The 57,088-nt window shown below is 43.2% G+C and overlaps 1 protein-coding gene and 1 non-coding gene across 2 annotated transcripts; both read left to right on the forward strand.

Moving 5' to 3' along the window:
- Positions 1-4,392: 4,392 nt before the first annotated feature.
- On the forward strand, positions 4,393-24,717 carry LOC125726347 (gamma-aminobutyric acid receptor subunit alpha-6-like). Its single transcript, XM_049002650.1, has 9 exons — positions 4,393-5,230; positions 5,502-5,620; positions 8,153-8,220; positions 8,425-8,645; positions 8,855-8,937; positions 11,619-11,762; positions 12,068-12,220; positions 19,299-19,555; positions 23,705-24,717. Exons 1-9 carry the CDS (start codon positions 5,145-5,147, stop codon positions 24,242-24,244), a joined length of 1,671 nt encoding a protein of 556 aa, XP_048858607.1. The 5' UTR covers positions 4,393-5,144; the 3' UTR covers positions 24,245-24,717.
- Positions 24,718-41,165: 16,448 nt separating this feature from the next.
- LOC125726358 (U1 spliceosomal RNA) lies at positions 41,166-41,322 on the forward strand. The gene has a single exon (XR_007388165.1). It is a non-coding gene; the product is annotated as a U1 spliceosomal RNA (small nuclear RNA).
- Positions 41,323-57,088: the final 15,766 nt, after the last annotated feature.

Consider the following 57,088-nt stretch of genomic DNA (forward strand, 5'->3'; position numbering starts at 1 on the left):
GAGGGGTTGATAAATTTCTAAAAATAAATTACACATTTTCCAGCCGTGCTTTTTGACGTCTGCAAGTCCTGATACCGTTTGAAAAAAAAAATACAGCTAAACTAATAAAATCTCATCAGCTAATTGCCCCTACTATCCCATTCTCCCCCCCATCCCCCCCCCCCCCCCCCCCCCATTGGCAAACCTAAATCTGAGCTTCTAAGCTGAGGAGCACAAATCAAGCAGAATCATTCTAAAGCGACAATTTTATCACTAATACACATTCAAGCCCCCCACTCCCACCCCCCTGCTACCCGATGTCATGTTGCAGTAAAATAAAAAACGCTGATTCTATTATCGGTACACTGCTTATGCTTGATGAATACATATTTTGCATATAAGATCCTTAATTCAATGAAGCGACCTGCGCAGTGTATTAGGTAAGACATTCTGCAGTTAACAGCAATGGTTGTGATTTAAGAGACTGACACTAGATCTCCTGAAATATTCAGCAGAGCAGCTACATGATGAGACGATAATGTCACCAATTAAGGGCAGAACATGATCTCGGTGCAATGTGACGCTGGTGAAATCTCAGGTTTCTATAGCGAGGTCCGATGGAGGCCTGTGAGCGCGTGCAGGTTCAGGGTCGGACGCCGAGAGAAGATGACGAATTGGAATGCACACCTGGAAGACTGAAAAACCTGCGATTTGAATCGAGAGTGGTGCGCACACGGCCTGAAATGACCCCCCTATCACTTTTGTGAAGCTTAGCTTGCTGTTGTGATGTGATATGATAAAAAATATTATGAAATTTGGCTTCCCATGCAGTCCTGCTTCTGCCGCTGAGGGAAATGTGGAGAGAGAACACAAGAGGCTTCCGGAATCTTCTGAAACAGAAGAACGCGTCCATACATATGCATATGCAAATGTGCACACGTATGAATTATGCAAATATGTTATTTTGCCGATATATTTCCAGTTAGTCGGGCGGGGGGAAATGAATCAACAAAATGTGTTTTCCTCAAACTCAAGGTTTTAGCTGTAAGAAATGTGGTGTTTTCACACAATATCCGGTAAGTGTTAATCCTCTGAGATTCTCTCGAATGAGCTTCATTTGAAGGAGGGGGACAGCTGGTACTTGGCGGTTCGCTATACAAATCAAGCTCTCGTGAAGAGATGTGGGACGTTTCTATATAAACCCAAAAAGAATCCCCCGGAGATCATAACGTCAGGCAGCGACTGAACTGGCATTCCGGCAAGGTTCGTTTCTATAATCTAGCCGGCCTGTGTTGTCATACCCGGCATATATTCCCTTTGTTTGACTAAAGTTGAACAAAAATAAAACACTCGTGGGATTTTCCTGACTCACTGGTTTTACTTTCACGATTTTTCGGCAACAGAATTGATCCATGCAATTCATTCGATGCTGCTTAAATATGTCAGCTTAATTTAAATATGTTACAGTTTAAATAGGCCTTATGTTTAAAATTTCAAAGCATGTTAGTAACTAAGAATGGCACATGTGCTACGTTTACTCCCAGTTTGATGCCAAAAACAACCATCGTTTCCAGGCAGACACCATTGAGAAAAACTATTTAAAAAGGCCTCCTTAATTGGTATTCATTTTACACTCCTGTCTCATCGCTCACACTCGAACATATCGCAGAGACGCGGACACAGTGGGTGACAATGTCATTTCCTTAGTCATCCTCGCCCTGCCAGTAGCAGCAAATGTATCAGTAGCACCGTATGGGGCTCTGTTACTGAGCCAAGGAAACAGTGGCATTGACAACATCACTCTGTCGCTTTGCTCCGACAGGCAGCCCTGCATTGTGTGGTAGCTTTCATTTATCAACCTGGACTGTCCTCTGTTCCTCATGAGCTTCTATGGGTCACCCAGCACTCGATTCTGTCTGGATCCTGTGATTATGCAGTATTGGGAAAGAGCTAATTACATTTTTTTTTATTGTGTCAGCAATCTAATTGCCTCCCTTCATTTAAAACTTTTTTTGAACTTCGGATATGGTGCATTTCTAACAAGTACTCGATGTCCTTTGCGGAGAGGGAGTAGATTTTTAAGGCCAGCATCTGATTCTACCGTTATAAATTCTATGTTAAAGATGCAACAGTAGATACCATGACTTTTAATCAGCAAGCAGTAAATACACAATAAAACTCACAGTGTTAAGCGAACACTTTGTATTAAATTAACATGGTCTGTGTTAAAAGACTCGTTCTCATTATTAAAGAATATTGTCATTGTTGAGTAAATGGTCCTTGTAATAAATGTACATTTCTTGTACTGAACTGAGATTCTCGATGGTACACCCTCTTGGCAATAACTGAATAGTGCGGATTGCGCTGTGTGGATCCACTGCTCTACATTGTTTTTGTGAAACTTCACAGCTTGACACCTGAATTTGATTAGTAAACAGGTCTATCTTTTAATCCCCATTGGCAGCGACACCCTTCATAGTTTGACAGACGACTATGTGACTTTACCCTGATGTTGTCCTGCACTGAAAGGGAGGAGCATCGGCCCTTTTTGCCGAGAGTGAAGATTGCCGCTGTAAATAAAGTCCAATCAATCACTTCACAGATAACACACTGTACCTGTAGAAAAAGCAACATGTCACAACAGACAATTTGAAGTTTCGATAATGTCATCCTGGACTGTTTTCTACACTTTTTCTCCTGTGGTTTTGAATGAAAAATGCATTCTGGGAAATCCGACTCTGGCTGGCATAAGCTTTGCAACCACGAAAAATATCAGCAGAGCAGCATCTACATCTATTTATCTACAATCGTTGGAGTTGCCCAGTTTACAGTCGGGGCTTTTAAATATGTAAGTGGTGCTTTAGCTTAGCGTATCTTACTCCTGTGTTCCCTTGCTTGCGCTGCAGTGGAATATAGGCTAAAGGCTAACGGGGGCATGCGCACGCAGCGTGCTGAAAACTGGGTTATGATGGCGGAAGCCAAGCCTTTGGGGCGCTGCTCAAACAGAGCAGAGCCGGAGAACCTGTGTCCCAGGACGGAGGGACCCCAAAACGGATGGGATGCGACAGGCCAACAGGACCAGGCACCCCACCAAACTTCTGTACCAAACTTTATAGCTGACATTAATTTGTCATTGTGTTTTCTCTGCTATCTATCTATCTATCTATCTATCTATCTATCTATCTATCTATCTATCTATCTATCTATCTATCTATCTATCTATCTATCTATCTATCTATCTATCTATCTATCTATCTATCTATCTATCTATCTATCTATAAGACACTAGTTTGCAGGCTTGTTTTCTGGACTATAAGATGCAATCCTATGCAGCATTCACAAATCCCAAAAGATCACCGGCTCACAATCATTCGGCACGTAGAATGACTCGCCATTGTATGAGAATTTCATAAGCCACGCAAAACTACCAGAAAAAAACACAAGCACCAGTTACGATTAAAGATGAACCGACTCTGACGTTCCAGATCCAGCTGTTAAATATTATCCTGACCATCACCATTAGCAGCAGGGAGTGTATTTGTCCCTTCTACTAGGCAAAGGACAGGACGTTGTTAACCTCACTTACTCCGATATAAGCAAACAATGACAAATGACAACCTTTTTACTAAAAGTTCCAATGGAAGAAGCACTAGATGCCTCTGAAGCAGTTGGTACGCGTAGCATAGTGGCTAAGAATACAACCTTTGGTAACCCGAAGGTTGTCAGCTTAAGTCCCAGGAGTGGAGTGGCCGTACTTTCCAGCACTTAACCTCATTTACTCCAGCAAAATATTTGCTTCTTTGAACTTGTAAACTTCCAAGCTTCTGTGGGAAAAGGGCTCCGCTATTGAAACAAAACATGAGTGAACTGCACATTGATTTAGAAATTGTGCCCACAATTATGCCCAGCCTGATTGGATGCATATCATTTGGCATTGTGGTTGGCTATGAGAAAGCGAAAAGCAGAGGCTGATTTAAGCAAGCAGCAATATGGGATATGCGGAAAGCCTAGAACCAAGAGTGTTCTTAAATGCCCCCACCCACCCCCCCACCATATTGTTCATCCTACTAGTCTCGGTGTAAAGGGGACAGTGTAGCATGTGGCTTGTCCTTATTCTTGAACTAAGTGTATGCGCGTGTGCATGTGAGAGTGTGTGACTCGATGAGTGGGGGCGGGGGGCTGAGTAACTGCATATTGCAACAAGATTGACCCATTTGAATCCTGGATGCTCCTTTTACCGATTCTAAGCCTGTTTTTGTAATTACGCCGATGGTGGCTTTCTCAATCTTCCATCCCCCATGTCTGTCCTACGACTCACAGGAGTGAGAAACACACACACATGCGCATCCCGGACACACGGCACACACACACACACACACACACACACACACACACCGTAAGCCACTCGCCTGCATACGGCTACACACACGGACTGCGCTGAGGAGTCCATGAAGTGCATAGCAGAAAAAAATCAAATCGTCATGCCAACCAAGTGTCATGCAAGGACGAGGGAAAAGTTTCCTGGAAAGAAAAAGGTTAACAACTTCTCAAATGAGTAATGTATCCGAAATGCTTAAAAGCCTGCTCTTTTCTTTAATTCCAAAAGTGTGAATAATTGTTGTGGCACCTCGGATAAAGGCAATCGACCTTGGATAAGCAAACGCCGCCAGTTTCACTTCAATAAGAGAAAACACCTGCTAAGTCCTGCTGCACAAACGCGCAGCTTTTTTGTTCTTCAGCACGAATACAGACCATTTTTTCTTCGCGCTTTTTTATTGATGATGGTGTAACAGGCGGATTTATTGCGCCACGGAGACAAAACCCAATTTTGAAATAAATCGAGGCATATTTCGGTGTCACCTTCCTTTTTCTTGGCTTTTTTTTTATTAAAGGAAGTGCGATGCTGTGAAGATATGGTCTTTTGCTTTACCACCAGCAGAGTTACGGGTTCGAGTACATGCGTCTGGACGTCTGCGACCGTACAAGCGACACGGTTCGGCTGAGACGGCTTTACGCTTCCTTTCCAAAAAATATATTTGATTATTATTTTTTGACGGGAAAATGCCAGCGTATTAGCTCGGTTCGGTCCATTTCTTCGATCTCTCCTCGGCACTGGGCGCTTGGCGAGGAGAGATGTGAAGGGCTTTAAAGTATGGCATGCAAACATGGTTTCTGCCAAGAAGGCGACGGTGATCGCGATGTCCCCGACTTGCATTTCCACTCTCTTTTACTTTCTCTGCGCAATTGCGTGGTAAGTAGGATTTTTTTGGGGGGGTAATTACTTGGATTTGGGGCTTAACTTGCTCTTATTTCTGACATGCCAGCATTTGAGACGCCGTAGATTATATATACCATGCAGAGCTTGTATTTTGCGAAGCCCCATAGTGGGGAGAAGTAATGGCAACGACGTGCGATGTATTGATGATGCTGCTTCTCATCATGCAATAAATGGTGGCAATTAAGTCCTTCGCTTTCTCGGACGTCAACCAACGTGCATCTCCCTCTTTGGTGCCATTTCGCAGTGTGAGGAGAATCTCCTGCCAGATAAAAAAGGATGAGAGATTATACCCGGAAAATTTCACACGCATTTTAGACCGACTTCTGGATGGTTATGACAACAGGCTGCGACCCGGATTTGGGGGTATGTACGTGCGGATGAAAGTGTTTCGGGCTGTCGTGCAAAAAAAAAAAAAAAACCAGATGTCATTTGGTAAACCAGTTTGTTTATTGTAAAAGAAAAGTAGAAGAAGAGATAAAACGAGATCAACCATGATATATGTAGCGTAACTGTGCTGTTAGTGCCAGAAAGTTCAATGTGGGTTATGGGGTAATACTGCATGTTATAATATTATTAGGAACTGGTATAGGATGTATAAATGAAGCATGTGGTGTTCATGGAAAGGGCTGATTACTGAGCAGCAGAGACTGATGTGTTTGCAGCTGTGGAGTCCTGTTCTCCCGTAACTGCTGCCTGATGCTTCCTTTCATTTTTCTGCCGTTTCTCCGCGTTTGTTGGATTGACGTGTCGTTTTCAATATTTAAAACGCTACTGGCTTTAAAAAGAAACTATAGGCGCAATGTATATGTATGAATAGCGCCTTTATTTATTTATTTATTTTCTGGGGAAAAAGCCCATGTAAGTAGGCTATGAAGTGTTTGCATTTGAAAGGGATGCGTACATGTAAGGCAAAGTATTCGGCGGGTTCCCGAAATACGGGGGACATTTCTGCAAGGTTTGGGATGATTTCCTCTGCTCCGCCAAGCAGAGAATGATTACGGCTTAAGGCGTTTCTCATTGCAAAAACTACACCAACGGGGTAGAGCATCATTATCGGCTTATAAATCCCCAGATTGTACTACACTGCAAAAATTCTTGCTATTTTTTCTATTGCATTTCATAAATCCAGGTTCCTACAGAGAGTGACTTTTCAATTCTCCTGTTGTACAGTAACTGCGCTATTATTTGGCGGCAATGGTGCTTTTAAATAGGGCACAGTGCAACTTTTCTCTTAGACGCGTTAACTGCCAGCATGTTTCTTGAGCGCCTATCTTTAGTCCATCAGTCTCCTTAATTTATTTTTTAAGTATATTTGTCTATTTGCAATAATCCCCAAGCTGCAGAGTGCGCTGAAATCACCCCGCAAGGTGCTGCGGGATTTATAGAACACAATTCTACTTTCCCCTTGTCAGTGTAAGTAATACTGTAGTTGTTATTATTAGATTTAATTCCACAGTGCATTACGCAACTTCACCTATTACAAAACACAACAGTTCAGTAGCAACAACAGCAATTATTCTACTTATTTTTGTCGAAAATGGCGAGCTAGCAAAACAAAATAAAATAAAATAAACTGCACTAATGGTATGATAACCCAGACAGTTGAAAATGTGTTTTGGGTACGAGGTGTCACGTATTTGCTATGCTCCGGAGCTTCGTGTATAGCCACACTGTTGCTTTCAGTAACAACCTTGCGCATAACTGCGACCGGCTGTTAAAACACCGCCAAAATAAATGCCTTTATTTATAAAAATGGAGATGGAGCGATCACATTTGCGCCACATCTACATATTATTTCTATAGCGTTCAATAGGCTATAGTATTTTATTGCGCGACTGCTGTGCGTGTGCGCTCTGGGGTTTCTTTAGGTCAGTGGAGATGGGCGAATGCTCTCTCGGTGACTTCCACGTTTCTCAGAAAGTTGTTCTAGATCGGCCCATCTGCAATCGCACCCATACTTTTCTGTGCCCATCACGACGTATGGTAAAGTGTAGCTTTTGTTCATTTATTAATTTCTTATGGAACTGTATGTGAGTGACTAGCATCTCAACTGGGTTGTCCTGCAACTTGTACTCTTGGGTACGTCATAGGGTCCGCACCCCCCTACTGGTTAAGTGGTTAAAAAAGATGGATGGATGGATTTGTACTAGAAACCCTTGACTTGGGAATTTAAGAATGGGTTTTTGAGTTTTGTGGTCGACAGGCATGCCTGGTTTAGTGATATAAAAGCCCGCATGAATCGACGCAAGCTGTGATCTTGATGAACACTCTTCTTTCCTGCTAGCTTACCAGCCTCCATTAAAAAACCTTCACGCAGGCTAAACATTCAGCCACGTCGGGGTGGAAAGCTGTTCAGGAGTGTACTGACCCCTAAAGTGACGGCTGTTGTTTCTAGTCCCATGGGGCGAAACCTGCTGTGCTCCTATTGAGCCGGGCGCTTAACCTGAATTTCTTAAGTAGAAAAGAGGAAATGCCTTCTAAGCTGATTTGGGCAGAGACGTCAGCTCAACGGCTCCATGTAAAATGTGGGCAGTAGGTTGGAGGTGCTCTTCGGAAAGATCGAGGCCACGTTGGTCATCTCTTCTGCATACTCCTGTTCTATATATGTATCGAGCAGGACCTGAAAGGGTAAATCTGTTCAAAAATCGGCGGTTCCAATGGATCCAGTATGTTAACTTGTCAGCAACTGCTGTAGGCACAGAAGCAACCAGATTTATAATATTTTGAAGAACCCTGAACAGCATCAGGCAGATATACTGCAAGCTCTGCTTTTCTTTATTGGGAAAGAACATTTTATATTTGTGATTTTTTTTTTTTTTTTTTTTACATCTTCCATCATAATAAACTGTAGTTGTGTGGTTATTGTTGTATTATTGTATTGTTTCTTCCTTTTAGGCCCAGTGACAGAGGTAAAAACTGACATTTATGTGACAAGCTTTGGTCCTGTGTCCGATGTCGAAATGGTACGTTCCCAGTTAACACAGTGTACGTGACATATAATGCGACTGGCAGATGATTAATACTTCCTATTATGTCATTGACCTGCTCAATGTTTTTTCTTCCTGTGACCAAACATCAAACCATGCCATGTGTGGGCAGTTCACCTGGAATGTTGACACATTTCACGGCTTTACCCGGCATTCACGTTATTTTCCCTCCTTTTTTAGGAGTATACGATGGATGTTTTCTTTCGCCAGACATGGGTGGACAGGCGACTTAGATACGATGGCCCTGTCGAGATTCTCCGCCTGAACAACCTGATGGTCACTAAGGTCTGGACCCCCGACACCTTTTTCAGGAACGGGAAGAGATCCGTGGCCCACAACATGACCGCACCCAACAAACTCTTCCGAATCATGAGGAACGGCACCATTCTGTACACCATGAGGTACTGACCTGACCTGTGGTCACATGGTCAACGAAATCATTCTTGAGATCAGTCAACCCTTGCTTGATATTGGCAGTAGGGTATTTTCGGTAGTGAAAACGACCAGATGACATTAGACTGGACATCTAGGTCTTGTCATTGGAACCTCCTTTCCGTCATCCTCCGGGGGGGGGGACGCTATTAAAGAATACGGTTTGTTGCGCCCGCAGACTGACCATCAGCGCAGAGTGCCCCATGAGACTGGTGGACTTCCCCATGGATGGACACGCCTGCCCCCTTAAGTTTGGAAGCTGTAAGTGTCCCCTTTGCCAGGTGGCGGAGAGAATGATGTCGTGTGGATCTGGGCGCGGCCACCAGGTGGCAGCAGTCCTAAAGTGTTCACGTTAACTTAGTCAAGCTTGTTAACCACTATTCCACCATCCAGTACCAGCAAAAGCTTTAAACTATAATGCCATACCGTTAATTATAGTGTAATTGAAACCACTAACCATTCCACTACTATCTAACATTGACACACTCATCTATTTTCCAAACTGCCTATTTGTCTGGGGGGGTTTGGAGCCTATCCCAGAAGCTATAGGCATAACCCAGGATGGGGGGCCAGCCCATTACAAGGCACACTCAAACACCATTCATGCCTATGGGCAATTTAGTTACTCCAATTAGCCTCAGCATGTATTTTTTTTTTTTTTTTGGGGGGGGGACACAAGGACATGAGGAGAACATGCAAACTCCACACACACGTGACCCAGGCATACACTTGAACCTGGGTCCCAGAGGTTTGAGGCAACAGTGCTAACCGCTGCACCACCATGCCGCCCCCTACGATCTGATATTGTGCGTATAAATGTCCCTGGACTGCAAGCTATAGAAAACGCCACCATAGTTAGAAGCATTAATAACCGTGCCCAAAGTCTAAGAACAACCAACTGTCAGGCTCGTAATTAAAATGGCTGGTGGTACTGTGCTGGCTAATATGCTTTATTTGTTCCCTTTAATTAGCTACCTGTTTAGCTGCCTCTGAAGATGCATGTGTATATGTGTATGTAGTTTGGAGTAACAATTATAGCGGTCATCCAGGTCCGCTCTTCGGGGAAACGACGTCCGTTTAGGTTTTTGTTCCACCTCAGTGCTTGAGTGCTAGACTCATTACACGCGCTAATTGAACTGATTTAGCCTTTTACTCCCAGAAGGAAGGTTGTTAGCTATTTAAGGAAAGCTGGAAAACCTAGTGGACTTCAGCCCCCCCAGGGCCGAAATTGGAAAACCCAAGACTAACGTTCAGTCTCATTAAAGGTTAGAATTTCAGTTCAGTATATTATTGTAGCTAATGCCAAATGATTTCCTCCTGGCGGTTTGTTGGACGCAGTGGTGACTTTCGTTTTTTACACTGGAAGACAGGTGCACCGATGGTGTGTTTCAGACTACATTCACAGATGTTGTGTTGGAACTGGTTGATTTTATATTTCCATTTTTTTCTCAAATCTGAATCTGGCTTTGTGTATCTGGAGTCTTCTGCTGCAGCCTCCTTCTTAATTACAATAAAGCTTTACGGCGCAGCTCGGAATTATGGGTGATATTTCAGTTGTCATCATTGGAAATGTCTTTTTCTTTAATGACGAGTGCATGGTGCTGAGCTAGAGAACGGGAGGGAATCATCTTTCTAATTTAACCGGTCGTATTAAAAACAGAAACCAAGGAGAGAAGTAGTTACATCTCCTTACAGTGCGAGGCACAGAAGGTTTATCCGGGCGTGTTTGTCGTTTTTACACTACGCTCGTTTACGTTTGGATGGGTATAAAAACGGCGTTAAAATCGGGACAAGCGCATTTTAGCTCATACGGCGCGATTAATGATAGACGCGGAAGCGTCCCACGGCTGCGTCTGCGGCTCGATTAATGGTCTGCAAAATAGTGAGCGTGCTGTCCCGATTTACGCTTGGCGGTCACATTTCAGAGGATTGTTCGGTCTGCTTCCAAGAACACGTTTATAAAGCCCCCTTCTCTCGGGATTAGAGAGGGCAAGACTAGTCTAATGCCACCACTATCACAGGAAAGTTCAGGGCTCCTGATTCTGCCCCAGGGCCGCACGGATATATTGCAGAAGCAGCGGAATACCACCACAGCCCCCCTCCGGAGCGACACAAGGGTCGCATTCAGCTTTCCGCGCTCGGATCGGTTCGCTAGGGTTACCTGCCTCAGCGCTCTTGCTTGGGGGCTGCATTTTACCGGCTTGTGAATCCAGCATGAACCCCAAACCCAAAGCACAGGGAGTCTGCATCTCACAGCCACCCTGTTGAGTTCGGTCTCCAGCAGGGGAGCTTTGGACGTGAATGAGTACTTTAGTTTTTGCAAGTACTGCCTTGTGGGTAATGAAAGTATTCTTCCAGATATTCTTCCTATTTTTACTGTACATAATCTCATAAGATTTGCGGGCAAAGCTAAGAGCAGCCAACGGAAAATGAAATTCAGCGGCAAAAGGCATTTCACATTGTAGCTGATTATTACAATCATGCCTCTGCACAAACAAATTCGTAAATAATTTTCATGATTATTCCTCTATACTTTTTGGTGAATTTTCTCGCGTATGTGTGTATTAATGCCTACGTGTGTATCTGTGTGGGAGCTAATGCTGGAGTGTATGGGTGTATTTAATCAAGTCAGTCATTACTAAGGAGAACAGGCATCCTGCTATGTGTCACTGCAGAGATGGGGTTAAACTTCAAGTGCACAAGACCAGACATCTGGCTCCATCACAGAGACACTAGCCTCCCAGTGCTGCCCTCGCCTCTGACCAGCGTCGCCATGGCACCTCTAGGGTGCAGCAGTATCATACGCCCCGTTAGGACCTAATTAAGTCTTTACAAGATCCTCGGTTTTCCCCCTCCATCAGGGTAATCAGTGTTGCCACCCCCCTGCGCTCCCCGAAAGAGCTGCTTTTTGGAGTCGTCGTCGCATTTTGTCTCCCTCACAGATGCATACCCTAAAACAGAGATGATCTACACCTGGACAAAAGGGCCGCAGCATTCGGTGGAGGTGCCTCCGGAGTCGTCCAGCCTGGTGCAGTACGACCTGATTGGACAGACGGTGTCCAGTGAAACGGTGAAATCGATCACAGGTAGTAGCCCTGATTCAGGGACATTCTGAGAGCGTGATGGTGGTCGCGGAACATCTTGGGACAATGGATGACAACAACGACAATAACTATAATAATAATCCAAAGACATTTAAATGTATATCATTTTGTATGACTGAAAAACTTCAACGGATTCATTGTCATTGGTTTAGCAGTTAAAACAATTACTAAAGCTAGACATAAGTGTGTAAATGTAAGACTGTGTAATAGACATATACAGTAACTGACCATTGTTGTTCGCCTTTTTCTGTCGGTTTCTGTCTGCTGGTGGTTTCTTCGTCTCCCAGGTGAATATGTGGTGATGACCGTATACTTTCACCTGAAGCGGAAAATGGGCTATTTCATGATCCAGACGTACATCCCTTGCATCATGACAGTAATACTCTCACAAGTGTCCTTCTGGATAAACAAAGAATCCGTCCCAGCCAGAACCGTCTTCGGTATGTATTTTGCGTCGGAGTCTCAGAGGGGCAGAGTTACGGGTTTTATCCAAATCGTAGCATTTTTCACTGTCTTTTCGGCCTTGTACTCAGTACCTGTTTCCAGCTAAGTTCAGATTAAACTGTTTTCTCTGTTTGCAGTGACTGTTTTGTCTGATAGGATCCTGGGGGCTGATGTTAGCCACTCTGCACCCTATTCGTGTCAGATTACCTGCTTAATAAACCATTACCTTCGGAGGTTCATTTCAGCCTGATTTTGTGCTCATTTGACCACTTACTTCCTCATTTCCCCCCCACACCTTGTTCTGAAACATCCTTACAAAGAATATATTTGTTTTTTTTCCAGCAGTGTTGCAGTATTACATAATATATAATTATAATTGTGGTTATATTTTTACTTTTCTGCATGTAGTAAAATAACATTGTGTCTCTCATCGGAAAGAATGCAGATTTTAGATTTGATCGTAAATCTCGTCCTGCTTCCTATGAATACGTGAGCTTATACTGTGTGAATAGACATTTGGCAGAATCTTTCAGATATCAGAGCCACTCTCTAGGAACAGTGAATCGATGCTCGTGTTAAATGCAGAGAAAAACGAAGCGTATTTTAATTGCCTGACTTTTCTGTATGTCTTAGAGGGGAGAATTTCGCATGGTTAAGTGCTTAAGTAAAGGCAGATTTTGAAGAAATCATTGTGAAAGGCTGCACGTTTGGCTGCCTCCAATTACGCCGTTCTCAGATAAATGAGCCTTTAGCGTATCTTCTCTGTTCAGCAGTGTGTTCAGAGGGGTATTTCTGGCCGTGCGATGTACAGTCCTGTGAGTTTGGAAGCAGAGGTGACTCGTAAATGGTGCACAAGGGTAGCGCCACAGCCAGTCTAAACATCCGATGTTTTATTGTCCTTGCGGTGTAGAAACTCGAGCGGCTCCCTTTATTGACTCAAGGTCCCCTGTCTCTGTACACTGTCCATGGCCCATGTGCCCTTCCTGCTCTTCCCTCTGCATCCGTAGTATACATAAACCTAGTCGTGATACTCTGCCTATTCTAGCGGTATTACGGGTGAAGGCGGGACTCCCTCTGGTGGCCATTGGAGACATTGCCATTCAGCCTTAACGGTACTGAAACGGGGGGGTGTGCAGCTCAGAGGGGAAAGCGCAGGAGCGAAATGCCTCCTAACAGCGTGCGAGCGATGTGGAGAGTGCTCTCCCGCCCTGTCACCTGTGTCCAGCACTGCTCGGCCAGTGAGCACATTGCATATTATGGGCTGTAATTGCGTTGGCCGCGGCTCTACTGCAAACCTTCCCCCTTCTATTTATGGTACAATTCCACATATTGCCGCCCCGGAGGGCAAGTACAGTTGGCCGTGTGCTGAGCAGAATTCATTCCGATGTATTATCACAAACTCGTCTTACTGTCGTATTTTTTTTTTATTTCTCTAACGCAATGGCACAAATGCTTCCTAAAAACCACAGGCCAAGGCTGAGGAGATATTTCGGACGCTCCCGGTCTCCGGAGAGTTTTTCTTGCTCCAGGCATTGTGCTGAGGGTTTTGGCATAATAGTACAGACTCAGAGTTTTTCCGATAAAAAGGCATCAGCAGTGTTATGTTTATAGTTTTTTTTCGGAAAAGCCTTTTCTTCTTTTGTCTTTCTATTTGCAGTGGTTAATCACCTAATGACACCTCCATTAGCCGTGTGTTGTTGCTCGTGTAAATGCTCAGGCTTGTCGCAGAGCCTCTGCTTGCCTTGCCTGCGATCCTGCTTCTCAGCACAGGTTGTCACCGTCTTGGACGTGTCTCGGCTAAGTATCTGCGTCTCTCGTGTTTCAGTTGTCCTCAAACTTTATGCGTGACTGCTCCGGGTCACAAACTACGTCTATATGAACCATGTCAAGAGCAGTCGTGAGGGAGTGTAAAGGAACAGGAAAAGGGACAAGCTAGGGTAAATATCAGACGTACCGTTCACTTCTGCCATTTTTTACCATCAGCAGCCTTTTCATATTTCTAGCGGAATCTCTCTGTCATTTGTTTTAGGTGACGGTGAGATCTGTTCTTTAAATTCTACAATCAGAGTCCCATAACTGCTTAACGAGTACTGTAGTGTTTATTGCATGGCAGATCTCCTTTAATTAAGACGAGATAAACTATATTGATCCCAAGGGGAAATTCTCCATTTCATAATTGCAAAGATAATACTTCCCAATTCCTTTTTTTTCTGTGCTTCTGAAAGCATAAAGCTTCTTCATCTTGGGCTCATACATGATACCCAGGATGATTGCGTAACGCAAGTAGTTTTATGTTTTTGTGTTTATGTGCTATTAAAACTGCCAAAGGACTGCTATTAGTTTCATGTGTGAAGCAGAATTTCCATAAAACGTGATTCGTGTGAGCAAAGCAATGGCTGTCATATTCACTGGTAATTTTCTTTCTGTCTTTGTGAAATGAAAACTCTAACGCAGAGCTCAGTTTTTGCGATTAACTCAGACTTAAACCAGTTGCAATGAGATGCAATGAGAAAATATATATATAATATATATATAATGTTTTCAATAAATGCATGTGACTGTCAAAAAAAGGAAAGTTCTGCAGCAAATGAGGAATTCAAAGTATATTGGAAGCAGGTACAAGTGTGGTTTCTCAGTTAATTAAGCAGTGAACATCCCGTCATGCATAAAAAGTCTGGGTTGGCCCAGTTGCTCATTAATTTGACTGTAAAAAGAGATGCCATTGGCTTTGACAGGTCTGAATATTAGGGCACGTTTGGCAGGTGCTTCAATGATGTTCAGCCAAGGGTTCATGAAGTACAGCAGCTAGGAGGATGAAGCGACCGGCTATGGGAAGTTCTAAGGGTTGCTCTGAATGAAAATGCATACGTCTCAGACATAATGCATGCATTGTTTAGAGATGTACGACGGATAAGCAGATGTGAATCTGCTCGATCCAAACGTCAGTCTAGCGTATATGCGCTGGCATGAAGCACAATCCGTTGAAAACCGAACAGAAGGGGGATGTGATGGTTAGCTCATAGCGCGTAACCCCCTTAACTCTTACATGGCCCTACAATAATTGTTACTGTGAGGAAAGCCACCACATGTGTCTTTGGGGTCAGTTTGACCCCAGGGTAGGCATGATAGGTAATTATCTAGAAGCGCATTTCATTCGTCAGTGATTTGGTGCAAAGAAACAAATAAACAGTCATCCACTAACCAGTGGAAACGTTAACCTGGCCAGATGATCCTCCGCTCATCTGTCACACTGTTCTCGAATAGCAGATGAGTACATGCTCCTTGTTTCCCCACTGTGAAAGGCTCTGTCAGCTCTGTCACGGCAAGGGGTCCATTTTCCCAGCATGGCTGAGGTCCACTCAGTCCCTTAAATAGCGAATAAAACATCAATAAATATGAAGCCACTCTGACTGATCGTGTCCACCCTGCAGTGGCGTATTTTTAGCCTGTGGGAGTGGAATATTCACGTTGGCCTTATTCGGAGATAAGAGTGACCACAGAATAGTGTGATGGACATGAAAACATCCACTCTAGATTCCCAGGAGACCTTTATCTTCAAAGCATTCCTCCTAAATTTGCAGGAAACCTTCACCCAAACCTGGAACCCCAGCGCACACTTACCCGAGCAGATAAACCCAGAGGAAAGATTTAACTCTCACACCATTACTGCACCATAATGGAGGTCAACCTTCCCTTCTCCGTAGACTTATATTAAAAGGTTTAACATACGATTTCATCCCTTCTAGAAACAGAATGTCTTGTCAGTGTCTTTGCCCTGTTTTTGTCTCCGGTATGGCGTGGGTTCTCGTTGGAAGGCCTGCGTTTCTCTGCACGTTTGATCGAGCGTGCTGCATTTTTAGCATATTGAAAGGCTGAAGGACAGCATCGCTCGGTGGGGGACAGAGATCTCAGCGGAGAGCGTCATTATGCCACAGTGTGGCAGGACGTCATTGCCGTACGAGCTAGTCCTCGGAGAGGCGTTCTGCCTTGCCGAACTCTTAAAGCTGCAGGTTTTTCCTACAGTGCGATAGTTAGCTGTCAGGCTTCCGGTGGCGATGAACACAGATGGTACTGTTAGCCTTCCCTGCTTTTCTAGAACTTAAACTGTTACACGTATTGATTCCTCGGAAAACCCGCAGAGCAAGAAAGAATGAGTTACATCCGTCCCCCCCGTCGTCGAGTATAGGGTAGTGGTGAGCCTGTTATGTTTTCTCTGGAAGCAGGCAGGGAACGTCCTGGGTGGGATGCAGAGTAAGCTGATATGGTGAAAATACTGAGTGCCATCCGCAGGCCGTAACATTCAGCAGGCTGCGGTGTATGCTGTCATCTGTCTATATGTCCTGCTGGACATTATGGGGATGGTAAATACAGTAAAATCCCATTACGACAGACTTCAAGGGACCTGGCAAAACCAGTCCGTTATATTCAGAGTTGCTGTATGCCCAGAACACGACTACAGGACACCATTTACTCATGCCACACCCCAGCAGACACACTTGTGGTATATAGATTATTATATTGTACACGTAATAATCCAACTTTGCCTGAAAAGATGCCTGACTATTAATAATCCCGACTACGTATCTGCGCTGGATATCACCGGTACGCCATGCGCCTTGTAGGCGGAGCCTTCGTGTCTGTTATAGCCGAACAAAACTACAGTTAAAAGCGGCCCTGGGGACAAAATTGTTTGTCCGTTATAAGGGGAAATTCCGATATATTGTTCTTAAAGGCGCACAGTCGGGACCAGCGAACCTTGTCCGTATTAGACGATATTCCGTTATAAGTGAGTCCACTATTACGGGATTTTACTGTACAACACTGTATATGTAGGTACCCTTGTCGAGGAGAAATATAGGGAAAATTACAGTATGTCACCGACTGTTTCGACAAACACAGTATCAATCACTTGTATACCTTTCCTTGTCCCCCTCCTCCAACTACATATTCAGTCTGCATCGCAAAAGCCCAGATGACAGTATCCTGAGCTTAAAGTCTGTTCAATTTTCTCTGCCCCTACATGGGGAGGTGGCACGGTGGGTTTGGATGCTGTACCTGTGATTGCAGGGTTGTTGGTTCGAATCCCGCAGTTGGTCAATTGGTGTCGCTAATCCTCCTGGGATTCCCTGCTGTTTTTGTGGATAAAAGCTGCCCATTGTTCTGAACTGAAATGGACCTCGCAGAGTTTCCTGCTGATATCTGAATACTGCTGAGCCCCCTAGGCGTTATTTCACCAGTCAGAAGATTGCTGACATTTTCTGGAAGGGTTTAGCTCAGGCTGGAGAACTGGAACACTAGTGCAAAACGCCAAACGAGTGTTTTGTGGCAAAGCTTTGATATTCTTGTCCCACAAGCTCTCGGGGGAATAAGCACAGAAGAGGGTTTGACACACAATCCTCTAAGCTGTTTATTTACCGTTGTTTTCGTTGTCTGACAGCCTCTTTTTTCTGACGCATTGCCTTTTAGCGAGTTTTCGGGGAGTTCCTCCATCTTACTTCAAGAGAAATGTGGCAAATGGTATTTTTCTTGCATGGAAAGAGTGCAGTGACACCCCAGGAGCCAGCAGGGCGATGGGTTAGAAGCCGACTGCCCTGGACTCTGATGATATTTGACTGCTACTTTCCGCATATAAAGAACCATGTTCAGTTTTACTCCTTTATCCTGCCTGAGGAAATCAGCCCATTACAAAGCACAGGCTATGTTTATTTTTCCACTACCTTCAGACTGGAGGACTTGGGTCTGCTTTGACATATAAATACCTCTTTAAATGTGCCGAACATCCAGGTGTCAGAAGGTGGGTAGGAGGTCTGAGGGGAGTGCTTTGGTTTGGGTCTGGCTTAAGGTGCAGAAACTCACATACCAGAACTGCAATTAATCAATTACAGTAATGAGGAAGAGGTCGCGGAAGGAATGGGGAGTTTCCTCAACCGTAATCTCACAAATCTCCCCTAACAGTCTTACCCCACGACCTGGCACGTATTTTTTGTGGATACTTAAATTCTATTTCAAGACTTAATGAGACAGAAACGGTCCCTTTTGGGGGTTGCTCTGAGAGCAGGGTCAGAGCAGTCCGTGAAGGTAAACGAGAAGATGTGGAATTTCCCCGTTTTGCCTTTCATAAATCATTTCCAAGGAGCATTTGGGCCCATCCACCACTTCCCAATATCATTGTGCTCTCGGCCCGCCTAATGACAACTGCACGGTGACAGAAAGGCGAGTTCAGTGGCAGTTCACTGGGCATGTGAGCTTACCTTCCGGATTATACCGCTTCTGCTCTTGTGCTCCGAAACAATGATTCATGTTTTCAAGGCTGTGTGAGGACTCGGTGCTATATAAAACATAATTATAAAAGTATACGAGTATAAAATAGGCACAGCTACTGAGTCATAATGGTTATGTAAGTATAATATACTGTACATCCATCCATAATTAGAATACGTAGCATTGCATTGTACGAGAATTTTGGCACCTATTCTCTTAAAATGGTCTGTTTATTTACTTATGAAGTTTTATTTACACATAAAGTTACAAATACAGTATATGAATATAGCGAAATATGGCCAATGCCTTCCCTGTTATCCAGGATGACTGAACACACACCACAGAGTTTTCCTGTCCTTCATCGAGGCATAATCCACTGTAACATCTCCATAATCCCACCCACACTTAGCAACCCCCTCACCCCCCCGCTTCCTGATTAACGGGGATCCCCACGATGGCCAACGGAACAGCACAAATTTGTAATAAATGCCATTTTTCTTCATTCGTTTTACCTGCATGTTTGCATTTTGCATCCAGTGTCACGCAATAGCACGTGATTTGCAGAATTTCGGGGGAATAGATGAATCTCATTATCTTCCCTGAACTTCTTTGCCAGCATTTGTTTCTCTGGTGAGAGCAGAAGTTTATGATGCAGTCGGTTAGTTACAGGGGCCGTCGGTTTCATTTCCAAATTCATGTTGTAAATTGATGAGCCGGTAGATGGTATCGATATAGATGTTTGTCCTCGAATCGATATTCTGAGAGCGGGTCTTGAGCTCACTGCCCGCTCACGCCTCTCCTCTCCCGCACTAGGGATCACGACCGTGCTGACCATGACCACGCTAAGCATCAGCGCCCGCCACTCATTGCCCAAGGTCTCCTACGCCACCGCCATGGACTGGTTCATCGCCGTCTGCTTTGCCTTCGTCTTCTCCGCCCTCATCGAGTTCGCCGCCGTCAACTACTTCACCAACGCGGAAGCGGAGAGGACGAAAAAGAAGCCAGCCAAGTGTCCGGCGGCACCCAAATCGGCGTCGGCGAAGGTCCCCGACACGGAGGAGGTGCTGCTGGTAGGTCTCTTCATGTCTGATTACTGCGCAGCTTCAGGGATGTGGCCTGAAACCACAGAAATGATCCTTATCCAGCTTATATATAAATCATTTTACTTTGCAGGGCACCTTCCATATGGTAATAGTAACAATAGTAGTAATAATAATAACAACAAAAACACAACGGCAACAAAATCTACACAGCAACAACAACAAAGCAACAACATCTACACAGCAACAACAACAAAGCAATAACATCTACAAAGCAACAACAACAGAGCAACAACAACAGAGCAACAGTACAAAACGCGTCACTTGGAATATTGTATTTTTTTTGTTGTTGTCGATTTCTTGGCATTTTCACACAGATTAAGTAACATCAAGCACAGGCCATGTGTGTGATGAAGGCATCATGGCGCCTAATAAGAAAAAAAAAGTTTGATTATTAAAGAGTTCATCTGCATTAAGAGAAAGTGGCTCCATACAGGTTCCAAATTAGGTCCTCCAGACTGAAAATAGGCAGCTGTGCTGAATCCAGGCTGCCGGATTTCGTAAGAAAGGGCAGGTCCGTTCACCGTCGCTGCTTTTTGGGTTCGTCACACAGTTCTATACAGTTTATATGAATTAACGTGTGACTTGATTTTTCTAATACACTGTATATATATATGTACCGAGAGAAGCTTGTCTCAAAATGCAACTTCACAAGTGGATTTGATATGAAGATATAGCATCGGAGAGAGACACAATTGTGCTTAATGACTGAGAGGAAACACAGAATAGTCTAGTTAAAGCATAAAATAAAGGTGGAGTATGTGTTATGCGTAATACATAAATTGGATTTTAACCAAATTAATACAAAAAAAATGTTTATCTGATGTGAAGCACAAGGAGCTGCAATAACCACACGTGCTTAAATAATGATTATGGAGCTGATTGCGGAGTCATAGTAATCGAGAGGAGTGTTTGAGGGGGAAACCTGCGTGCACATTTTGAGGGCAGACTCACGGGCTGCTCTGAGTGAAAATGGGGTGAGGTGCGGGGTGGGGGGCTTTTGTGTGACTCAGAGGAGCAGATATACTCGTTTATGGACACCGGGGAAAGCTGACTTTAGATCACGGACTCATGCATGCATCAGGTTTACATGCATATAGATGGCTTCTGGAGGGTAGGATGGCTGTCAGTTTCACTCTTTTCTCTTCTCTATTTCCTGATACTGTTTGATACATCCATCCATCATCTCATTTGTCCATTCATCCACCCACCCATCTATCCATCCATCCATCTATCCGTCATCCCATTCATCCATCCATCCATCAACTCATTCGTCCATCCATCCATCCATCCATACATCCATCCATCCATTCAGCATTCCATTCATCCGTCCGTCCATCCATCCATCATTCCATTCATCCATCCCTCCATCCAGGAGCAGTGGAGGCCTAATGGTTAGAGAAGCACACTTGTAGTTGAAAGATTGCTGTTACAAGTCCCCAACCAGCAAGGCACCACTGAGGTACCCTGAGCAAGGTATCACCCCCAAGCACTGCTCCCCGGGCGCCGAATTAGCTGCCCCCTGCTATGTCACATATTGGGTTAAATGCAGAGGACACATTTCGTTCTTGCGCACTGTGTGCTGTGGTGTGTCAACAATGATCGCTGATCACCAAATTCCATCATTCCATCTATCGTCTAATTGCTTAAGTCAGGGTCAAAGGTGCTTATCCCAGGCAACTCAGGGGTAGGGTTCACCCTGGATGGGGGGCCAGCCAATCGCAGGACACATATATGCAGACACACAGTCATGCGCTTTGAGAAATTTAGGGATGATGCAGCATCCCATGCAACTGGGCAGTTCTGTGGTTTTTGACAAGATGGATGCAAATTTGTAGGTCAATGACTAGCGGAGGTGTTGGGGGGGGGTTGCTCCCTGAATGCGTCAGGTGCATAATTAGATCAGCATACGCATGTATACCATGGCTAGAAGTAAAATCTGTCTTACCATTTAAAATCTTTGTTATACTTCATGGTAAACGGGGGCCGGTGACCTACTTTTTGGCCCCCTGGAAACGCTGAGAGCTGTAGTGTAGATTCGTCCCCTAGATTAGAATTATGTTACACTCTGCTGGCTTCAAGCTTGCAGTCGGTGTGACGTATTAAGCAGACCGCCAAAATACCTCCCGATTAACCCCTTTAAAAATTCAGATACGATATTTTAAAACAGTGATCTTAAATGCGATCTTGCAGATTTTCGTGATTTTTTTTTCTTCATGGGTCAACATTATCGAGTCAGGTTTTAAGTTTTTTGAGGGGAAAAAATATCCATTTCCCTCTTTTTGTGCAAATGAACTGAATATCCCGACTCTGAGCGATGGCGATCACATGCTGTTTAATGCCCCCACCGCTACTATGGATTAGGGTGTTGTCATGGAAACGAGGCCACTGTGCATCTGTATGAGTTTCCAGCTCTTTGGCGCGGGGCTCTATGGCTGCCTGCCGAGGGGGGGGGGGGGGGGGGGCGACTGTGCTGGTATAGTGCCTCAAACCCTCATCTTCCAGGCCCTCCAGATTATTCTTCAAGTTTTGCACCTTCCCATAAGCCCTCTGTCACCCTGCCACACGTGACAGCTGCCTCAGGGAGGGGGGGGTACGGGTGGCCTCCAACAGGGCAGGCCTTCTGCTGACCCCCGGCCCCCCTCGCCGAAGGAAACGTGAATCCGCACAGCACCCCAGGTTGACCGCACTTAGTAAACACTTATTTATTTATTAGTTGACAAACAAACCCTCTCCTGGGGGGGGAGGTGCGACACTGGTGGCCCCCACTGCTCGTAACGCCTTTCAGGCACGGCATGTAAACAGATTAAACATGCTGCTCTCTTCCAAAATAAAGGATATTCACTGCACAAGCGCTTCCAGTAACTCCGGCTGATGGGGAAGCGGGATGGATTCCTTTCCGACGCCCCAAAGCCGAGATGGTGTTGCTTATTTAATATATTCTAAATTCCGGAAGGCTCACTGCCCCCTCCCTCCACCCCCATCCACCCACCCCCACCCCACGCATTTATTGGTCCACAGCAGAGCTCTAATGAACGGACGTTATCTCCACCTCTGGGATGTGTCATAGTCAGACGTCTCCAGCCCTGTCACACCTCAGACTTTAGCAGGGGGTCTGAGTCTAATACCCACCCATGTTTTTATAAATGAAGATGCCTGTGCTTTATTCTGCTTCAAAAAAAAAAAGAAGAAAGAATACTCACTTTTAAAAAAAGATCATTATAATTGCAAAAGGCTGGTTCCCCTCTGGATCCTGCCACCACACAGAGAAAAATGCACGAGTGGAGTCGAGATTGCAATTAATTGGAAAGACCTGCATTCCCCTATGTTCTATGCAGGCACTTTGCACCTCTATATAAGTGCTTTGTTGTTACCCCATATGCAGACAAAATGATTGTTGGTTATGGTTATGCTTGCACCAGATACTATACAGAAAGCAATATGTAATTTTATTGCCCCCCCCCCCACATGCAAACGTCCAACTCAAATGTATATATTTGTCTGTGTGTGTGTGTGTGCATGTGTGTGTGATGTAGCACTCCAAATATAGGTTATAGATTACATTCGTTTTATTCTGTTATATTGGTCTTCATAGGCAATTTTTTTTCAAATTAACATCTGCATCCAGTGAGAGATAATACTGAAAATGCGGCATTGAACAAACAAAACATTGAATTCTCTAAAAGAAACTTATCATGCTCCATTGCAAGTCAGGAAATGAGAACCAGATACAAGTGTGATTTTTCTCTCCCTAATAAGGGGAGTGCAGTTTTTTTTCCAAGGGGAATCTGTTTATTACAGTATGCAAAGTACAAAATGAACAACGTTTATCCCCGGTAGAGCTAGAAAAAATATTTTCTATTTTTCAAATATATAAACAGTTTGAACCAATCATAATTGTAAGAATAATGAAAGTTCTTTTTAAAAACTGGAAAATATATATACGATGTCTAGACATGGTCCTGAAATGTCCGGAAATTCTGAAATTGAGCTGTGTAATTGTGATTAGCTCCTCCTTCCTAATAGACACTGTGTCTTTGACTGTGACCCTGCAGAGCAAACCTCCATCCATCCATTTCCGCTCACGTTTGCTGAAAACTCGCCCTTCTGTCTCTACAGCAGCAGAATCCAGACACGAACGGAAACCTGCGCAAACGGATGAACTTCGTGACCCAGACGTGCGTGAACAGCAGCCCGAGAACTGACCCCGGCGGCGGGAATTCTGGGGGGAGCACCGGCTCCTCGGGGGTGGGACAGGCGTCACTGGGAACCACGACGGCCACGGCGTCCGCCGCACCCCCCCCTGGCGCCCAGTCACACACCAGCCCGAATCCTTTCAGCCAATCCACACTGACCGCCAAGAACACGCCTCCGGCCCCGCCCTCCACCCCGACTCTCATTGGCTGTGCCGCTACCAATGTTTATGTCAGCTCCTCCTCCCTCCAGACCCTGCTGGGGCCCAAGCTTGAGCACATCCAGACGACAGGAAACAAAGCGGACCTAATACAGGCCCCACCCCCACCTGCATCAGGATCTAGTGGGACCAGCAAAATTGACAAGTACGCTCGCATTCTTTTCCCAGTGTCCTTTGGGGCTTTTAACATGGTCTACTGGGTGGTCTACCTATCAAAGGACACTATGGAGCCCAGAAACGGCTAGTCTTTGCCTGGCACCCATATCCTTTATTTTTTTCTATCACATAAGGCAAACTTTAAAAGAAGAAGACTAATTTCAAGTGGCTTATGTATTCTAGTTTGTGAGTACTATTAGACATTTCTTAACATTGAAAGTAAAGAATGCTTAAAAAAATAGATGAACCAAAAAAAAAAGACCTACAACATCCATCCATATGTTGTCAAAATGTCATTGAAAATGAGCATGTAAAAGAAAATAATTCCCGAGACTGGAATTGTATTAATTACTGTAGGCTCTATGTTCTCAATGGATGTAGTTGGGTGTAAGTGTGAAAATACTCAATTTAATCCAGCAATATTCCTTAATATTCCTTTTTGGGGTGTAAGGCAGGGTGGTTGGCATTTTAATATGGGGGAAAAAACATGGAGAAGTATGTTAATTTAGCAGAAATGTATTTCTAAGAAAATAAACATCAATTGATATGTATTTATACTGTAGGGAGGCTACAATTCATATAACCCGATAGAAAGTTACCTTTCAAGCAAATTCATGAGTGCTTTGTGTTGCATTTTTTATTTCAGTTTGCAATATATTTCTGAGAATGTGCAACGAGCACTTTTGAACAAATTTTCCTATGTTTGACGTGATACTGTATTCTTCACCTATATAATGTTGTCCCATTCCCTGTTTGAGGTCATAAACCTCATTGTTAATTTACATCTTAAGGGCTTCGATTAAGCAGCTTCAGTAAAGCATATCAATACAGTCCGAGATGCATGTTCACTGAGCAGCAAGTGAACATGGCTGGTGTCCTTCATGTGACCTTGAGGGCTATTTGCATAGAAAATTTGTGTCTTGCCTGCTTCAGTGGCTGCAAATGGACACCAGAGACAGAGGGTGCATCTCCTCAACGCCAAAGCCTTCTTTTGGGTCTCGACCTGCTTGTCGTGATTGGACCTCACGATGTAAACTCAATCCTTGCTCATCACGGTGAAGAAGATGAACGGCTCCATGCTTCTTTAGAGCGTCTTACTCACATCTTTCCATTCCACCAGCTCAGCGCTAGACAGCTAAACCCTACAACCAGACATACACTTGCAGTGATGATAATTAATTGGTAAGATTTATAATTCTGGAAGTTGCATGGACTTGTCACGTCCCATTGATAGGATGTACTGCGATGGCCACCAATATCCGTTCTGGCCTTGACCAGGTATTCTTTATGGGGGGGGGGGGGGGGCTCTGATGGCTAGCTTCTGACATCAGTAGGTAGGATGAGTGATTACAAAACTATGCTTTGTACTGGGGGAAAAAATCGACATGTTTTGCTCTTTTCTTTTAAATGGAACTCCTCACTATGAGAAGTTATCATGCGCCACGTGACCCAAGTACAGAACATTGTAAAATCCTCAATTAAACAAATACTCATTCGGGTCGTCAAAATGAGTAACAATGGCGTAAAACTTTTGATACGCTAACAGTCAAATATGCCATTCTGTGGAAAATCCATTTGCAAAAATAATGTTAGCTGATGCCACCACAGTAGTCGCTAATTAGCTGGCTAGAAGGAGAGTTATCCAGCATTGGCTTTGAGTTGTTTTTCTAGCCCCTGCATCAGCTATATTAGGGCCTAAGGCCAGTGAGACCCAAGGACCCATGACCTCAGATCAGTTGTTATGGGATCCCTTGCATTTTGCCCCAGTAGATGCTTAAAGAGGACGGTCTTGGGGGGTAATGGGTGGTGGAATAGATGGGCTTAAGCAGTCACTGGGTCAGGCGGTCAGGAAGTCAGCAGGGGCATTTGTCTGTCTCGGGTAGCTGGCTCTTCATGGGGTGACCAAGTGTTCCTGAATCCATGCGTGCGTGAAATTGCTTTTTCCATTTCTGCACCCTCTCATACCTTGTCCCACTATTAGAGGACATTAAGCCATTTCTGCTCTTGTAGCGGTTTTAGATTGACTATACCTCATGGACTATAGTCTTGGTAGTACCACCCATGCATGGGGGCAGAGAAGTAATGACTGACTTCACAGCAAGTGAGCCCTCAGAGATGATGTATTTTCATATCTTATTCAACCAATACTAACATCCCTGTTCATTAAGCACTGGCCCTAATGTCATTCAGGCTATTCACCCAGTTACTAATGGCTTTGTGCTTTTCATCTAATGCTAATGTCCTTTACAGCTTTCACTTAATACTTAGCGTATCTCAGGATATCCTTTTAAAGCTAATGCTGATGTTTCTCTGGTTGTTCATCCAGTACTAATGTTTATCAGGCTGTTATTTAAGTGCCGGGGCTAATGTGCATCCAGCTGTTTGTCCTGAATTAGCACCTTCATACTATAGGTCTAACCCTAACCCCCCTCTGGCTAAGATCTAGCATTAGATCAGGCTCAGACCTAATGCTAACATGCTAACATTCCTCAGGCTGGTCATTCAATACTAATGGCTTCACGCTATTCATATAATGCTCACTAACTTTAGCCCTTCCGCTAATGCTAACATTTCTCCGGCTCATCGTCCGATATTAACGTCAGTCGCTCTGATATTTATGCAGCAGTGCTGATATCGCTTGAGCCACACATCGCTTATCAACTTCCACACGCGATACATGTAACAGCAGCTGCTTTCAAAGCTAATGCCAACATTCCCCAGGCTGTTCATCCAATACTAATGTCCTTCGGCTGTTCATTAAGTGCTAGCGCTAATGTCACATGGGCTGTTCATCTGACACTCAAGCCGTTATGTTGTCCATTTAACGCTAACTTTCCCCGGGCTGTTCACATAATGCAGGGCCCATCCAGCATTAATTCTAACATCCCTCACACTGTTCATGCACACAGTTACATTGCAATGCTATATTAGCCTTTTAGCAAAGTGTTAGTCAGCAGGTCTTCTATTGTAAGCCCAGTGGTCTTTTTCTCCATAAGGTTCTCATTAGAATGTGTTAGTCCCACACAGTCTTATGTAACTCGTTTCAGAAACGGTAACACAATCTATACAAGACACAGGCAGAAAAATCTTTGACCCGTCTAAATGTTTGACTCACACATACAAGGGAAAGTAACGGAATGATGACATTTCTCTCTGACAGCTGTTCATCTGTCTTAATGTAGACTTCTTTGGATTATTTGAAGTAACATTGTGAGAATGTTTTCTGACAAAGAGTGTTTTTTATAAAGGTGTCAAGGAAATTGTCAATAATGAAAAAGTTAATACAGACACATTTGTCACAATCTGACAGGTTCCCACTTTTCATCTCTGCAATCTAATGCTGTAAGTAAAGAAAAAAATTTCTTTGCCCACGCTGTTCCTTTGGTCATTTTTTAGGCTTATTTTGTTTGGCTTTTCGAGCAAATGGCTCGGGTGTTTTTCTAGCACACGATGAGAGAATATGTCAAACGATATTTATCTAATTGTTCAACTCAACAGATGTTTGTTTGTTTTTGTTTGATGGAGCTCATATATGAAGTTCAGGTAATCAAACTTTCTGCTAACCGCTCGTTGCTCCCTCTTCCGCTGTGAGGAGATCGTACTGGTGGTTTCTACAGAACTTGTGTTACATTTTAAGCACAGAAGGGTGAGGGAGTCGTTCAAGATCCGACTGTCCTGATGCCGCACAGACAAATATTTGTCCTTTTCGTTTGCACGTTCAGCGTTTATCTTCTCTTGGGCTGGCCCAAGGTCACGCGGCAGGGATGTGAGAGGGTGTTGCCTGGAAGGAGGCCCAAGGTGAGAAGCCTTCAGACCTTCTCCTTTGTACATAATTAGCAATGACTGAAAGTCGCTGTAAGGAACATTGACATTTAGTGTTTTGTAGTTAAATGAAGGAACACGTAAGACTGGCCTATGCAAGACAGCCTCCTTGGGGTCATTGTGAAATGAAATGGAGCCGGTACCTCCGGTGGATTTATAACGATGAAGACAACCAAATAAAGGACTGGAGTTGTAACAAATGTACACTCGTCTGTTATTTAGACCAATTATCATTACATTAATTTATATTTACCATTTGCATATGCTGGTCTTATATTCAATTTGTCAGCAAGTAATATACTGTATATTCAGCATAATTTTTTAACTTACCATCGTCACTAAAACCAGACTTTCTATCATCTTTACTTTCTAAGATACCACTGACAGCCAGGAGATCAATCAGAAATTAATCTGACATATGCGTGACCATTCTCTAAATGCAGTTGGACAAGCCTTCGCAAATAGCTTCGTAAAGTTTACATAGGTGAGAAAGAAATGTCGATAAACTACAAATATCACGACCAGCAGAGTGCAGATGTCTATAGACGCATAATCTGCCGCTTTTGATTGGTTTGTCATCAAAGTGTCTGTTGCCTTACACACTTCGTCAGCTTACTAAAACGTAACCCATGGATGGATTGTACTTCAGTTATAAAAGGTAAAGTACAATTTTTATTAATAAGAGAACTACTACCATGCGAGTAGGTTTGCACGAGTTCTGTAAAATATTACTATTATTATTATAATAATATAGCATGTAACAGTTAAAAATAAATTATTATTATTGTTGCATAATTCCTATATATTGATGATATATAATATATGATGCCATAATTAAATAATACATCTTACTATTATTATTGTTATCATTATTGTTATTATATGTGATGCTGTTACCACTGTTGCTACTACTAATAATAATCATCATAATGAAACAGAAGAGCTAGATTGAAATTTTTATGTTATTTGCTGCTACAATTTAACCCAAAATAATAGCAAAAGGTGTTTAAAATATTAAGACCATCCAAGACCGAACAACAGCTACTGTAGTGTCACATGATATAAAAACCTCTAACAACATGAAAACACTGACACTCACCAGTAACACTCTGGAGTGACACTTGGATCTATTGAAACAATGTAATGTTTTGCTTGAATTTCCATTATGTTTCAGAATGAGTGATTCTTTAATGAAGCCTAGCTGGAGGCTGGTGCTGTATGAGCCAAATCCATGGCTACTGTACCGTCTCAGTATCCTGTGTCCACTTAATATGTCCGCTTCACATCCCAAACAGCACAAAGTCTATTTGTGGCGGCAAATGCTCTTTTGTAAATACATTGTATGTATGACTTTTATAGTACAGTGGCCTATATCATGGAATAAAACTCCAAACTCTATCTTCAACACCTGGTAAGATTTGTCATATTATTATTATTATTATTATTATTATTATAAATTTTTGGCAAAGATGCTTAACTGATCCAGAGTGCTGGATGATGTCACCATTTCTCTGTTCACGTGGCACCTGATAACCAGGAAATGCTACCATGGTGTCTGGGACAGAGAGTCATGCCAGCAAGCATTAAGAACGGAGACTACACTTTCCAGACGGACACGTTTGCATATCAATTAAACACCAATTGCGAAGCAGTTCTTAACGCAGGGTCGGGTTTTATGTCGCGTAACGACGCAGAGATAAGAGTAGCGGCTTAATTCCTGGAATAACTCTAAACCTCATATTATTCCATTGCTGGTCAGGCATGTGCTGATATCAGGCATATATCAGCAAAATGTTTTGTTCAATAAAGAAATTAGTAACTTTTTATTTACCCATTACCTGCATATAATGGCCCTGGAAAGTGTTATTATTCAAATGATATTTAAAACACCGTGTACATGGTAGCCCGTCAACTCTACATTTAATTAAAGACAATATTGACATCGAGTTCCACTCCCGCTGAGGTGGCAAGCCATGTTTTAATTTGAGTGGGATAATAACTAATTCCCACTAATATGCAAATCATAAAACTGTCGTTAGCAACTTCCACGCCAGCACCGTTCATTTAGCAGCTGACGTTCTACTTCGGAGATTTCTCTATAGTTGCCTCTATATTTTTCATTTCAAAGGAGTGGCGCGCTGGTTAGCACTGTCACCTCACACCTCGGGAATTAGGGTTTGATTCCCCGCCCCCGCTCCATGTGTGTGGAGCTGCAATGTTCTCCCATTGTGGAGAATAACGCTTTACGAGAGAGAACACAAATAATGCAGCATTATGCTATTACGTATGTATTAATTAACCACCAACTAAGACTTACTTAAACCCAATCTCATGTTCGTTCATTATTTATGTATCGTTGCAGATCTTTTATCCCACGCAGTTACAATATTTAATTCTGCAAGCCTTTGTGAACTTCAGAAGGAATTATTAAGGAACTACTGAAGAAACATGCAATAAATAACAGAAGTTAAATACTGATCGCATGTTTGTTCATTAATGAATCATGACGTATCATCTCAAGTAGTAGCTAATTTGTTCATGATTTGTACATCAGTAGTCACTAAGTATTTGTGTCCCCCCAGTAAAGTGTTACCTCGTGGGGTTTTCCCATGGTTCTCCGGATTTCCACCCACAGAAGTGCGGCCGCCAAATTGTCTGTGTGTGTCTGTGTGAGTCAATGGTGTGTGAGTGTGCCCTGCGATGGGTTATTCGCTGCCCTGCACACATTGCTTCTGGCATAGGTTCCGGACCCCCTGCGACCCTGAATAGGAAAAGCAGATACATAAAATGGATGGATACATATTAATACAACTAATTCATTTATGCATTCAGCCATCTTCCAGTGGGGGGCAGGGGGGGGGGGGGGCTCTCAGACAGCATGCGGAACAAGGTAGGGGCATTGTTGTTAAAAATAATTAATCACCATGAAATTAATTACCTCCAAAAAACTTCTATAGCGTATCTACAAGTGCATGTGAATTTTGTCCAGATTCTGTTATAGATTAAGAGTAGCCTAATTTACTCCTCGCTTATGTAACCAAGCATAATAATTCTAATTACATTAAAATTGCAATAACAATGCGCTTCTCGAAACCACAACCAAACACACAGTTAGCCACCAGAGCAAGGCCTGCTGTCAGTCATCAATTGGAGCTTCAGTAGAACTAAGAGTTACGCTTCCTTAATACTTCCTATTATCTGTTTTGTTTTAGAGCAAGTTTGCGCTCATTATTTCCTACCTATTTATATCGATGCCATGCTGAACGGGAAGAAAAACTTCTCACAAGATTACAAAGGGTCAAGACATTGTGTGGGAAGTATGGTAATGAGAGACTCGTGGGTGTTAATCCACTCCGTTTTCTGGTTTTATGTTTTTTTCATTCTAACAATAATAGTATATATTCACTTGCTTAAAATTAAGGCTTTCTATATCAGTATAATGACCATCGGGAAATTCCTATTGCTTTTGCAAATAACAGGACGACCTAATATATTATCCAAATTTAATATAAATAAAAAGCTTCTGATCTCGTATTTTTGGTGTGTTGCTAATATGAATACACGAATCAGCATTTAAATATATTGCTTTTTTGATCAGCCAGTGGAATATGGAGGCTATTTTCTACTGCGCCGTGACAACTGAGATGTACCAGTATCCGCGTCCTTATCGACTTTTTAAAACCGACCCCAGATTTTAAAATACAGGGAAAAAGAGCGCCACCTTCTGGGACAGCGAGGTAGTTACCAGCGTAAGCGTTGGATTGCTGATACAGTTAACAGTATTTAATTGCAAGTTGTTTTTTTGTAAATAATCAAAAACAGGCTTTAGAACCAGGTCCCTATAACAGAGCGAAAAAACAAAGACAAGACTTTGAGCTGACTTGTGAAGTTGGATGTTTTATTGATGCAACAAAAATCGCCTTCCCCAAGAGTACATGAGAGTTATTTTCCTGGGCGCAAAACGCCTTTCAACAAAGACTCTTATGTGCCATTTCTCCTACTCCATTCCCATTCTGAAGACCAAGTGGCCCATGGATTTGACCCTCTGTGGCATCTGGCTGGTGAGGAGACACTGTATGCGAGCCACTGAGAACAGGGATGGTTAGAACCATGAACAGCGACCTCCTATTCCAGTGTTTCTGCTCCCCTTCATGATACGCAGTGTTTCTGCTCCCCTTCACGATACATAGTGTTTCTGCTCCCCTTCATGATACGCAGTGTTTCTGCTCCCCTTCATGATACGCAGTGTTTCTGCTCCCCTTCACGATACATAGTGTTTCTGCTCCCCTTCATGATACGCAGTGTTTCTGCTCCCCTTCACGATACGCAGTGTTTCTGCTCCCCTTCACGATACGCAGTGTTTCTGTTCCCCTTCACGATACGCAGTGTTTCTGCTCCCCTCCATGATACGCAGTGTTTCTGCTCCCCTTCACGATATGCAGTGTTTCTGTTCCCCTCCATGATACGCAATGCTCTTATACCTTTCTAAATGTTACTAATATTTCAAATCTAACATTTAAAGACATTTATGTAAGACATATCTAAGCAAATGTTTTTTTTATTGCTAAGGTTTTTATTGTTATTATTATTATTGTTGTTGTTATTATTTTATTGTTGTTGTTAAACAATGATGTTATTATTGTTATTATTACTTTGTTTACTAACAAACAAGCAAATGAATGAATGAAAATTCCTGAAAGAATGTTTCCTGGCAACAATTCAGAATATTCTGCAAGAAAATGAGACAGGTGGTCATGAAGTCTGCCCCCCCCTCCCCATGTAGGGAATGACAGGCCAACACTTATCCATTATGCTGCACACACACAAAGCCTGTTTCTACCCACGTGACTGTTTTTTATCAGATTGATTTTGCACTGCCTGAGGATTGCTGATAGACCAGATGAGTCCTTATGTTCCTGAAACGGATAACAGGGATGCGTGGGTTTAAAGCAGCAGGATTTTGGAGAGTCAGCCCTCTAGTACCACGGTATGGTGATAAGCTTTACCATATAGTCCAGACTCATTTAGAAAAAGGACAGATATATATATTGTATATATATAAATTGTAGATTTAAAGTGCATTTAACAATATACTTAGCTCTCCATGTGATATTTGGCCATTAAATCTAATTATCCTCTCAGACAATTAAGAGGTGCGAGACATTCAGGCGGGAGCGTAATTAAAATGACGAATGGGTGAAGTCTTACAGTCGTGCTGCATGGTGCTGCATTAGGGTGCATATGTTGCGAGTTGCTGCAGCCACGGGGGCGCTGATTGCAGTTTTAATTATTCACAGGACCGGCGTACATCTTCATGATCTTCTCATGAGGCTGATCTGCATGTTGACTCACGCCCGGCGCTCCGTTCTCCTGACAAACGCCGCGACCCACTTGCCTCCATCTGCCCAAAGGCTTGAGTCGCCCGCTCTGAGGCATCGTTTGTTGTCCCGTTACACGCCTCCCACTGGGCCACCCCCGGTGCACCTGCCAATAGATCCTCACGAAGCCGTGTTGATGCTAGCTGCCTCTTCACTCAAACTGAGCAACTCCCTCGGGCCAGAAAAGGCAGAGAGTGCCGTATGCTGCAGCAGTGAATGCATTACCGCCATGGCTGGGATGGAATCCAAAGTTATGCGCCTCCTAGTGGTGGAGTGAAGAAGTACACCCCTCAGCCCCCTACAACATCACTAAATCATTGCTATTTGGAGCACGGGCATCCTTCCACATGGCCCACAGACATCAGAAAAACACATAAAGTTTCCAGCACCCCACATTATTTTAATCACATTTTAATGGGGGCAGTGTGTGACTCACCAGGTTAAGGTGATGTACTTCTAATGGGATGGACGTTGGTTCAAATCCCAGGGTTGGAAGAGTGATTTCACTGTTTCACTTAAGCAAAGTCCTTAATTACCAATTACTCCAGGGATTGACTCTGACTCTGCTTTCTCAAGAAATTGTACGTCATCTCCAGCAGATACAGTAAAGTTCTTTTCGGTACCCAGGATGGACAAAATCCTGTTAATAAATACAACACTGTGACACAAGGATTCAAGGAGGAGGTTTGGAGTAATGCGGGCGACCTTAAAGGACATCAAACAGAGCTCCGCGTTAGCCACTGGCCTGAAATATCTCTGCTAACTTATTTAATATTCCGAGATTCAGCCTCAGCAAAAAATAAAAGAGAGATAAAACAGTCTATTAAGCAAAACTGAGAAGAAAAAATGCTAAATGTAATGAATTAAATTTTATGGATGGCGCAAGATGGAAATGACAGGATGCACGTCTACACTGTTTCATTACATTCTACAAAATGTCCCAAATAGAATATCACTGCATAACCATTCAGCATCTTAATGTGTGCTGTCAGAGTATAATTAGGAGCCCATTTAGTCCACTTTTAGGGAAATTATTCATTGGAGGACGTACATTGATGGTAGATGCTTAATAAACAGGGCTACAAACACTGGCTTTATACGTCTTTCTAATGGGATCATATTTTATGTATTTTATATTATAGAAAGACTAATTGTTTATCTTCTGTTTTTTCTACTTCATCCATATTGTCGATGTCGCAATATCAATAAAGGAAAGGTAAATGGTTTTTCTGACCTTTTGGTGTGTGGTGTACTATGTATGTTAATGATGTGCCTAAGGATTAATGTTTTACAGTGACGTTCCAGTGAGAAAGAAGGATCACTGTGGTCCCATTCCATTTGCTTTCCAGTGGCTTTTGAAGTACGGCACCTGTTCCACTTTCCTCTCAGGCATGCGTCCAGTCTTGTTTCCTTTCATCCCTTACGGTTCCCCCGGTGGCACTTCCCCAACATTGCATTTGTAGCTGGGGTCCTCTGCGTTTCAGAATTTGCAGGTGCCTGGCATGCAAGCCGCAGGTGTTCTTAAGATGTTAGGAGAATTCCCAAGAAAATAGTCTCTTCAAAGCCAAACAAGCATGTGCAACATTGTTTAATGCTTAGGAAGGTCTACGTTTCTAAGATTTGGTGTGTAATTATAGGGAGGGAGATCATCCAGTAAAATCTAATTTTTCTATGCATCTATCTGTTTCAACCCCTCATCCAGTCTCAGTCACAGTGATAACCTAATTTATCTTACAGTATTCTGTTCTACAATCCATTTCCTCGTCTCTGAACTTTCTGTGACAGTGTCATCCTTCAAATGAAAGAGGGGTGAATTTGGCTCTGATTCAAGGTTGAGTACAGATGCTCTACAAAGCTCCATTAAGAAGACCTACATGCTCATAGACTTATGCAAAGACTGAACACTACCCTACGCTTAACCCTAAACGTAACCCTAACCCCAACTCTAACTCTAATCCAAACCCACCCATTCAGGGATTGGAAGTCAGTAAGAGTTTTTATTCCCACATTATCTTCACTGTAACTGATGTCTAATCTGAGGTAGATACATATCCATCCACCTATCTTCTAACCATTTCTTCAGGGAGGGGTGGAGCCTATATCAGGCAATATAGGGTATGGGACAAAAGACATGATGATAGAACCCTGCTAGTCTGACAAAGGGCACACAAAATCACACAGCCATGCACAAAATCACACGGCCATAAACAAAATCACACAGCCATACACAAAATCACACAGTCATGCACAAAATCACGCGGCCATGCACGAAATCACACGGCCATAAACAAAATCACACAGCCATAAAAAAAATCACGTGGCCATACACAAAATCACACGGCCATAAACAAAATCACCCATCCATACACAAAATTCTACGTATACACAAACTCCTCCACCCACACAGTAGAGGCAGGATGCAACCTCCCAACCACTGAATTGTTACTTCCTTCTTTCTCCACTTTCATTTTCTTTCCTCTTCTTTTCACTGATAGGTCTTACGTGATAAGCAGGTAGCTGAGTGCAAGGGACTCTGCCGATATTCAGAAGACCTCCTTCTGGAGGCCATGCACTGCTGGAGGCTGGTCAGCCACACGGGTGCCTGCTAATTAAAGTGATCTGCGAGCCAGGAGGCTTGAGCCCCAGACTAAAAAAATCCACTTCGGCAAATTTCCCAGAGAGGTTCACTCTGCGTTAAAGGGCCCAGATAATTAAACGGCCATTCGCTCCAAGCTCTGACGGCATTCCCCGCGGGGTCTGAAGACGTTTCTGGCAAGAGGCGTGAAATCCGTGGAGCAGATATATGGAGTCACGCTCCTAAGAGAGATTTTTCTTTGGGAAGTCGCTGAAAAACTGACATTTGGCTCTCAGCTGTGCTGCATCCATGCGCCAATCACATGCTTCCTAGCGTGAGCTTTGACATGTGGATTGTGAGAAGACAGGAGTGTCTCTCTGCTAAATTCACCTTCTGGGAACTGTGTGCAGTTGGAGGGCTTTTATAAGTCTTTGCATTGCCTTGAATTGAACTCAATGAATTTTGAGTGTTGGGGTGCATTAGGGTGAAGCCAGTCTTCATGACACTGTCATAGCTAAAGGGTTTAATAGAATATCTGCATGGATATGCCACAGTTTGAGTCTGCAACCTTGATAATGAATTGAATATGTCTGAAAGAGACTCAGCAATGGAAGTTAGGGAACAGTCAACCATTGCTGAACTCCTCTCTTGATTTGTTCAATAGGAACTAGAGTGCACCCTTGTGAAAATTAATTAAAACAAGTTGGCAGGGCATATCAACATTTCAATATATAATATGATCTCCTCGTATTTTAGCAATATTTGGATATGATTTCGCATAGAATCCAACAATTTAACACAGTCTTTGTAGATCTTGGGGTCCCAATACCATACTTGAATTAAGTTAAATTAGTTTAACTTAAATTGAATTAAGTTGAATTAGTACAGCCCCAGTGACAAACAAAGGTACAAATTTTTACCATTTTTTCGGAGAGTGTATAGGGTTTAAATGCTTGATCATATTCTTGTTGATGAAACTCTTCACTGATTTCAACATACGGCACAGGGCTAGATCATACTGAAAGATGCCTGACCCATCAAGAAATGTAACAATGATGAAAATTCCTACATATGTACTGGGTTGTACCAACATAGTTTAATTTTAAACTGTATTAAATCAAGATTTATATACTACCTAGTTGAAATTTTTAAGGCATTGTAAGGTTTCTCAGGTGGTATAGATTTACAATAGAATGTGTCATATACGGTATATATAAGAATATATAAGATTCACGATCATCTCACAGGTCGTAACAAACTCAACATAAACTAATACTATTTTAATCATAGTTTTAACTGGTTTAACTAATACAGGGTTAAAATTATGATGTGCAACACAACTCTGATCAATCATAAACCAGTTAAAGCCTGGATTTACTAACCCTAGATTAAGTTTAAACCAAGATTAATTTAATTCATGCAGGTGCAACCCAGCCATAATGATGTAACCGCAGCCTATTGAAAAAGTGACTAATGAAGGCATAATGATGGCTTTCTGGAATGAAATTGAAAATTACATTGTAAAAAAATTCCGGCTTGTTTCAATTAATTTGCAATTTAAAGGGTGTAGATGAATCGACTTACTTCAGGCTGGCTATCATGGTATGTAATTGAGGGTTGTCAGGGTATATGGAACTAATCTAACAGGGTATATAGAACTGCGGCCCGCTTCCATATACCCTGGTTTTGAATCAATGAATTGACAGAGGAAGAAGCACTCCGGGGGCCAATCAGCTTTCAGCCGGGGCCAGTGCCCCTGTGACCCCTGCCCCTGTATATTTCCCTGCTCTTTTCACACTAACCCTCTCTGACTTTTTCCCTCCATTTTTTATCCCCCAGCTATAAGCATCAAGTCAAACCCAGACACATCCTCAAACGCGAGGAATCGGAAATGGAATCAGCGGGAAAAGTTCTCTTGAGAAGCCAAACCAAACCCATGGTTTTGGGTGACAGGGCAACGGCGGCTCTTTACTAAACAGGGCAACTGCTGATTCCCGCTGCCTTCCTGGGTTTTTCATTGCACAGGGATGGCTTGGAGTGATGAGAACGACCTACATTTTAATTATCCTAATGGGGAGGGGGTTTCTTTCCAGAAGGTAATCAGCTCTCTCTGGTGTTGCTAACCACAGGAAACAGAAGGATGTTTGCGGCTGTAAATCAATAAATGTGATGGTACATAGATTGAAATGAGGCACCAGACCTGTTAACACGGGTTACTGGAGGTTGTATAGTTTGTGTTAATTATGTAAATTCGATTATAGCCAAAGAAGATTTCAATAATAACGGGAGAGTGAAGCACACAGAGACAGGCCGGATGATTCAGTCCATAAATCAAATTTTAAAAGCAATAATAAGTGAGAAATAGAGAGAGAGATAAAGAGATTCTGGGGAGTGGAAGACTGAAGGGGTGAGTGAGGGCAGCAGAGTGTGGAGGAGAAAAAGAGAGGGAGGAAGAGAGAGAGAGAGAAACTTTCCCATCTGACTGTTTGCGCTATTTACTTGTGCTTGCCAATATGGATTCACATCTGTTGGCTGACTTAGCTTGTTTGCAGCACCCTGCTAGACTCACGGCAGGCCCAGGACAAGTCGTGATAGAAATCACATTAACTTTATAGCTGTCGGACACCTTCTGCTTCCTCACTCACACACATGTTTCTTGCTGCTTCGCAGCATCCTGAGTGACCAATCGCGTCGGGAAGCAGTTAATTAGCCGGCGGAATGATTAGACTGTAGTAATGAGCTTCGGTCCACCCTCGTAAAGTCTATAACCAAAATGTATAAAAGGTAACTGCACGCATGGTGAGGTTCAGGATTAACTTCCTCGGCTGATCCCTGAACTTCAAGACCTGAGTCTCTTAAACTGGTCAAAGATCCGACGCTGTCCGCTAGCGTCATTCACGACTGGTTGACTTGCCAAAGCTCATAGCTGGTTCCCGCAGTCATTGCAGGATTGGACTGCGTGGCAGGTGTTTCACTAAGCCCCGGGGACCAGTGCATCCGTCGAGCCACGTCCAGCCCCTTGAGCGCTGATTGGGCGGATGGCAGTTGATGTTTGCTCTGTACTGACAGCTTCCCCCTGTGAATGCAAACATGCCGCTGAGCTTCATGATGTTAATGCTTACGGACGGCATCTTCAAACAGCTGGAATTGCACATAGACAGCAAGCTGGTTGGACTCAATGATCCCTGCTGTGACGGCTCTCTTCCTCCTGTTCTCACTAGAGGAGCATGCAGGCATCTGGCAAGCTGGAGCAGAAGAAACCCTCCAAAAGCTTCTTTGGATCAATTTTGCGTGGATGGATTTCATTGAATTTGTTCTTAGAAGTAATCGATGAGTAAAACTCTCCTGTTCTCAACCTGCCAAATCACCTTCTCAGAACCGCCCCACATCTTCTGTTTGAAGACCGCTGTTGGCTGGGCATTGCAAGACCATGGTGCTCTCTTCAGAGCATCTCAATGTTTCCATGAAGGGGCTCAGACTAACCCAGTGCAATTCATTTTTAAATCACCCCTGACATGCGTGTGCTGTAATGCATTTCTGCATCATTTATACAGAATAAAACATGAAACAGGGTATAAAGGAAGACAGAAACAAAGAATGAAGATAAGAAAACCAGAAGACAATGGAGGAGAGAAGCCAAAAAGGACCAAGCTGGGAGAAAAAAACTCTGGGGGTCGAAGGTCAAGCTGAGATACTGCCCACACCGGCCACCATCCGGACATATGGGCAGGAAGGCAGAGAGCAACGGTGGTCAGAACATTCATTGAGACATAAATGGACAAACACAGTAGACCAAAACGGCATGTACCAGCGGCTATTGTTACAGTGTGTTATGTGTTAAGGTACTTCAGTAGTGATTTACTTATCATTCACTAAACCAGAACTAATTATACAAGGGTTGTGGCAGCATCCTAAGCACCACCCTGCCTACTTTCCCACGTTCTGGTTACGAAAAGCTAGAATGGAGGATCGATCCATAAACCAGGAACAGGCCAAATCCAAGGCCGTGTGCAGCATCGTGGAAAGTAGACACTCTGATAAGCATGTCGTCATGGTAACCGACGTGCCGTAGATCCACCTCCAGATGAAAATGTTGCCATTTCAATCAACTATAGTTGGAGCATCGCAGCGTGAGACTTCCATCGTTTCCACAGCAGACTGAATCATGAGATGTTCAAAAAGGGGCAAATTTAAACATTAAGTTTTGGAATCTTGTTATTGAAAGCTTTGCTTTTAAAACTGGTGCCCAGGTGAACTAACAAATTACAATTTTGACACACTTGCAGCTGTGATCATTGTAAAGTATGAGAGGAAGTTTGTTTTGAAATAAATGTGTATTACTACTTCAGTCCTCCACCGTAGGTCATGAAGATGCATGAATGTATTTGTGTTTCTGGCCATTGGTCAACATTCATATAGATACAGACCAATCAAAGCGGGTTTTGAGATTTCAAAATATGTCTCGCGGGGGGAGCAGTTTTATGATTTTAATGGACGCACAGCCTGTACTTCAAAATCTTACCAGCAGAGGCCGCCACAACCAAATTTTGTCCTTCGTCTCTCTTACCCGATGGTTGTATCGTTCCAAGCAACGCACTTATATTTTTTGCAAAAACACATGTTACCTTGCCAGCAGTCATCCCTTGCAAATGCTCCAATTCATTCTTCATTTGGAGCAGAAAGTTATTTTAAGTTTTTTTTTTTTTTTGGGGGGGGGGGGGGGGAAATTTGAGTTCTACTGTTTACTTCAAAGTTGCTTGTGGCATTTTTTTTATGCTTTGAAATCTTATTTAAGATTCGGCACCACTGATGGCCTCAGGAATCTGGAGTTTTAAAATACGGAACTGCCTTCCGCAGCATTTACATTTTCATATTAGTATGAAGCTGATTTCCAGTGGGAAATTTCAGTAGTCTTTAAACGAATCAACTTCATATATTAAAAATGGAGGTTAAATGCAAGGAAAAAAAATACCATGAATTCATGGGATTGGGTACAAAAACTGTGAACATGGTGAAATAAAACTTTTGCAAGATTACCAATAACATTTGAGAATCGTAAAGTAATCACAAAACATCTTTCAAAATGAACCGCTGTGACAGTAGATACATTAATTAGGGCGCTGAGGAATGTGAGGGCTGGTAACGGAGCATATTTGAGCTGTTTCTCCAGGGATGCCTGAAAAATGGCTGAGACTGCACTGTGAGCCCAAGCAGCACACGCTCCCCTGTATACAGCTGCTTATTGGCAGAGGAGATAGCATGATCACCAAGGTGAATGTCAGCCAGTGCACTATGGCCATGCTGACCCCTGCAGTTTTCCTAAATGTGGGAATCTCTACTGCATAATTTCTGGTACTGGGGGACAAGGGCGTAAGAGGGGCATGGATACTCAAGGCAGGTTCAGGGAGCCCAACACTTTACAGGGGCCACAGTTAGGGGCATGAATAGCCTGGTAGATTCAAGGGACCCAGCACTTTACAGGGGCCACAGTAGGGGCATGGATACCCTGACAGATTCAGGGGGCCCAGCACTTTACAGGGGCCATAGTAGGGGCATGGATACTCTGACAGATTCAGGGGGCCCAGCACTTTACAGGGGCCATAGTAGGTGCATGGGTACCCTGACAGATTCAGGGGGCCCAGCACTTTACAGGGGCCATAGTAGGGCCATGGGTACCCTGACAGATTCAGGGGAGCCAGCACTTTACAGGGGCCACAGTTGGGGCATGAATAGCCTGGCAGATTCAGGGGGCCCAGCACTTTACAGGGGCCACAGTTGGGGCATGGATACCCTGACAGATTCAGGGGGCCAGCACTTTACAGGGGCCACAGTTGGGGCATGGATACCCTGACAGATTCAGGGGGCCCAGCACTTTACAGGGGCCACAGTTGGGGCATGAATAGCCTGGCAGATTCAGGGGGCCCAGCACTTTACAGGGGCCACAGTTGGAGCATGAATAGCCTGGAAGATTCAGGGGGCCCAGCACTTTACAGGGGCCACAGTTGGGGCATGGATACCCTGACAGATTCAGACAGAGAACTCGAAAACAAACAAACAAACGAAAGAACGACGAATAAATGAATAAATGATGAGTATATTCAGGAAACCATCTGCATGATAAATTATACCATGGGGACATTTTGACATGGCCCCAGCATATCTAGCTGTCTCCTGATGGGGGGGGGGGGGCTGCACTGATGCTCTCCCCTGATATTTAGAGGGCCAGTGTGTGGCTCAGCTGGTTAGGTCTCTGTGCTTGTAATTGGAAGGTAACTGGTTTGAATAATGTCCACAGGAGAATAATCACTCATCCACTGGGCCCTTGAGCAAGACCCTTAACCCCCCCCTCCATCCCCCACGCTGAAATTCTCCAGGATAAATTGTGCTGGATAAATGCCTGACCCTGCACTGTGACCCGCAAGCCTTTTGTCTGTGTGTGTGTGTATGTGTGGATTTTGTTTTTATTACATTGTGGGGACCAATGTCCTAAAAAAAAAAACAAAATCTGTTATTTTGATATTGTGGGGAATATTTTTCAGGTACCCAAAAAAGATCTGTCAATGCAATCAAAAAATTAAAAACCTGAATGGAGAGTCCCCACAAAGATATAATTGCAAAGCTTTATGTGTGTGTTTTTGCGTGTGTGTATGGTCCAGATATACATTACATATTGGGAACCAAATTTACACTGTGTGCAGAATTATTAAGCAAGTGAGTATTTTGAGTATATCATAATTTTCATGCTCTATAAACTTGAATGCTTATTTGATTTAAGCATATCAGATGATATGTATTTGTGTACTGAGGGATGGTCTGGCCTAAGGACACCAACACCCTGTATCAAGGTGTGCAATAATTATACTCAGTATAAAATGGGCCAAAAAAGAGATTTGACTGACTCTGAAAAGTCAGAAATGATAAAAAGTCGTTCAGTCTTTGCTAAGATATTGGGCTGTGATCAAAGAACCATCAAGAGTTTTGTTGCAAATGGTGAACAGGCTCACAAGAAACGTACTGAGAAAAAAAGATGCAAACGAACTGCCACAGATTTGACAAGAATCAAACGCGAAGCAACCCGGAAGCCGTTATCCTCTAGGGCCGTCATATTCCAGACCTGCAACCTACCTGTAGTGCCTAGTGCGAGGTGTTCAGTGCTCAGAGACACGGCCAAGGTAAGGAACACTGACACCCGACCACCGCTGAACAAGACACATAAACTGAAACATCACGACTGAGCCAAGTAATATCTGACAGATGCTTTAAAGGTTTTATGGACTGATAAGATGAGAGTGGGCTGGCTCCCCATCCTGGGTTGTTCCCTGCCTTGTGCCCATTGCTTCCGGGATAGGCTCCGGACCCCCCCGCGACCCAGTAGGATAAGCGGTTTGGAAAATGGATGGATAAGATGAGAGTGACACTTGATGGGCCAGATGATTGGGCTTGTGGCCGGATCAGTAACGGCACAGAGCTCCACCTCGACTCGGACGCCAGCAAGGTGGTGGTGGGGTACTGGTATGGGCTGGTATTATTAAAGATGAGCTAGTTGGACCTTTTCGGGTTGAAGATGGACTCAATTTCAATTCCCAAACCTACTGCCAGTTTTTAGAAGAGACTTTCTTCAAGCAGTGGTACGGGAAAAAGTCTGCAGAAGAGTGCAACATCACATGCATCGAGGTGCTCCACTGTGTGGCTAGCCGGCAAAGGCCTTCAAGATGACAGAATGATGACATGGACCCCTTCCTCACCTGACCTAAACCCTACTGAGAACTTGTAGGACCTTCTTAGACAGGAGATTTACAGGGAGGGAAAACAGTGCAGCTCTCTGGACAGTGTCTGGGAGGCTCTGGTTTCTGCTGCACGAAAAGTTGATCGGCAACAGATTCCATGAATGGAAGGTTTATTGCCTTAACAGATGAAAATGAACAAGGGAGATGGGAAAATGTAAGTTTTTGATTTAGTTGCATGATAATTCTGCACACTGACAATTGCCTAATAATTGTGCACACGTGCATCCATGACAATGTTCACACTCACATTTCCTTTGCATAACATTCAGGTTCAGGTTTATTAACATTCTGGATTTACTGATGGCTCTGTATTTGTTTCATATTAAAATTAATCCTAATTGCCTAATAATTGTGCACACAGTGTATAGTTAAGGTTAGGGCAGGGTAGGGGTTAAGGTTGTCATGCTGGGATTAGGGTTTTCCCATTATAAATGAACGACGAGTCCCCACAAAGATATGAATACAGAGGACAGAAGGAGAGAAGATGGGATCTGTGGAAATTCCAGTATGCTTGTGCAAATGAAACATCGTTTCCAATGCATAGGCTTCTCTCAGGAGAGCGAGACGCCATATGCTGGATGGAAATGAAACTACTTCCTATGTGTTTGTCAAGTAAGCGTCTTTATTATTATGGAGTCCATCCCCAGCCATAACAAAGCACACACAACCTTGGAGGTGTGACGCACCAGTATTACAAGCTGAGCCACCCTATTTTAACACCATGTAATTATTTAATGATACAATTAACATGCAAAATACATCAACAGATACAATGTAACTATTTTTATTTGATGCATTTCTTTAGTGTTATATAAAGTAATCCTTTGATAAAAGACTTTAATTATCTGGTCAGCTTTGTTGAGTCATATTGGCTCCTGGGTAATGAATCATCTCAGATGAGTGACCCGTCCATCACACGCCGGCATGTCATCCTCCGTCCTCGTTGGCGAGTCTCGGAGATGAGCCCCGCTCCAGTCTCACCAGCCGCTAATGACACGTCCATCACGCTAATCTGTGACAAAAGAGCAGTGACCCGCGGCTGTCTCAGATGGCCTGGGGGGGGGGCAGAATCAGCAGGGTGATGGAGTTTGCCGTCAAAGGGCCGGGGAATGAGGGGATCGCGAGGGCCTCGGAGTGGAATTCCGCACAGACATCGAGCAGATGGGCTCCGGCGAAGGCCGTGTGACCAGGAAGTGATGCTGTGTCAGTGGTGGTGAAATGAGGTGAAGGAGGTGAACGGTCAAATCGTGAATTCCTGTGGATCAGAATGGAGAGGAGGGGGTCATCCTTTTTATGAAAGCCCTTTATATCTTGACCTCCCCCACATGGGCCAGTAGGGCGTCCATCCGACGCCTGGCACAAGGGCACAGGCTCTTGATTGATTTGAGAGATGGCACCTCCGTGGTGCCCCGGCCCCCATAGGATGCAGGCCAATCTTCCCATCAGCACCCATTGGTCGATCCCCCTCCAATCCTCACCTCCACCCCCATCTGTCATCTGGAAAGACAAGACCTGACAGGCGCGTGCGTCCACGACTAAAGAGGTGGAAGAGACAGTAACGGATTGCCCCTAGAAACCTACCTCTAGCTTAAAGGATACTTCGAATTCTGTTTGGTCTGGTTCTCTCGCATGTGTCAGTATATAACGAAACCCACCACGGAATCAGAGACCGTTACACTGAGCGATGCTTAACCTGCGGCCGCTGACAAATGACTACCGCTGGCGGCTCATTTAGCGAGACGCGGAGTAAAACCCCTCTTAAGACGCCCAGCCACATCTGTTAGGCGCAAACCCTGCTGCTTGAAAGCGAGACCAGATGAAGGATATCCCATCCCGCCGCTGGTTTTAATGGGGCAGGACAGGGTTGGTGGAGTGTTACAGCAGTGAATCCTGCTAGAAACTCTGCCCGCAGGTGCAACAATCATTCACCTAAAAGCATGGGGTCCATGCTGGGACAGTGGGAAGGATTTTAATGAAAATAGAGATAAGGATATTAGCCTATAAAATGCTGGGGCCCCTGGATCTGCGAGGGTATTCATGCTGCTCTGGAGCCCCTGAGTGGCATGAATCACTCGGTGAGCACCACGTCAGCGTGAGCGCGGAGTCCTGGCCGGGAGAGCGACACACATTTTTTATGGATGCAACAAACACAATGGTCCAGTCCAGGACGGTGGGATGGCTGACCGGCGGAGAAAGGTTTGAAATAAAGCAGACAGAGAAATGAAAAACAATGAAATAGGACAAAGGATGGAGGGTTTGAGACGGGATCTGGTTGAGGCCTGGGTTGACCATCAGGTTATGGTCAATATGGCTATACTGTGAGTAAATGTGTTCCAGGCCCCCTGGTGACCCTGGGCTGCATGAGCAGTTAGAAGATGGATGAGTGCTGGAGATGTATACATGCATAGTGTGGTACCACAGAGATCAGCTGAGATCACATGACATACACTCCTGCGACTGGCAGTCAGTGTCTCCGTACCCACATTTATGTATTTGGAAGTGATTCATTCCATCTTTGTTTGCAGTCTGCTTTTGCCTGCAATTTACACGCCTATCAATGCAGGCACAGGCCTGGTACGTGTCAGAGCATCCAGCAGCCTGGAAGCTGCGCAGGCAGGGAAATGACGCAATAATGGTTTACTGAGAGAAGGCGTTCACACTTACGGAACATTGACACCAGACAGTGAGTGCAGTTTGCTGTCCTTAGTCTGCAGTCTGCAGCCATGAAGTGCTCGTGCGCATATGAAATGCTGGTTAAAGAAATAAATGTAATCATTAGAAAGAAAGAAATAAGGAAGGAAAGAAAGGAAGAAAGAAAGAAAGAGCCAATACTGAGCAATTTATTTCAATATCCAGGGATGTGACCCTGCATGTGATGTTTGACCTTTTCGAGGGTCATATGCAGATGTATGGGGGGGGGGGGGTATTTATTAGAGCACACTAGCACCACCCACAGCATTTTGGAGAGATTCAGACGATACTCATTTAGCATCGAGCGAATTAAAGCAGATCATAAATTTTAGTTTATTCATATGATTCACTAAAACAATAACAATCACAAGTATGATCATTTTCATTTGACATAAATGGAGAAATGGGAGGAAGTTTACCTGGTGTTGTAAGGAAAATAATATGAATCATTTGTGGACAACTTGCTATATACAAAAGAGCAAACAGGTAAGCGTAAAGACAACTTCACCAGAGGGATCAATAAAGCATCGATTATTATTATTATTATTATTATTATTATTATTTACTGTTTTCTTAGATGGTTCATAAAAAAAACACATCTTCACCATTAATTCATCTAATGGAAAGTTATGCATTGCATAAAATCCCTTGTAATACTTACTCAAAACTTGCAATAAGAACATTGGTGATGTGAGGTTTGCATGCAGCTGCTCGGCCATGGAAGCCCATTCCATGAAGCTCCCGGTGCACAGTTTCTGTCCTGGGGTCAATGCCAGAGGGAGTTTGGAACTCTACAGTTAGTGAGTCAACAGAGCGTTGGCGTCTTTTACACACTATGCACCTCAACATTCGGGGACCCGGCTCTGTTACTTTACATGGTCTGACACTTCGTGGCTGAGTGTCTGTTGTTCCTAAACACCTGCACTTTGCAATAAAACCACTTACAAGCTGACCATGGAATATTTAGCAGGGAAGAAATCTCACAAACTGATTTATTGCCAAGGTGGCCTCCGATAAAGATACCATAACTCGGTGCTTGATTTTATACACCTGTGGCAATGGGTCTGAATGAGTCACCGGAATTCAATAATTAAGAGGTGTGTCCCAGTACTTTTGTCGTGTACAGTATGTAGTATGTATACTATGTAACATATAGCATAAAGGCTCTCATCATTGTTACTCTGGTGAATGAAATAAGTGTACCAATAAAATACAATTAATATCCAGTATAGAGTCCTTCTTCATTGTTATATTGGAGGCAGTAATGTTTGTACCAATGATATATTGTGTAACATAGAGCATAGTGATTCTTGTCACTGATATTCTGCAGCATGTAATACTGATAGTAATATACTCCGTAACATAAAGCATAGTGTTTCTCCTCACTGGTATTTTTCAGCATGTAATATTCATAGTAATATACTCCGTAACATACAGCATAGTGTTTCTCCTCACTGGTATTTTTCAGCATGTAATATTCATAGTAATATACTCCGTAACATACAGCATAGTGTTTCTCCTCACTGGTATTTCTCAGCATGTAATATTCATAGTAATATACTCCGTAACATACAGCATAGTGTTTCTCGTCATTGTTCTTCTGGAGAATGTATGTAATGCTCCTTTGAGCATTCATTGGCATCATCGTGTATAAATAGTGACTGTCACGCTGTGCCTGCCATCAGCACCTGTCATCTCACCATCAGAGGCATGGGGGCTTTGTGGACCAGCCACTTGACAGCTGTGGTAAAAGGCGAGACAGACGGGGTGCTGGTGGACGGGGCCCCCTGGAGGGCCGGCTTCACGCATGCCTTCACTCTTAAAGAGGGCCACCAGGCTCTGTGAAGCCACCCATAAACACCAGACTGTGAACTAGTGAGCCGATGTACGTGGGAACCGGCCGTGGTCACATCACCCTCACACAGAAATGCGACCGATCGCAACGAAGCCGAGTGCTCTCATGAGGTCACATGGGTGTGGGCTGGAAAATTTATCGAATGATGCAGTTTTTGGCATTGCCATTGGTCAGAGAAACGCGCATTAATACATACAAAAGGGAACTTACTATGAAAAAGTATCTGCTGGAAGACCTAACACGTATTATTAACTTAATAAGACTAATGGCTGTCCTCAAGCATGTTTGCATGATTAAATTCCATCTCTCCTTATAGAATTTTCCTTTTAAGTGAGTCACCAGAAGCATTTTTAAATTCACCATGTCATATCTCAGAATCACTTCAGTAATACTAATAATAGCAATAAAAATAATATTTTACAGGATAAAAGTTTGGCTATCGACTTACTTTGCGTAAGATAATTTGTTGGTGATTTCTCACAATGTGTCAATAGAGAACAGAGAATCGTCAGGATTCACAAATCACAGACGGAAACAGTCTACTGGTCTGCTTAGCTCTCGGCACCCTGAGATATAATGTGTGCAGCTCAGTGGGCTGGGGATCTGTGTCTGCATCCAGCAGGTTGTGGGTATGCATCCCATGCATGCCAGAATAATAACATCATCATTGGACCCTTGAGCAAATCGCCAGCTTCTCCAGATTGATTCTTTCTTTCTCTCTCAGATCTTTGTTTCTTATCTTTGGGCAAAACCTTCTGCTATATAAATACATCTGACATCGAGAAGAGTGCTCCTCTTCATATTGGGGGATTCTAGAACTCGATTACACTAAACTGCTGGTCATTTCTTATTATAGAATTTAAGCTAACTGATAACTGAGCATCAAATGACATGCATTGGATATTTTGAGATATTATAATGAGACACGGTGTAGCAGGACGTGAGCCAATAGCTTTTCGGTGATCGTTTCAGGTAATTAACCCTGCTAGTGATACCCTCCTCCTGCGCTTCTCCTCGCCTGAGTGCACCCCACAGGTCTCGCTGAATATTTACTCCCTGGACATTTCCATCACGCGCCTCTGATTTGCTCTGGCTGTGCGTGGAGAGCGATAAAATCCAAAATGCACGGGGAACCCGACCTAATGCAGACGTCTTCATTGGAGTGAAAGAGGGATTAAGCACCCGCCAAACACCTGCCGATGGAGGTGGCCAACTTTCCCATCATATGGCATGACCGCTTAGCGTGGACGTTCACTTTCCTGCCATAAATTTTATCACCAGCTGTATGCAGTCATAATGGCTCCTTTATGATTTGCCATTAATATCCCTACCAGCGCACCATAGTGACCAACTCCTCATCTGGAGGCATTGATTGGAGATACTCCTAACCACGCCACCCCATGATATGCAGCACAGCTGATTACTCACACATAAATCAATAGCAGCTAGTTTGTAATATCAAATGTCACACTTATAGGCTGCAAAAAGAATACCAGTGGAAATACATGATTGCAATATGAATTGAAATATTTTGCCAGTTACATTTGTCTATAAGCTGTTTGGGATGGACGTGCTTCTCAGCCGGCTGGCATGGTTGTGAAGTGGAGAATGATCACAGCACTAATGTTGGGGGTTTGACTCTTCTGTTTGATGATCATGGAGATTCCACCTTCATCCCATGCTGTGCTGGTTTATGCTCGATTCCCCAGTTTCCTCCAACACAATCAGAAGGGACATTTCAGTGTTTCTGTGAATTGCTCTCCAAATGTTACCCATAGTGTACGTCTTGTAATGGACTCACATTCCATCCATCCAAGATGTGCCCAGTACTACCCAGTATGTGCTTCATGACTTGGTTGGTAGAAATGGATAACTCTGGAAGATGAATGGACGAATAACTCTGGAAGATGAATAACTCTGGAAGATGAATGGATGAATAACTCTGGAAGATGAATAAATCTGGAGGATGAATGGATGAATAACTCTGGAAGATTAATGGATGAATAACTCTGGAAGATTAATGGATGAATAAATCTGGAAGATTAATGGATGAATAAATCTGGAAGATGAATGGATGAATAACTCTGGAAGATGAATGGATGAATAACTCTGGAAGATTAATGGATGAATAAATCTGGAAGATGAATGGACGAATAACTGGAAGATGAATGGATGAATAACTCTGGAAGATGAATAAATCTTGAGGATGAATGGACGAATAACTCTGGAAGATAAATGGATGAATAAATCAGGAAGATGAATACCTCTGGAAGATGAATGGATGAATAACTGGAAGATGAATAAATCTGAAAGATGAATGGATGAATAACTCGGGAAGATGAATGGATGAATAAATCAGGAAGATGAATACCTCTGGAAGATGAATGGATGAATAACTCTGGAAGATGAATGGATGAATAACTCTGGAAGATTAATGGATGAATAAATCTGGAAGATGAATGGATGAATAAATCTGGAAGATGAATGGACGAATAACTGGAAGATGAATGGATGAATAAATCCGGAAGATGAATAACTCTGGAAGATGAATGGATGAATAACTCTGGATGATGAATGGATGAATAACTTGGGCTACATCTTCTGCATATTGCATGAAAGTGCTTTCCATCACTACAAACTGAATTCTTTGGACTAATACCTGAGCCTCATTTCACCATTTATGTCTTTATGTAACTTCCCAGCCCTGATTTCCAACATCGATAATATTTACATATGTACTGAAATCTAACTGGTCCTTAATTCATTAAGTATTCACTGGTTAAAATGGTAAAATGAGGAGCTGGTGACCGTGCCTTTCGATAGGTCCTTCTTGTGGTTGCATGTGAATGATTGGCTGCATGTCGGTACCTCTTCTGGCATGCATTGTATGTGTTCCATGAACTGCACTGCATAAAGATAGCAATGAACTTGACAGAGAAGCTGTTTTAGGAAAAACGACCTACAGATGAGGCTCAGGGGCAGGTGTTAGAGGACCAGCATATACTAAGAATATTTAAAAATAGGTGTAAATTGCTAAAAAATAAACCACAATTACCATAGCAGGAAATTTACTTTTATTTGTTAGCAGCCTAAGCAGTTTTTCAGTTGCCCCAATATCTCTGCCATTACGGTAATTTTGAAGGCCGGCATAAAATGAAATGGGATTTCAGAGTTATTTCTACTCAAAACCCACAGGCAAAGGTTGATGAAATAGGTTTCTTAATGTCACACTTTAAAAAAAAATGACTGGATTAAAACAAAAAGTAAAACAAAAAAAGGAGCCACTAAGACCCAAAGCATCAATTTCTATACATGGTCATTTAAGTTCTCACTGTTTCTAAACGTTTCCATTTACAGACGAGAATAAATCACATGTAAATCAATACAGTTCAAAGCACAGGGGATAGAGGGCAATCGAAAAGCCCATCAAACGTGCAAAAGTGTTCCCTGGAGCCTAAGGGGGGGACGCATGGATGACAACTTTGCCGGAAAAAGTAATAAAAGAGAAGATTATTATAACAGATGTTGCCTATGATTGTGATTTATGAGGATTGCGGGCAGAGTTGAGATGCTGTATTTGCCTTGTGAGTGACTTTTCATTGTTTTCGGATGTATGACAGTGAGCCAATAGCGTGAGTTTGAAGTTTATCTTTATCTGCGGCTTGGAGGCATGAAAAAAAAATTATCAGCCTCATTGCGTGGGGGGGGGGGGGGGGGTTTTGGATGATTCCAAGGGCCCTTAAGTAACAGGGTCCCTAAGAAGTTGGAACATCATTGGATCTGTCTGCATTGAGGGCCAAATACGATGAACATTCTTGGGACCTAAAATGTCCAAAGGCCTCCCAGCTTGAGCCTAACATCTTCTGCTCTGTCCATTAAGTCTTATTTCTTACCAAACCAAATGATGTCATCCATATTCTAAAACCTCTTGTCCTACTCAGAGTCACAAGGGGGGGTCTCACAGGATACAAACACAAAACAGGGAACCCAGGATGGGGCACCAACGCATCACAGGACACACTCACAGCTATGGGCAATTTGGTAACTCCAGGTAGCCACAGCATGTTTTAGGATCATGAGGAGAAACTGGACGAAACTCCACAACAGCATGCAACATACAAACTCCACACACATGGAACACTGGCAGAGACTTGAACCTACAGTAGATCCTAGAGATGAGACAAGAGTGCTAACCACTGCACCCCCATGCACCCTTCATGAAAAATTATAGGCACTTCTTTTCTTGACAGGAGTCTTTATAAACTAAGAACAATTTTTTTTTGTTTCCACAACCCTCTAAAGAATAAGTAGTAAGAAGATGGATGGATGGATGGATGGATGGATAGTTTTAATAGATGCCTTATGCGGAGCGTGGCAGTCAAAATGTGAATTTCACCATGTGATTAGATGCTATGTGACTGTAGTTCGACATCACAGTTTCTGGAATGTTAAAGGTTTCGTTTTCCTAAAGCAAGCCTGCAGAGAAAGCTTAGTGTCGTCCACAGCCAGAAAGTTCACTCCACCTTTATGCTGGGATTGCTGGCCGATGCAAAACTTAAATAGCCTTCCGGGGCCGCAACAAAAAATAAATGTATAATCAATTACACTGCAGGGAAGGTTCTTGACTCCGCAGAACTGCTTTCACAAATCTTTGTAAAAGTCTCCAGCAAGTCTTGAGTAGAGCAAAGACTGCGGCTGCGTCAAAAAAAAGCAAAGTTTCACAATTGCAATTAATGGAGATGGAATTGAATCGATAGTTATTTAAATCATCCTCTCCAATTTGGAACCATTCTATGCAGATTCTTCACTTTAAATGGAGAATTCAGGGGCATCGATTATTCGTGAGTTATTTTTATGTCTTTCTTGGAATGGTTCAGGCACATGCCTCAAGGATTCATAACTGTATGGACGTCAGGAGCTGAAAATGCCAGAGAAACAAATAACTATAATAAATTATGAAACGAACATGAGCCTACTTACGATATTGATCTGAATAGAAACAACATGAATTACATGCGTATGAAGGACACCCTTCTGCGATATATAAAAGTCCATTATACCAAGAAAATGCCTTTGACTTTGATATTGGGGACAGTATTTAGAAGACATTCAAGGGTAATCGCTTCATCTGATTGGACACCAAGAGGTTCTGAATTAGCGATCCACCAATCCAACATAGAGTGATGAGGAAGTCCGGAGCCTATCTCAGACAACATGGGGCACAAGAGATTCCAATCAGTTAGCAAGCTGATAATATGTGCTGATAATATCCACTGGCATGCATTTCAATGCTGCCGGTGCCATTAGCGTAGAAGATCAATTTCCAATCTTTATCTGCAGCTGTTTTCATCTCTGAGCATTTGACATGTGATACTACTGACAAATTGCAGCTCTTGGTTTCAGAAAAATAGCCACCAGTTAATGTCTAATGCAATGAAGGGGCAGTATCCTATTAGTGCAAGTAAATAAGGGTTATGGATGTTCATATCGGTAAATGTGACCAGTAATGCATGTTCTGGGAAGTACACTGCATCAGCGTTCTAAGAGGGAAGTGCATCTTCCTATTTATGGATTGGGGTTCAAATCCACCCCCGGCATAGAATTTGTGGGATTGGCATGTTCTCCCTGTGTTGCACAAGTTCCCTGCAGGAATTAGCTAGATCCACATCTCTAACTTCACTGTGTGTGTGTATATGTACCTAGAGATGGACTGACATCACCTCCTGGGTGGTTACTGTAATGGGCTTCAGGCTCACTGTAATGCTATACTGGTAGCTGGAAGATGGACAGATACAGGTATATGCCAAATTGGGGACGGATAATCCATGTAGACTTTACCTTTATAGCTTGAAAGGAATAAAAAAATATGCCTGTTACACATGTAACATTTTATAAATTTACCTTGTACGCCAATAACAAGCTCTTCTGCTCTGTAGCCAGATTGGAGACCTGATTCCATAAATCATGTTAAATTAATTGAAACAAACATAACATTTTGCCATAACGGGGGCAGTAAAAGGGCATCAGTCCAAAAATGACAAATGACAAAAATACTGACTGTTAAATGAAGTTAACTCCTCCAGTACTGCGTTCCGCTACTAGATTTCATTCATGTGGTACATTTTTATCGAAGGGCTGTTTGCTGTAATCAGTTTTAATTTTATTTACTGTTGGTGTTAAAATGAAGAGACGATTTTAAAGCATACTGGCTGAGTGTTTGGCAGAATAATCTTGATTCCCATCCCAGGCTATGTTCGAGTTTGAGGAACTTGCATCTTCTCCGCATATTTCTGTGTCTACTCTTGTTCGTGGACATACCTGGCATGCTGTGAGTGTGCCCCCTGCGAAACACTGGCATGCTGTGAGTGTGCCCCCTGCGAAACACTGGCACGTCGCCCCTGTTTCATGACCCGCGTGTGCTGGTTCACTGCGACCCAGCGCGAGTAATAGATAGATGCAAAAATATTTTCAGGGAAAAAGAAAAATAAAGTCGGTACACTGCCATGAGAGTCCACTCTGATGGCTTGAACATTTACCGCCAAAATCAAATGTCATGGCAACCTTTCCACAAGTGTCTTATATTCCAGGAAAAATATAGACAATACCAGCAAATAACACAGAACCAGCTGTTTGTCGTGCAGCATTTCACAGGAGAGCAAGCTTCTGTTGTGTAAAAAAAAAACAAACAAAAAAAAAACGATCACTTTGTTTCTCTGTGTCCGATGAATTCAGTAGCATTCTGGTATTTCATGGTAAATCTTAGGGAAAGAGGAGAACCGTGTCTGTAGAGGTTGAATATTTAGAAAATAATATAAGAACCACATTGTACAAAAACTACTTATCACCCTTATGTAACCCAAGTAATCACCCATTCAGAAACTGTTACATAATTGCTCTTTGCAAACCTGGCCTCATAATGGGTGAACGTGCTTCTGGCTGATTTGTACGCATCTCCATGAAGCCTCTGCCACTGAACCAGTCCTAACACATGAGTCGTGTAGCTGAGGTGCTGCTGTCCACATCATGGCCATTGAAACCTTCTCATGTCAATTTCCTCTGCAGTCTCAAGAAGAATAGCATTTTAATTTAAGCACAAGTGCATAGGTAACGGTGATTCGTACTGGTACAAGCGTCCAATGACATGACAAATTAGAAAACAATCCCGCGACTGATTATTTTGCGTTGCACTTATTTTGAAAATGTTAATTTATTATAAACAATAACCATACTGACCGTAATTTACGGTGGATAAATCATCTTCTATTTGCCCGAAAATAAATCACGTATTTTGCAGAATAATTAATGACCCACTGAATCCTTAAGCCTTTGCAGTACACAGTGTATATGTGAGTTTGCATGTGTGTATATCAGTTTTCCTTGATCGTGAGAAGAAGACATTGAGGTATCTATGGTTTCCATGTCAGCATGGTAGAGCACAGAGGACAGTTTGGTCATAGAACTTCACCATCAGTCATCTTAATTATGCCAGAGAGCAGATGTTTCAGAGAGTGAAAAAAATGTGGGAAAAAAGCTATTAAATAGTTAGTTGCAATGTTCAAACTTTGGAGTGTGGAAGAGCAAGAACCCTGGCTGATGTGACCAATAGCATAAACCCAAATTAATATACTGATTTATGATTCCTGTCACCTTTTTAAATGAGTCTTTTTTCACACGCTTTTGTTTCACGAACTGATTTCAGAAAGGGGAACAAGACAATTTATTGGAACAAAGTTACTTTAACTTTTACACTCGATGTTTCATTTACGCACAGGATAATCATGGCCGCCAGCCTTCATCCTGAGCGCCTGGCACGGGGTTAGCTAATGGTCTCTGAAGGGCTCATTCATTCTACATCACAGACACGCTGAAGGACGATTTGGGTGCACAAGCGTTCTCTCAAGCATGGATCCTACGGCAAGCTAAAGAATCAGCAACTGGAGGTAACTGCTCACAGCGTCGTTAGTAAGTCTGCATTGACTAACGAGACTGAAAAGCCATCTGGAATCTCGAGCCCTCGCTGGCAGGGATCTCAGCCTTTTGAAAGACTAATTTTACAGTTATCTGAGATTCGGTCCTTTGTTTAAAATCATGAGCCATAATCCCCCCCCGCCCCCCCCCCCCCCGCCAACTTGGTCTTCCATTCTGATTTCCAGGGTATTGCATAGTTCCAAGGAATTTATGAAAACGCACTTATTGAGATTCGAGGACTACGTAATCTAATCTTAGCGTCATGTCACATCGGTATCTGACATTTAATAACAATTGAGACTTTATTGATCCCCATGGGGAAATTCTCTTCACACCCTCCCCCAACTTGCTCTCTGTAAGTGGAAACAAGCTGCACACAAAGGGCAGCTGGCCATAGAAGCATCCAGGGAGCCGGGGGTTAAGGTCCTTGCTCACGGACCCACAGACGTGAGGCTGGGCTCAAACTGGCAACCATATGATGAGAGGCACAGAGGCGAAACCCACTGAACCGCACACAGGGCCAATCTAACATAGATACTCTGCCTTTAGACATGACTTTCTCTGTTAGCCTTGAGAATGAATGCAGATTTGTGTCTGTTCAAATACTATGGAGACCAGGCTTTGCAACATCCAATCAGCAGCAGATGCAGAAGAAGAATCCTAATCTAAATAATCTTGCTTTTTCTACTCCCCTCTAAGACACTTCTTTTATCCTTCCTTGCCCTGATCACTAAGGTGTCTGTGTAGCTCTGCGATGTTCGGGAAAATCAGCCTCGACGGCGTGAAACGGAAATATATAAAGAAAAATGCAGATTTGCTGCAGTACAGGTCCAGTGAGGCCACGATTTGATTAGAAA

Source organism: Brienomyrus brachyistius, unplaced genomic scaffold (assembly GCF_023856365.1).
Source record: "Brienomyrus brachyistius isolate T26 unplaced genomic scaffold, BBRACH_0.4 scaffold70, whole genome shotgun sequence".
Taxonomy (NCBI): domain Eukaryota; kingdom Metazoa; phylum Chordata; class Actinopteri; order Osteoglossiformes; family Mormyridae; genus Brienomyrus; species Brienomyrus brachyistius.

Bases quoted from the DNA above. Each gene is read 5' to 3' on its own strand.
- LOC125726347 (XM_049002650.1), top strand. From the start codon at position 5,145: ATGGTTTCTGCCAAGAAGGCGACGGTGATCGCGATGTCCCCGACTTGC. The intron at 8,646-8,854 runs GTACTGACCTGA...TTGCGCCCGCAG, and splicing joins ACCATTCTGTACACCATGAG to ACTGACCATCAGCGCAGAGT. The intron at 12,221-19,298 runs GTATGTATTTTG...CTCCCGCACTAG, and splicing joins CCCAGCCAGAACCGTCTTCG to GGATCACGACCGTGCTGACC.